General features: G+C 51.5%; 1 protein-coding gene across 7 annotated transcripts; it reads left to right on the top strand.

Annotated features, from left to right (window-relative positions):
- The first annotated feature begins 3,711 nt into the window (after positions 1-3,711).
- Positions 3,712-35,436, top strand: RHPN1 (rhophilin Rho GTPase binding protein 1). 7 transcript variants are annotated; one of them, XM_030012237.2, is made up of 15 exons: positions 3,712-4,512; positions 14,380-14,498; positions 18,489-18,617; positions 22,106-22,199; positions 22,595-22,672; positions 23,673-23,797; positions 24,106-24,272; positions 24,825-25,012; positions 25,181-25,337; positions 27,421-27,540; positions 29,799-29,993; positions 30,284-30,360; positions 31,615-31,761; positions 33,044-33,202; positions 33,359-35,436. In XM_030012237.2, exons 1-15 carry the CDS (start codon positions 4,411-4,413, stop codon positions 33,551-33,553), a joined length of 2,052 nt encoding a protein of 683 aa, XP_029868097.1. In that variant the 5' UTR covers positions 3,712-4,410; the 3' UTR covers positions 33,554-35,436. The 7 variants fall into 7 exon arrangements, with proteins under 7 accessions (XP_029868097.1, XP_029868098.1, XP_029868099.1 ...); XM_030012238.2 differs by having other exon boundaries at positions 3,713-4,512; positions 14,383-14,498; XM_030012239.2 differs by having other exon boundaries at positions 3,713-4,512; positions 22,124-22,199.
- The last annotated feature ends 18,805 nt before the right edge of the window (positions 35,437-54,241 follow it).

The raw sequence follows: 54,241 nt of genomic DNA, 5'->3' as shown, positions 1-54,241 counted from the left end.
TTTGCAGCCTCAGAGCAGCCCTGGGTCTGCAGCACACATTATCCAAGTCCTAATTACACCCAGAAAGCCACCACAATGGAAAATAATAAAACACTACAATGAGATAAAAGCAAAATTTTAGGGATGTTGACTGCCCCCAGCAAAGCAGGCAGCTGAGCTGCCATCACCCAGCTATCACCTCTCCTTTTCATGGACGGAGCAGCCAGACCCCCCTAATCACCACTCCCCCAGAAACTCAAGGCCGCAGAAGATGCAAGAAATAAAGATCAAATCCAAACAATACCAAGGTAGTCCTCATTCATGAAGGACCTTCACCCTTGAAGGAAAAAAAAAGAAGAGACTTTTCAAGGAGACAAGAAAAGCTACAAAGCACCACGACACATCCTGCAAACCTTTCAACAAGTAGAAAAGGCACTGAAAACCTCCATATTTTACCAGCCTTTGCTGAGCTGTGAGCAGTCGCAGCTGCCGGTGGGACCACGCTTACTCAAGTGCGGGCTGACATGCTCCCTCAAAGCCACCCAGACTGGAGAAGACCTTACCCAGCTGCCTCCCTAAGGGCAATGCCCCCCTGCAGGCAGCTTATTTAAAGACTCCCTCAGCCCTGATTGGAGGCTCCCAGCCCAAGATGTACCCTGGGAAATGAAGTTTTAGCCCAAACCTGAATTTGAGGAGAACCGCTAGCCAACATCTCCTCGGCAAGGAGACCTGCTAGGGGGAAAAGGCTTTGCGTGGCTCAGGTGGAGCATGGGGGCCAAACACGTTGTTTTTAAAAACAGCGTAGGAAGATCTCCCTTCCATGAGATATCCCCCTCCTCTGCAATTAGATGATTGAATTAGTCCCAAAATCCAGCCTTTCTCAGCTGCCTCTTACCCATTAGAGCCCCACAGTTGGATTCGAAGAGGTCTGCTGAATCCAGGCACTGGGTACAGAGACCAAATCCCACAGGGTGCCACATACCGCAGCCTATACCCCTCACCCTGAAGTACTCACCCATCCCACCCTTCTCCAGCCCTATTCATGCAGGTGAGACTATTGCTTTCACCTGCCCCCGTTGCCATCAACCACCTCATCGCAGCTGAGCCTCGAAACGGTCTCAACCATCTTCAACCCAGTGCAAGCAGCGCTACTGGGAAGGGACTGGTGCAAAGGGGACACGGGGGGCATTGGACAGCATGAAGAAACACGAGCTTTCCCCCAAAAATGCTAGGTTTGGGGGTAAAAAAACAGGCGTTGCCCCATGCTGAGATCCTTGGCCATGGCGAGTAGCGGGGCCACGCGTTCCCCTGGGAAGATGCCGCCCGGTTCGTGGCCGGGAGCGGAAACACCCAGAGGCAGGGCTGGCTCCGGGAAAGCCTCTTTGATCCCAGTTGCGCCACCCATGGAAAAGGCATCCAAGCCACCTTTCTTGCTGGATGAGTAAAAGTCGTCAAGGGATGGGAGCCAGCCCCGGGGCAGGGAGCAGGAGAGGACGACTTCATGCCGGGGCTTGTTCGCTCTTGGCCGCCTTCTGCCAAGCCAGGGACCGGCGTATATTTGGGTTTTCTTCCATTTTTACCCTGGGTCCCATATAGATTTGTTCAGCCCTGATGTTTGATGAAGGTTTCTCCCAAGCTCTCCACGCCAGTTGGGATGTCCGTGATGGGAAACGATGGGGTTTGCAAGGTGGGTGAGCTGGGAGAAACCTGTCCTGACCTAAACCAGCTCCAGTTTGCCTATACATCCCGCCCAAGCACAACCTGGGTTAAACCTCTTAATAATTAAGATGAGTTTTATATATTTTTATGTATTTTCCCTTTGTAGACGCTCTTCGCAATGGGGGAGGTGGGAGCAGGATGGCTCCATCCAGGGCTCTGCAGTGGGGAAACATGGACCACAAAAGGGGGTCTGGCTCATCCTTGGGGAAAACCAGGCTGAAAATGGGGTCCTTGCACGGTTCAGTGACACGGCGGCGAGCTGTTGAGGGCCATATCGGTGACAATATCCTGCAAGCTGTTGATCGCCATCGGGCTGAATGCAGCTCCCTCATCAGCAGAAGAATAAATACCTCTTCCTACGCACTCCCTGGTGCGCAGACAGTTGCGGCCACACGATTAAAAGCACTTTTCTTTGCAAACCGCTGCAATATTCATCAGGAAAAGAGTTGCTGCCATTCCAGTTTAAACAGTAATTCCGCCTTTCTAGTCCAGTGGCTCCTTTTGGGTTGGGAAATCCAGGAGGGAGACAAAAGTCCGTCCTACCATACTTCCCTGGGATCATGTGCCATCCTTGAAGCCCCAACAAGGAAAAATTGGCTAGGAAAGGTGGAAATGGTTTAATATATTCAGGCAGTTATAAAATAAATTCATGCAATATAAAAGGTTTTATGTATGCCGGGCTAATTTTTTTTCCCTCATTAAACAGCTGAATCTGCACAGGGTTCCCCATGCCCTATTGACATAAATAGTATTCATCACTCACAAGCGCCTTCTCATTAACTTCGTTATGGAAATGAAGCTAGGCCCCGGTAAAGACTAAGAGACCTTTTCGTGGTGACGTGCTGGTGACAACCCAGCTCAGCATCCCCGTGCTGGGTGCTGCACACGTTAGGGTCCTGTGTGCATTTTGGGAATTGGATTTTTCCAACCCCTGGACACCTTTCCGTAAAATTTTGCTGGATTTAATGCTGTCGTCCAGTCAGGCTCTTGTTTTATGAATGTGATTGAGAGTGAAACCCTTCCGTGATTCAACAATATGGCTCAGAGGGGGGAAAATGGGGTAGGATTTGCCTGTATCTGGCTGGAAAAAGTAAAAAAGTTGATTGTATTTTATTTCTTTGTTTATTTTTATATTGTATTTTGCCTTATATTGTGTTTTGTGCAGGAGCGGTGTCTAATGGTTATAGCAGGGCAAGGGCAGAGCCGACCCAGGTGTCGCAGAATTTGCTCTGGCAGCTGTGTGAGCTGCAGCATCACCATCCAGATGTTTGGTTTTGGTTTTTTTTTTTTGGGGGGGGGTGATGTGGCCAAGGGAGCTCCTGGGGCACAGAACTGGGGCAGAAGGCAGCTGGAGCTGCCTTGGTGTGTGGGGGGTACACGATGGGTGCTGCCTTATTGCACCCCCCCCCTACCCCGCCACCACAGCAGCCCAGATGTTGTGCGGGGGTTGGAGGGTCTGAAATGGGTTGGGGGGGGACACGCCCAGATGTGGCCGTGGAGGGGGGAGCGCCCAGATTTTGGAGGGGGGAGTCGTCCAGATGTGGCCGTGGAGGGGGGAGCGCCCAGATTTTGGAGGGGGGGGTCGTCCAGATGTGGCCGTGGAGGGGGAAGCGCCCAGATTTTGGAGGGGGGGGGTCGTCCAGATGTGGCTGGGGGCGGAGCGGGCGCGCACCCAGCTGCGGCCGTGGGAGGGGCCGCGGCGCCCCGCCCCCCCGCCGATGCCCCGCCCCTCCCGTGACGTCGCCGGCGTTCTAATTCCCACCGTTGCCAGGGGCGACAAGCCCCCCTCCGCCCCGCCCCTCCCCGAGCCGCTCCTGACCTCCCCCTCCCTTCCCCGCCTCTCCGTCGTCCCGCGCTCCCATTGGACAGCGCCCCCGCCCATCCGCGCAGCTCCCTTCTCCCATTGGTAGAAGACGCTTTCCGTCCCGCCCCAACACCCTGCTTATGCCCAGCGTCGCGGCTCCGGACCGGCAGCGCCGGGCGGGGGCACAGAGGGGGTGAGCGGGGGGGGGTCTCGTCTCTTTGGGGGGGCCCCTGGGGCTTTATTCACCCGGGGGTGGGGGGTTGTAGGGCTGTGGGGTTTGCCCCCAGCTGGGGCATCTCTGTACGGGAGGGTTTTTTTTGGGGGGGGTACCCCCTGGCTGGAGCATCTCTGCAAAGAGGGTCTGGGGGGCTTCCCCCCCAATTTGGGGGGGGTCTTGGGGGGTTTGACCCTTCCCCACCCTCCATCTGAGGTAGCTTTTGCAGGTGGGGGGTTGCCCCCCCACCCTCCATCTGAGGTAACTCTCACAAGGGGGGGGGGTTTGCTCCCCCCCCCCAATCTGGGGTATCTCTTGCAAAGGGGGGGGTATGTGGGGGTTTGCCCCCCCCCCCCCCCCCCCCAGCTGAGGTAACTTTGCATGAGGGGAGCCAGTCTGTGGGCTTGCATCTACCTAGATTTGCAGCATAAGACAGCAGGGGCTAATGGAGGTTTAAGCCCCCCCACCCAGGACAGGACTGGGCTCTGAACCCCCCCCCCCCACACACACACCCACCCCCCGTGGGGGCTAGCAGGGTGTGAGGCTAGGCCAGGAGAACCAGAGAAGCCCAAGGAGGGGGTCCAGCAAGCCCCAGAGCCACCCAGTAAGGTCAGGCAGGAGCCCCCAGTTGTGGTCGTCCGCCCCCCCCCCCCCCACTCCCCAATTTCAGCCCGTGGATGCTGTGCCACTGGAGATGATGCCACCCGAAGAGAAGAGCCCGGACGGCGGCGAGGAAGGGGACAGGGCAAGTGGCCTCGTCCTCCTGCAAGCCCTGAAGAGCGGCAGCGCCCGGAAGGTGAGGGCACGGCGGTGGGGGGGTGTCACGGGTGGGCTGTAGGAGGGCACGGCGGTTTGGGGGTGTCACGGGTGGGCTGTAGGGCGGTAAAGCCATCCAAACGATGGCCCGTGGGGATGGCGGTGTCCCCCCCCCCCACCCCGTGGGCGGTGGGGGTCCATCCTGGCCGTCAAACCGTGCTGGGGGTGTCGGGGCATGGCGGGGGGGGGGGGGGCTGGATGGGGAATGGCTTGGTGTGGGGTTGAAATGGGTCCAGCCGCATCCGTAGGGAGCCCTACACAACCGTCTCGTAGTTCATCTCTTAAACTCCGCTCCTGTACCCCATCTTCCTCCGCTGGCTCCGCCTGCAAGCTTACCAGTGACTTCTTTTAACCAAATTCTCCTCTATTTTGGCTTTTCCTCCTTCCTGCCCATAAGAAGACGGTCCGGCCAAGCACAGCCTGCTCCGTCACCGTCGGAGGTACCGGGCAGGGTGTTGATCGCTGGCACGCTTCTATCCCCCCCTGGGAGCTGCCCGCAAGGAAAGTTGGTGCAACGGCGGCCTGGCTATGCGTGCGAGATGGGGCCGATAGCTCCGCTGGCGTCACTCGTTTAATTAGTAACAGCGGGGTGAAACCAACGGGGATTGTCCTCGGGCTGCCATCAAACCCGCTGCTCGACTTTCTCTGCCGTCCCTTGGGCGTCAATGCGTGCTCCTGGGGTCGAGGAGGCTTTGAAGAATGCTGCTTGTTGCAAGAAAAGATGAGTAAACATTAGGTGTTGGAGCTGTTTAAGTGTGTCTTCCGTTAGGTCTGTCCCCTGGGAGCCAGCTTTATAAACCTGCAGTGAGTTTGCCCTGTAATCTGATCTCTTCTTGCAAGTATATAATTTTCAAAACTTGTTCTTCAGCAGAGAGCGGCATTTCTGCGGCCCGTTGGCAAAAAAAAAAAAACCAACACCCTAAAAACCCCCCAAAACCCCCAACAACCAAAAAAGCAGAACTCAGACAGAGGTGGGGTTTTTTTTCTTAAGCAAGGGTTGAGATTGCAACCTCGGCTGAACAAGGATCAATCTGATCTTGAGTCACTTGAGCCTGGCCTCTTTGACTGCAGCTAAAGAGGTTGCAACCTTAAACCAGGTTGGCGTTTACCCAGGGCCTTGTCTAAATAGCAGGTGCTGCTTGTAAGGAAAGATTAGCACAACTTTTTTTTTCCAATTTATTCTGCGTACAGACACACCATTTCCCTTGTATGACCACTTGGTTTACCCTGATTGGATCTACTGGACGGTAGCACAGAGGAGAATAACATAGGAAAATATTGCAAAGCTTTGTGGGGGGGGGGAACTGGCAGGGGATATGCAGCATCTGTCATAACATGATTACTTTTTTAATTAAAAAAACAAAACACCTGATTAGATTTCCTACTAATGATATCAGGTTTTTATTTAAAAGAAACTACCAATATAGTCTCTTCTACTTGTTTTTTCACCCTGAGAGCATCGGGGCTGTGGATGCTGGCCGCTGCATGTTTGCTCTCTCGCAGGGGATCCCAAATGCTGCTGTGATGGTGATTTTTTTTTTTTTTTTTCTTCTTCCTCCCTGGGTTCATGTACTGGGGCAGAAGATTTAATACATCTGTTTCCTGCTGGCATCCTGCCCCAGCTCTCATGATGCCCTGTGCCTCCCCCAGCTCCATGGAGCAGTTTCACTCTCCTAAAATTCAAACTCTGGATGAAGGTTTTGCTGTTTAAAAACCCAATCCCCTGTATTTTTATTCCCCCCCCCTGTTTTATTTTTCCTTCCTCTTGCTGAGTGCATTAGCCAACAGTGAGGGCACTTCGTTGGGAAATTTAAAACCTTAATCCTCCACTCATTTGTTAAAAGGCTGTGTGATGTAACCATATTCTCAATAAAAGGTTTTAGAGGTTTTAGCTGGTAATGTCTCCCACAGAAAAACAGCTTGCAGCCGGACTGCTTCATGAGATTAGTTTCATGATAGGGACTTTTATATATAAATAGGTGTCCAGGGAGCAAAAACATGTGTTGTGACCTACTGGTTGTCTTGTAGTAACAGCCCATATTACTTTCTGAAATGCCCTTGGCTGGGAGGAGAAGGAAATTATAGATAATCTTTTAAAAAGGAGAATTTTAAAGCCTGCTTTTGTGTGCGGAGTGGTTCTCTGGCTTTTGTTTTGCTCTCTATCCCACGGGCTAACGCGGCTAAACCAGGGTCACTTGGCCACTTGTCCTGTGCTGACCTGACTCAAACTCGTGGGTTGCAAAGAGGAATAATAATCCCAGTTGACAGCTCTGACTCTATCAAAATAGCTTTCAGACTAGTGTGGTTCTGGAAATAAAACTGGTGCTGAGAGGTTGATGCTCCAATTAGCCTATTTCTACAGCAAGTTTTCCAGCTGCTGGATCATCTGTACACTTGGAAACACCCCTTTTTGGGGACAAAACTCTGTGTTAGGAAATATTATTGCCCTGAGAGTGGGTGAAAATAAGTACCTGCTTTTTTTTTTTTTTTTTTTGAGTGAGAGATGTTGTAAGCATTTACTGGGTATAAACCTGCAGGGTTGAGGTTGTACATAGAGACCATGTGCTCAATGTGCAGGGCTGGGGTCATGGATCGAGGGTGCCTCTGTTAGTGACAGCGGTAGCTTGTGTGTCAATGCTTCCTAGAGCTGTAGAAATTGTTGTCATCTTTGGCTGTTCCTTGTTTCTGCACAGGTATTTTTCTCTAGCTTTTACGACAGAGCAAATGTTGATATTCTGGAGTGTGCCTTGATGCAAGCAGGGTGATTTAGTGGGGAGCAAACGGAGCTTGGACTTGGCCAACTCTCATGGAATTGCCCGGCTTTGCCTGAGTTACGCTTCGTGGTTGGTGCCTGACCCTCCCCAGCACTGATCTTCAGCTCTTCGTTCACCATCCCTGCTCGGGTTGAAGGCTTCCTGGGTGCAAGCTGTCTGGTCTCCTTGTGCTTCAGCACCTTGTGGTCCTTCATGTGCTGTTTTCTTTAATTGCACTGTGAGCACAGACTGGTAGTGCTGGAAAGGTTGGTTGGTCTCTCGCTTGGTGGTGGTAAATGCTGTGGGAGCTCACCACCCAGGATTCACAGAGCAGACAGCTCTGAAGGACTGAGGACCTTTAGGGTTAGCAACAAACCCAATCTAGCACGGCTTTGGTATTGCCTGTCCATCCCAGTCCTACCTAAAGGAATTGTCCCTCTGGATGAGAGGACAGTTTGCAGATGGGATGACTCATGATGTCCAAAGGTTGCTGTGGCTCTATCTGGAGCGTGACCCTTGTGGCTATCGGGTGATATTTCAGGCTTGGTTTGTAGCCTTGCTTGGCTTTGCCTTTGGCTCTAAAGTTTATTTATTTATTTTATTCTGGCTGCCAGTTCTGTCTCTGTGTGTGTAGAAGGAGCAGCTGGGTGGCTCTTGTGGGAGCTGCAGGTGTAGGAGGAGATGAAGTGGAGGTGAGACATGGGGAGCCAGGCTCCAGCAGAGCTCCTGACACTTTGTCTGAGGGGTGTATTTATACCCCAAGCAACCAATCGCAGCAACTGGTTGATGTGAGGAGGGAACGAGGGCAGCACTGGAGAGGTCAAATGAGTGAAATCCCACCGGCTTGTCCAACAGAATTGTTGAACCACATCCTTTTCCTTCCCTGGGGAAGGGTTGAATGATAAGACTTTTGATGCCTTTTGACTCCCTTCCCTCAAAAAAAGCAATAAGCTGCCCATTCCCTGGAATGGATAACTTAAAATAATTCTTAAGGCTTTAAGGAACATATGCAGCAGTTTGGGATAATGGAAATGCTGAAGGCAGTTGAGGCTTCAGGGGACGTAGCAGATGAGCATCACCGGTACCTTTGCTAAATGCAGCTGGGCTATGCTTGACATATTCATGGTATCTACCGTCTCCCCAGTTGGTCTGAGCAATGGAAGCTGAGATGGGCCTAATCCTGCTATTAGTTCTCAGCTGTGTCCCTGAGCTCTGGTTGTCCAATATCAAGCATGTCGCTCTGCATTGTGAGACTGGGTCTGAGCCTGCGCTGTCTGACGTGGGATACCAGGACTGCGGTGCAGATGTGCTGCTGCCCATGTGCAGTGCTTGATCTTAATGACAAATCTTAGAGCAGGTAATTGATTTCCATCCAATGAGGTTATTCCCCCATTGAAAAAAAAGAGAGAACTGTGGGTAAAAATGCCTGACTTCTCTGAAGCAGCAGCTTATCCCTTATATATGGCATTGCCTGGCACCAAGGGTCTCCATATGTTTGTATACCCACATGGCAGTGATACAGGACTGGCTGGCGCCCTGCTCCCCTTCCAGCTTTCTCCTTGAACTTCCCTGTCCTTGGAGATGGGAAGGTTGTCTGCCTGGCAGTGGGGCTGGCTGTAGAGCCTAGGTCAGCAGCTGATGACAACCCGTCTCAGCACTGCTGTATTATGAATGTCTCCAGCCTACGTGCAAATTAAACTTCTTTCGTTTCTCCTGCTATTCTGTGGGCACTCTCCAGCCACTCTAAGTGGCAGAAGTCCTGGTGGTGACTGTTTTGTGGCTAAAGCTGGTCTTGGAGATGGCATGGCTTGGTCCATGCTTCAGCAGGAGGGCTGTAGAGCACACCTTGTGATCCAGCCAAGCTCTGCAAGTATCTAGAAGCTGTTGTTGCAATACCCACTGGGGCTATAACTTAACTCCCAGCTGCAGACCCCTTCCTCATTTCTCGGAAGAGATCCCTGCCTGGCTTTTATGAGCATGCTCCTTATCTGTGCCTGTTCCTCTGGACAGGGATGCAGCAGCCCCTCAAGCAACTGGATCTGCATCTCCATTTCTCTCTTGCTTATAACTTTAACAGCATGTCCTAGGATTGTGTTTTCCCTTCTCACAGGTGTCACAGTAACAGCTTGCAGTTGTCCTTTGATTGCTTCATATACTCAAGTTTTGCTTTTGCTCAGTTGCTTCCAGTAACCGAGCTCCTGTTCTTCTAGCAGAAACGAAAGAGCAGAAATTAGTCCCTTTGCGCATGCCTTTGCCCTTTGGACTTGCTGGCATCCACCTCTTCCTACAGGTGATTAGGTTTGTTTGTCATTAGTACTGGGAAAGCTGGGAGGCGGTGGCCGTATTTTGGCACCAGCGTCACAAGTAAAGCTCTAGGTGTGCCTCGTCACCCAAGACATATCCAAGCTTCATCTCCTTGTGTTTACTGGAGATGTGAAGTCCAAAGTACGCTTGGTGATTATCTCTAAACAAACATTTCCTAAGGGCTTGCTTAGAGAAGGAAACCTAACCATGCAATTGCCCTGTTTAACACCCCAGATGGGTGCTCTTGAACTGGAAGGGGGTGTTGGGGAGTTAACACCGTTACATCATTGTATATGTTCCCTGCAAAGATAGGGTTTGAGTTGGCAGAAGCCTTGACATCCCTCAAAGGGGATCTGTTTCTCTTGGCCTCCTCTGGAAGGGGTCTTCTGGCCTCTTTCCTCTTCTTCCTTACGTGGAGGCATTGGCTAAGCACTTTCTGCAACACTGTCATCTTTCTGTGCTGAGGGTTGAACGCAATGTTATTTGGCAGATGTCTTCTGAGCACAAAATGGCCTTGCTACAATAATACTGGCTCTAGTCCTGCTTTGTCAGAGGCAATAAACTTCAGAGCTGGACACAACTTGTATAACTTAATGACCCACACCTCATTCATTTTCATGGCTTTCTTAACATACGCCACCCTCTGTGTGCATGCAAGCTGTGCTGTTCCCTGGCTGCTACACAATTTATGGCCTCTTACTAGAAGAGTTGTGTGCTTGCTTCTCTTTTACAAAAGCTTTAAACTAGAAAGGCTAAGAAGTCTCATGTTCAACCTGGCTACTTCTTAAGCACACAAATTTACTTTTCTATTGATGTCCCTAGGTGCACCCCAAAGCCCAAGAGTCTGGTTGAAATAACACATCTTTCTTCTGACCTTACAGGGTTGACCTCAAGAGCTTGTACAAAGAAGAATTAAGCAAGGAAAATCCCTTTTATAACCTAGCAGTGGGTTTTGGTGGGTTTTTTCCCTATGCCCTCCTTATGTAAGGCATGCTTAAATCCATCACTGCTTACTTGAGAAACTCTCTACTGTACTTTCTAGGTTTTGGTTGCAACTTGGAGAGTACGGGCACAGGCAAAGTGTTGGGTTCCTTTGAATGCAAGCTGTTGGAGGATGGGCATGCTCTCTGCTTGACTCTCTATCTCCCTTATCTACCTTTTGACTTAAATATGGCCTTTTTTGCTTGTGATGTTGTTTCCTTTCATATGCTTAGCCCAGGTTAACTCACATCTTACTCTAGAGCTGAATTTCCTTCGTGCACCCATATTTGTGAAATACCGTTGTTTCTGCAACGCTCCAGGAGCAGCTGCAGACTAAGTTTGGTTGTTCTCCATGGCAGCCTTGGCATAATGCTTATATTGGTCCATACCTGTCAGGGATAATGCTTTGGGACCAACGGCAGATCCTCTTGAGGCAAAATGTGTTGCAATCCCATGGGTTACTGCAGTTACCCTACTTCATAAAGGGTGAGGAGGAAAGCAAGGTGCGGGGAGATCACATAAAGTCCCTAAGGGCAGCAAGTCTTGAGATCCTGACTCGACATCCTCACAAGGCTTTGGTATTACATCAGGTGCTCCAATACCTGACTTTCCGGTACCTTTTTGCTGTTGGCTTAGGAGCCTGGATGGGAATTGATAACGATCTCATTAAATCCAATTGAGAAGACACCCAGTGTTCAGATGGGGAAGAAAAACCTCACAGCTCTACAAATGGCTTAGTGTCTCCTGGAGGGAGAAGTCTAAGCAAATCCAAATGCCATGATGTCCTGGATGTGGTTGAACCATGTTTTGTCCCCAGCTGCATCAGGGCTTGCGAGCGTTCCTGGATGTCAGCTCCTTTGTGCCCTTGTGAAAAGATGAAGTGATTAACAATTATCAGTGCTGCTCTCTTTGCGTGCTTGAGAGGGTTCTTGTTCATCAGCTTTGACACTGTGGTGACTTGAATTTTACCTCTTGGTGTTGTCTCAAGCTGGGCATGGGAGACTTGGGAGCTGCCAAGTCATCTAGTTAAACCCCTTAATTGCTTTTGCAGTGAAGAGGCTTTAATGCTGTCTTTGAATATTTCGTAGAGTCATCCTAGTGTCTTCTCATGCCACTCTGCATTTTGCTCCTTTTCTTACTTAGCTGCTTCCTGCATTGCCTCCAGACAAGGAGGCGTTCATGGACCTTCTCTGTGGTTTTGGATAGTCTTTCCACTTGTGCCTCTTCCATCATCTCTCACTTGCAGTTTCTCTGGCCTCCTGCCCACATATTCAGATAGTTTTTGTTCTTCCCCTGAAAAAATCTTGAAATCCTCTGAGTGCTTTCAGGCAAACCTTTGCAAGGAGTGGAGAGGTCTCAAAGGTGAAACCTCCTGTAGAAAGAGCTGGAGGCAGAGAAGAGGTGCTTTCCACCTCCAACAGTTGCTGCCAGGGCTGTTGAGTTGTGGATGGATTTTTGTGGCTCTAGAGGCAGAGAGAGGGGGCCTGCATCCTGCTCACTTGCATGTATTTGGATATATTTGCATATGAATTTGGCTTGTATGTCTCTGGAGCTGACAAGCGTGCACAGCTCTCATCTGTAAACCTGAGGGGCTGTTGAAATTTTAGTAAGCACCACCTTCTCTTTATGGCTTCTTCTCCCCACCTTAAGCCTTAATTTCCATATATAGGTTAACATCTCACACTGTATGAAGAAACATCATTAAAGGCACGATGTTTGTAATCATCAGCCTTTAATTAATAAAAGAAATGCTTGTGCAATATCTTGGGCTGCTGCATGAGCAGCTACTTTCTGGACAAGAGTTTGGTGCTGTCTCCTTTGCTTTGAGAGCCTCTGGGTGCTCAGATTTGAGTAGTGCTTGCATGGTTGGGTTGGTTTTTGGTTTTGGTTTTATTGTTTTTTTGGGTTTTTTTGTTTGTTTTTTTTTTTTCCAAGGGCCATGTTCAGCGATGACCCAGCTCCTCCTTGCTGGAGAAAACCTGACATGGTCCCTTCTTGGGCTTCATGGTGTCAGATTCCTCATCCTTTTCCTTTTTCTTCCAATTCGTGGATTTTTCCCTGGGGAGCGAATGGTATGTGCAAGATGAGTGGGTTCCCCAACGCAAATCCAGAGGTCGCACTTCTGGACCAGCCGTTCCTGTATTTGCTCCTGACCCAAGATTTGTGCAGCTGTTGGGCTGTTTTCCTTAATGTCCCACTTAATTGCTTTTCCAGAATAATCAGGGTCTTGTGCTTCCAGCTTGTTCCTTCAGTAATTTCAACAAATTCATGGATTACTGTAAAGCACTAAGCCTGCAGATTTATGGACCATATGGAATGACTGTTTCCGTGGTCTCCAATATACCAATTAGGAGCTCAAATCTTTCACTTAAATGAAAATGCCGATGTTAATCCTGGACCCTTTTCAAAGGGGGCACCACTTAGTGGACTTCAAATAGGAGAAATTAATTTTCAGAAAGCTGAAATCCATGAAAATGCAAAATTTTCCATTCCCTACTTACTAATCAAAGCTGGTCCCATACTTTTTTGAGCAAGGATTTATTTTCTTCCTTTCCTACTTCCCCAGAAAAATCAAAGAATGTATTAGAAGTAAGTTTTCCCAGAGTAACACTGGGACCTACAGTGTTTTCTGGAGAGGTAACCAAGTGTTGCCCTGGCTTGTTGGATTTGAGACTGTTGTGACCCATCCCAGAGGATGAGGTGAGACCTGGTGAAGTCCACTGAGATCTCTACATGGAAGAAATTAGCTGAGAAGGTGTTTTGGATAGGACGAGAGCTGGCACTGTTGGAGCTCTGCAGAGTCTCTTGGGTGGTGAAACCCCTTCTTGATGTGGAGGCAAGGGGTCCACCAGCCTTGGTGGAGGGAAAGCAGTGGGGAGCAGGGTAAGACTGATGTGCATAGCAAACAAAAGTTTTCTAAGGGAAGCAAGAGGGTGAAATAGTGGCTTTGAGGAATTTCTTCTAGTGCTACAGTGGATCTTAATATGTTCTTGGAGGGATCTGCTCATGCTTTGCACTGGTGTATGAAAAGCAGGCTAGGTGGTCTCCATCCTCTTAAACTGGCCAGCCTTGTGTCCTCCCAAACAGGGGGTGTTGGTTTTTTTTGTTGTTGTTCGTTTTTTTTTTTTTCTTTTTTTAATCCAGGGGTCTTTTAGAGGCTCATTTCATCCATCTGAACCTCTCCTCGCACAATGGAAATCATGTCTGCTTGGGCAGAGCTTTTGTGGCCCTAGATTCGGAGACCTTGCTCATGGCAACCTCTTTGCCTGGGGCATCCCATAATAACCTCTTGCCCCCACGAGACAGGGGGATATTGCCATCTGTTATTTCCTGAAGTTGGAGATTAAATGTGTTTCCCTGTCTGCAGAAAGTCCGAGCCGAAGCCAAGGAAGGAGGCAGGGATGGAATTAATTTACTGCTTTGTGCAACCCATTTCTCCACCCCCATGAACTCTTGACTTGCTGCCTGCACTCAATCCCCTATAGCCGGCGGGCGGTGGGAGCGCTTATAGACATAGGGTCACATCTGTTCCTGAGCTCGAGGGTTATATTGAGCTCATCTGTAGCTCCCTGGGTCTTGTCTTGTGTCTGGATGGCGAGACCCTGGGAAGGAGACGCTTAGTTCCTGTATCCTTTCATGGTTGTATTTGGGAAGCCTTTTCTGAATAGCTTTGAAAATAAATTGCTGTAAGCAACAGGTAGTATTAGATAATAAAACTGTTATTTCGAGTGAATGCCGGGCTCTGAAAATGCCCTTTTTAATCCCCAAATGGTGGGTTTTTTTGGTGAGACCCTGCTCCTCTCTTTCAGCAGGGCTGTGACCCCTTTGCCCAGACTCAGCGCAGCAAATTGCAGCATCGCCGGGCGCGGATTAACCAGCAGATCAACAAGGAGATGAGGATGCGAGCGGGGGCAGAAAATCTCTTCAGGTGAGTCCTGGTCCCCAAAACATCCATCTGGCCCAGGGATTTGGCTGGTGGGGAGAAATATGGTCTTGATGTCTAGCAGTCAGCTGATGCTGGCACTCCCATGGCTACGGCTGGCGTTTGCTCAGTCTTCCCTTGATTTTGCAGCATTCATCCTAGAAATGCCTGCCCTCCATTCAGTGCAATGCTGATGCTGTGCAGTTTAATGAAAAATTATAGTTTTAATGTCCTGGAAGCCTGGTACAAAGCAGGGTGTGAGCAGATGGAATAATGAGAATAAATGTTTAACTGGTATTGAGCTCGGACTGCAGAGCTCCTGCCTGATAACCTCAGCAAGTTGGTCAAATCCAGTTTTAGTCCCCATCCCAATGCTTCCATCAAAGCAGGATCTGAAAATTCAGGTATGTCTTTGCAGATGGGCACAGTCCGGTGGCTCTTCACCCTGTTGGAAGATGCATTTATGGGATGGTGCAAAAGTTGGCACCTTTGCATGGATTTTGGATTGCAGCTGGTCCAGCAGAAGCAGAGCCAGCACGTTACTGCCTTCCCCTGTAGAGCGTTCATGATGCAATTGCATTATTTTTTGCAGCTATTTTATGTTTTTTTAACCCAAGGATGACCTTTTTTTGTAGCTTTTATGTGTATCATGCTCCTGTAGGATATTGGAGCACGTATGCAGGGTGGACAGGTCTGTTTATATAAGAAAATGTCATAAGGCTGCCCTAAAATAGCTTTTTTTTTTGGTATATTTTGCCAGTTCATTGATTATTTTTTGTTCTTCCTCCCAATAAAGTAAGATTGACTTTTCACTTCTGAACTTGAATGATTTAACATCAGTGGTGTGTGCCTATTGCACCTGGAAGAAGGGAGTAATAGTTGCTCCACCAAACTATAGGAAGAAATATAGCAGTGGGGCTTCCCTGGGGTAGATGAGGCTACAGCCCCCATACCCCACTGCTTCAACCAGGCTGCCGTGCCTCACGTAATTAAAAAAAGGCCATGAAATCCCAACATGTGCCGCTCCACATGACTCCCCTTTATTATTAAAAAAAAAAAAAAGTGTGTGGAAATATGCTGGCTCAGCAGAAATGTGTCTGGCCACGGTTTTGGTGCAAACAGCGGGAATCGGAGCCGCGTGCAGGGGAGTGAGCAAAAATGTGATGCAAAACACATCTTAATTACTTGGCCAGGGAAATGCACTAATGGGGCTCTTTTTTTTTTTTTTTTTTTTCTCTGGATCAGCAGTTTGAATGTCCTTTGGTAGCAGCCACTTTTCCTCCCTCCCACAAGTCCACTTTGCAGCTGAGTAATAATGTTGGTTTCTGGGCGCTATGGTGCTCAGAGCTTATGAAACATGGGAAATCTGGGGGGGGAAGGAAAAAAAAAAAATTCACGCTAGTGCCTGAAATTAAAGGCTGAAAGGGGGTGTTATGTTGTAAGTCTAAAGGTTATTGCTTAAAAATTATAGACTTGAGACTTGCATGGAGAAACTTCCTTTGCATCTCTCTATGCTAGTGCTAAATGCAAATAGAAAAAAGCTGTGGATTGCCCAGCCTGGAGCAGACTTTGCAGCTGAACTTGCTGGTTTCTTTGCCTCTGAAAAAAAAAAAAAAAAAAAAAAATCCCTGCAACTCTGCTTTAAAAAATAATCTTCTGAACTGTTCTGTTCAGCATATCGGTCTCCTTTCCTGGAGAGGTTGCCATGAATGGTGTGTTGGAAAAAACGCACGTGGTGTTTGCTCAGCAGTGTTAAGAGGGTTTGTTTGCTGGATAAATAAATGGGCAGAGGCAGTGGAAACCTTTTCCTTTCTTGTTCAAATACTGAGGCTGAGGGAAGCAATCAGGGAGATAAAGGTGTTGCCAATAAACCAGTTTCTTAAAACGAAATTAAAAAAAAAAATCAGAAGTCTTTTTTTTTGTGTTAGCTAAGCAAACAGCTGATAACTTTACTGAGGAGGTTGATGGAGCTATGTAAGCTCTGCATGGTCACACGGAGATCAGAGATCAGAGTTTGCCCCGGACAGGGAGCATGAAGTGCCTCAGTGCAGGTTTGCTCATGGAAATGATTGAGTGCTTCCCTAAATTACCTCTCTGAGAGGTATTGTGCTCTTAATTGCTGCATGTGGCACTTGCATAGTGAAAACTGAAGGGCCCTGAAGCAACTTTGGACTTCAAAACCTGAACCTGGTGACCAATCCTGGAAAAACTTGCATGTGTGTGCAAAATCCTGCAGAGCAAAATCGGGCTTTGCAGGGCGATACATCCTTTCTGCTGCGGAGCAGGGGTGAAAGCACTGATCAGAAATATATCGTGTATACGCAAATGTTAGCCCGGTGTCGCTGGGTTGCAAATCAGCACAAATCAGTTATTGGTAACACAAGAAATTAAAAAAAAAAAAAAACAGATATTGTTGCCAGCTGGGAGCAAGAAGGGGAAACTCTCTTGAATTCATATTGGAAGAAAATTGTAGCGACAGCAGTGATGCACCTATGTCCTGGAGGTGTTCTGATGCGTGGAGGACTAAAATAGTGACTAAGTACTGGTTTATATGGAAAGAGGGTGATTACTGTGCTGATCCTGTATGGGGAATTGCAGAAATGCTGAAGGATGTTTAAATGGAAGTGGCCGTGAAGACCTTTGGATCTGCTGTGGTTTTGCTTTGTTTGTTTAGAATAAAAAAATGCTTTGGTCTTGGGAAATCCCAGCAAAGGGGAGTCAGGGGAGGAGACACTAAAGGATCAGCATCTTAAAAAGAAAAAACAGCATAGCTCCTTCTACTGCCCTGAGCCAGGTCAGGGCAAGGTCCCTGAAGGATGCTATCCACAAAAAAACAAGTCAAAGGCAACATGCTCTGCAAAAGGTGGGGGAAAGCGATGCCCTGGCTGAGCAGAGCTCATGCATGTGTTGTTTTTCTTGGAGCCTGTCATGATTTAGCATGAGCAGCCAGAGCCCCTTTCAGCCGACAACTGCACGCTGTCAGTTCTGGGTTATCTCTCCCCGCTTTCCTTCGGAGCAGATAAGAAGGTTATAATCAGCCTGGGAGTTTGTCTTGCTGGGAGCAGGCAGCTGAAATCAGTCCTTGGTGTTTACATCTCCCGACCTGCACGAGTGGGGAAGGGAGGGCAGGGTCTGGCTCTACTAATGGGCGCACACAGCAAGCCTCTTCCCTTGCAGAAGGGTTGTTTGCACTGAAAAATAAGTTTTTCCTCCTCAAACCCAACCACAAAGCACTTTTATTTGGTGTGGGAGAGTACCTTGAGTGCTCATGGCCATATCTGAAGCTACACTGGAGGCGGGGGCATGGATGGGCAAGGGGAATGTTGCTCTGAGGCAGAAATAACAGGTTCATCTGAGTAGGGTGCAACACTGTAATGAGTTCTGCCTGGCCTCTACCTCCAGGGCACAGTGGTCTGGATACTCTGGCTTCCCCGGTCCCAAAAGGCTGAGAGAGTTGGGGTTGTTCAGCCTGGAGAAGAGAAGGCTCCGGGGAGACCTTCTTGCGGCCTTTCAGTACTTAAAGGGGGCTTATAAGAAAGACAGAGAGACTTTTTAGCAGGGCCTGCAGCAATAGGACAATGGGTAATGGTTTTAAAGTAAAAGAGGGTAGATTTAGACTAGATCCAAGGAAGAAATTTTTTACAACGAGGGTGGTGAAACACTGGCACCGGTTGCCCAGAGAGGTGGTCGATGCCCCATCCCTGGAAACATTCCAGGTCAGGTTGGACGGGGCTCTGAGCAACCTGATCTAGTTGAAGATGTCCCTGCTCATGGCAGGGGGGTTGGACTAGATGACCTTTAAAGGTCCCTTCCAACCCAAACCATTCTGTGATCGTGTGCAGAGCAAGAGGCACGGTTCAGCAGGAAGGTTTGGATAGGTGCACTTGGTATTGTACCACTGGGTAACTTAATCTCGATTTATCAATAACCAAATGTTGATAAATAAAGGCATTGATGAAATGGGGGAGGTTTTATCCACACGGTGTTGTCTTGCAGGGCCACCAGTAACCACAAGGTCAAAGAGACAGTCGCCCTGGAGCTGAGCTACGTGAACTCCAACCTGCAGCTGCTGAAGGAGGAGCTGGAGGAGCTGAACAGCAGCATGGATGTATACCAGAACGACAGGTACACCGAGCAGCCAAGCCAGGCAGGCAGCTCCCCGTGATGTGGGAAGAGCAGCTTGCTCACTTGGGATTTTATTTTTATTATTATTGTTTCGCTTTCACTTTTTCTGGGAGCAAGGCAGCCTCTTGCCTTGTACCTGTTGCTCTGTTTCCCTGTTCTGCACAGGATTTAGTGCTCTGGCAAGGGACCACGAGGTGCTGGCTGCAGAATAGGGGAGGACATGGGCATGGGCCATATTTGCTGTGAACAGTTTTTCATCCTGGGAACTTCAGTGTTTCATTTATAGAGCTGCAAGGAGAGCAAACTCAACAGCTTTTCGTAGCAGATATTTAGATGTTCAGGGATGGATGGTGCATCCTCTGGACACTGATGTCCCAAAGCAGGAGGAATAGGTCAGAAACAACCATCTTTACTTGCATCCTCCCCCTTTCCTGAGCATCCCAGCAGAGCATGAGTTTTTTCCAGTGGGTGAAATAGGGTATTTAGCAGAAGAAATTAAAAGTGTGGCTGCTCAGGAGCCCAACATCCTGTTCTGGCTGTTCCCAGTGCAGATTACTCACTGATTTCTTTTCCCATCGAGGGTATTAGGTTATTTTGCTCTCTTTCCGATGTTAGACCTTTGTTAATTGAAACATTCTGTTGCTTTGAAACGCTTACCCAGCCACCTCAGGCTTGACTCACCGGAGCGGTAATCCTAGCACGCTCGCCAGCAGCAAACCAACGTGCCGGGGCGGCTTGGCAGCACCATTTCACTGGGTGAGAAAAGCAGAAATCCCCGAGGCAGAACAGACCGGGGACGCTGCAGCAATGTGGGAGCCACTGCAGCTCCTTCCCTTCCTGAGATGGATGGGTGGATGGTGTTTGATGTCACCAAGCTGAGTGGTGCGGTTGACACATCTGAGGGATGGGATGCCATCCAGAGGGACCTGGACAAGCTCGAGAAGTGGGCCTGTGTGAACCTCGTGAAGGTCAACAAGGCCAAGTGCTGGGTCCTTCATCTGTGTCGGGGCAAGCCGTGATATCAGTACAGGCTGGAGATGTATTGGGGGATGAAGAGATTGAGAGCAGCCCTGCCAAGAAGGACTTGGGGGTACTAGTGGATGAAAAACTGGACATGACCCAGCAATGTGCGCTCACAGCTCAGAAAGCCAACCGTATCCCGGGCTGCATCCAGAGCAGCGTGGCCAGCAGGTCCAGGGAGGGGATTCTGCCCCTCTGCTCCGCTCTGGTGAGACCCCCCTGGAGCACTGCGTCCAGCTCTGGGGTCCCCAGCATGAGACAGACATGGACCTGTTGGAGCGGGTCCAGAGGAGGGACACGGGAATGGTCCGAGGGCTGGAACACCTCTGCTATGGAGAAAGGCTGAGAGAGTTGGGGTTGTTCAGCCTGGAGAAGAGAAGGCTCCGGGAAGACCTTATTGCAGCCTTTCAATACTTAAAGGGGACTTATAAGAAAGACAGAGAGACTTTTTAGCAGGGCCTGCAGCAATAGGACAATGGGTAGTGGTTTTAAAGTAAAAGAGGGTAGATTTAGACTAGATATAAGGAAGAAATTTTTTACACTGGGGGTGGTGAAACACTGGACCAGGTTTCCCAGAGAGGTGGTCGATGCCCCATCCCTGGAAACATTCCAGATCAGATTGGACAGGGCCCTGAGCAACCTGATCTAGTTGAAGACGTCCCTGCTCATGGCAGGGGGGTTGGACTAGATGACCTTTAAAGGTCCCTTCCATCCCAAACTATTCTATGATACCACGATGCTATGTCCCCCCACATGCTTTTCCCGGTGCATGGTCCTCCTCAGGGGAGGATTGCTGTACTCCTGGGGACAGAGAGAGGTGCAAAGGCCGGGAGAGCATCAGTGTCTCCATCCTGCAGTTTGCTGCAGTGATATTTAATGTAGGACCAGGATGATCAGCATGCAGGATTGTGTTAGGGTCGCGGGGTCTCCTATTGGGAGAAAGCCAAGGGAGCCCATATCTCCACCACCCTTGGGTGTTTTCTGCACTCAGAGGGTCTGTTTGCAGTCTCTGAATGTAATGCTGGCTCTTGGGCCTTCTTTTTCTGTGCTAGAAGTAGGGATGCATGCAACATCTCCTGTGTTGCATGCATCCTCCCCAAGTTCTTCCCTATCAGGGATGCTCAGCTTTTCCAACCTGCTGCTTGTTTGCCCTGGTTTAAAAAGAAAACAGCGGCAGCAGCAACCCCAAAACCCTGCCCAGGCTGAACAAAAGCCCCTTTGTTTGCTCTAGGCATTGGATTCAAGCGGAAATCTTGTTAGGGAACGAGCAATAATGGCTTTTCTGCACTAATTATAGCTCTTGAAGCTGTTTATTCAGTATGAACAGATGAAAATATGGGTGCAACCTCCCTATCCCGCTCCCCAGGTTTTTGCAACTTTCTTTGCCTCTTTTCCTCCCTGGACTAATGAGTGATGTGCTAACAAGTTATCAGTGGTTTCTGGAGGTAACGAGAGGAGGCTGTTGTGCAAACCTGGGCTGGCGAGGGCTTGATCCTGCCTGACCCACCTCCCATCGTGCTCTCTGCCAAACTTTCTTGTCTCTTTAAACCAGTCCCCTGGGAGGCCAAGTGTCTGAGGATCCGGTAACATGGCTCGGTGCCAGGGCTGGGGACATCCCCAAGGGATAGATGAGTATCAGGGAAAGCATTTGTGGAGCCGACGTGAGCTGCAGGTACCACGGCGGGTTCCCATTCCCCATCTCCGTATACAGGAGTTGGATGATGGGTTTAGCTTTGGGGCTCTTTGCAGGACTGTAATTTTCTGCATGCTCCAGGCTCTGCTGCTTATACAGACCGTTTCTTTACTTCTTGGCAGCAGAAAATCAAAATAGCTGCTAAACCCCCAAAAGATAGTCCTTCCTGGCTGTCATCCTGCAGCGCTTCTTCCTCAGTGCTGCACAACTGCCCTGGTTTAATATTGAAACACGAATCACTCCCCAACTGGGTGTTCCCAGCGTCACGTCATCTTCAGCATTTTACAATATCGAATGGGCTCTGCGATAAGAGCTATTATTAGACAGCTGCTTTAAATAGAGGTAGAAAATTTCAATATCAGGTGCAGCACTGCAGCTCGAGCAAGTCCTTATCAGCGCCAAAGCCCAGATTAGCATGTAGGAGTGGGTGAATCTGTGACCTGTGCTCGTATCACGCATGGTTCCCAAGGGCTGGTAATTAAAGCAGCTTCGTTACTGGAGCCTATTTTGTTGCTATTGTACTTGTTATGGAGAGAAAAGCAGAAGCTGGAAGAATAAGGGTGATGGTTTCAGGTTTTTTTCTGCGCACCTCCCCTGTCGCGCTGCCGTTCCCAACATCACATTGGGAAGAGCATCCTTCTGCTGTGCAGAGTCAGGTCCTCTTCTAGCTTTACCCTTTAATAGGAGCAGCAGAAGCTCAGGGCAAAGAGCTGCTTCATTTTAGTCCCTGACACCACAGGGTCTCTCCAAGGCTTTTAAACCAACCACCAAATAGGTTGTTGTCTTCTTCCAGTGAGTCCATCAGCGTCCCCATGATCCCTTTGGGCCTGAAGGAGACAAAGGAGCTGGATTTGCTGGTACCACTGAAGGTGAGCATCGGGGTTTTGCATGTTTGATGAGATGCAAGATGATGGACTTGAGTGACCATGCACTTTGGGGGATGTTTCAGCGCATGGGTACGGTTGGGCGCTGTAAAGGAGATGCTGCAGGAGCTGCAAAACATTTTCTGTTTTGGAAAAGCTGCAGAAAAAAAATTATGGGGAGGAGCTGGACTTAAAACATGGGGCAGTGGGAGATGAGGGTCTGGAGATGCTGGAGAGCAAGAGCTGGGTAGGGGAGGAGATGGTTTTCCCTGGTGTGGGTTTCCTTGTGGGGAGAGCTGGCAAGTTGCTTATACAGAATCGCCCAAAGTCACCCTTTATATCATGAAAATCTGTTTTGAAGGGTGACTCAGGATTTTCTCTTCTCTTGTTTCCCCATCCAGGATCTCATCAGTGAACACTATGGAGAGGAGGGCATCTTGTTTGAAAAAGAAATCAAAGAGTTCATGGAGCTACGGCAGGTCAGTGTCCCTTGAGTTGCAAAGTCCAGAAACACTTGTTGGAGGTGCCACATTTTGCCCTGAGGGTGCCCTCATCCTCTCTCCAAACTGCACCCTTATCCTTGTGTCTCGGGGCGTGGGATTCCCATGCTAGAGCACCTCAGCTTCGGTTCATAGGTTACAAAATATTACAGACCATTCAGTAATTGTTTTCTTTCCACGTCCTTTAACGCCCTGCTATCCTAGACTGAACAGCAATAAAAGTTACAATGCAATCCATTACTGGTTTATGAATATTAGTTCACCCCTGGCAAGGCTAAATGACTGGTCTCTCTCCAACTAGTGCTTGGAGAAGAGGAAATATAAAGCAAGCCAGTAAAGGTGAATTTTCTTCTGTCCTATGAAACAGATCTCATAAGTAACTTCAAGTTTTGCCTTGCTGTGAAGCTTTGATCTGGGAGAGCGGAAAGAAAGAGGCTTTCTCAAGGGGGCCTGATCCTGCTCTTCAGGCTGTGGGAGAGGAGCTCTGCAAAGCCAGGAGCTGGGAAAAGCCCTGTGGTTAAAACTAGGCGTTAGGAGAGCTCTGACCCTCCTCCCTGTGTCAGGTCAAAAGCTCAAGGGCTTTTTTATTAAGAGCAAAAAATCCTATTTCTTCCCTAGCATTTATTTCATCAGACTTTGCATGAGTTTCTCTTAAAAAAAAAAAGTAATAATCCCAGCTTGGTTTAGATGAACATTGCCTCCAGCACAGTTCCCAGGCTGCTGGCTCTGGATTTGGGTGCCTCAGCACCGAATTGGTGCCTCCCTGGCCTTTCCCGCAGCTGAACCTGTGTTGGGGGGGCTGCCTCCTGCTGCTGCACAGCCACTTGTCTGCTCTTGATCTGATCCTATTGATCTAATAACTCAGGTGGAGTTTATCCACCCCTGGGCTGGCCAGCATGTGCAGCTACATAAATCCGACATTTCCTTCCCGTTTTCCACCTCTCCTCTCACCCACGTGTCTCGTCTCCCGTCCCCGCAGGCAATGCGCACCCCGAGCCGCAACGAAGCTGGGCTCGAGCTCTTGATGGAGTATTACAACCAGCTCTACTTCCTCGACAGCCGTTTCTTCCCTCCCACCAAAAGCCTGGGTGTCTTCTTCCACTGGTTGGTGCAGCTTTCCCCATCCCACCCGGGACATCACGAGTGGGGAGGGAGCCCGGGGCCAAGCCTCCACGACGGGATCGCTGCCTTGGCAGCAAAGCCAGGGCTGGCGGACGCGGGGAGCTGGGTTCGCTCTCGCCCTGGGTGGGTTAATTAGGGGAGGCAGGTGAAAGCACATTCCCCACAGGGATGAGCCGTGATGGGAACGGTGGCTGCAAGCCCACGCAGAGCGCTGAAAACCCTCCAGGCTCCTCCTGCGTCCGTGGGTGAGGAGCCAGGGATGGGCAGCTGCTGACTCTTCCCTTCCCCAGGTACGACTCCCTGACGGGGGTCCCATCCCACCAGCGGGCGCTGGCCTTTGAGAAGGGCAGCGTGCTCTTCAACATCGGAGCCCTGCACACCCAGATCGGAGCGCGGCAGGACCGTGCATCCCTGCCGGGGCTCAACCAGGCCATCGATGCCTTTCAGAAGGCGGCCGGTACGTGGGTTCCCCGCTTCCCCAGCTCCCCAGGGGCGTGCAGGCAGCATTTCCCTGGGGTGGGAATAATCCACGTGAGTGCAAGAAGGGGAGGGAGCAGTCATACAAAGAGGGATGGGGACAGGGCGTCTCCAAGGGACCACAAACCAAGCGCAAGTTGGCACCACGCTGCTTCTGTGTGTGATGAAGAGGAGCTGGGATGACCCAACAGCCACCCAAAGGGCTTTCTCTTGCCATGTGGCAGTAGGGATGTCCCAGCTGGGGAGAGGAGAGATGCTGATCTGGCTGTGAGCAGCTGGGGAAAAAAGGGACCCTGGGACTGTGGTCACCCAGGGCTTTGGAGAGGAAAGCTGTGGGCACAAGGATGGTTTAGATAGCAAGGGAGGAACCCCCAACCTTTTTACCCACCGGTTATGGTGAGGTGTCTGATGTGCGAGTGGGGTTGCTGGCTCTTCTCCTCCTGTGATGCTGGTGGGGAAACCTTTGTGGTCCAAAAGCCTTACTCTCCTGCTTACAAGCCCGGTGGCTACCAGGAGCTTCTCCCTCATGCAGGTGCCTTTAACTACTTGAAGGAAAACTTCTCCAACGCTCCCAGCCTGGATATGAGCGCCGCCTCCTTGAACATGCTGGTGCGGCTGATGGTCGCCCAGGTCCAGGAGTGCGTCTTTGAGAAGATGACCTTGCTGCGTGCCCAGCACGACTTCCTCACCCGGCTGCAGCTCGCCCAGGAGGCGGCAAGGGTGAGCACCTCAAGGAGGAGAGGACTTGGTGGGGCTGTCACCACCGGAGAGGCTCCTTCTGTGGCCACCAGAACCCCCCAGGAGAGGACAGCCTGCTGTCACTGTCTCCTGATGGATGTCCTACATCTCAACCCATGGCTTAGCAGCTTGTCTTTTGATGCCCCACAGGTGGAAGACGTCTACTCACTGGTACACCAGACGATGACCCAGGCCCACGTGAAGGATTACGTTCCCTTCTCTTGGACCACCATGGTCCACGTCAAGTCGGAGCATTTTAAAGCCCTCTCCCACTATTTCGCTGCCATTGCTCTCTGTGACTGCCCTGGTAAGTATTATAGCTCAGAAGCAGCTGCCTGCTCAGCCAAGTGCTGGCTCCACGTGGTAGCCTGGTGTTTGGGAGAGAATGCAAAGAAAGGTGAAGGGACACATGCACAGTGTAGATGGATCCAAAACCTAAAGTTTCTGGGATGCTCCGAGCTGTTGATCTTGCTTTTTGACTCAGCAATTCATGCACAGGACAGATTTCCTCTCTATTTCTGGTTTGCAAAGTCCTTCCAAGAAGGTGAGCAAAAAGGTGCTGTAGCGATGTCACCTGCAGTTGCCTTTGGGACTGGGTGGGTAAAGAGGGGGTCAGCTGCCTGCTGACCACACGTGTGCTGGTGTCCTCGGCTGGGCATCCTCCAGAGGCACCCAGCTCCATGTGGTGGGCCAGCTGGGGCCTTCAAAAAATAAAACCAAAAAAAACCCCAGGATACCCCTGGACAAACTGGTCTGGGCTACTCAAATGTAATTGCCAGCCTTGCGGCCAGCTGCCCTGGGCATCCCAGGGTGGTGAGGTGCTGGCAGCAGGGTACGCGTGGCTGTGCCGGGCTTACGTGGCTCCGGGGAGCCAGCTGGAGCCCGGCCGTGGGATGCAACCTATGATTTCCATCTGTGCCGTCACTGACGCTCAGGCAAGCAATTTCGGGTCAGGCAGAGGATCTGGGGGCGGGCAGCCGATGCACGCCGTGACCTGTGGTGCTGACCCATCACTTGGTGGGGTGGTTGAGGACAGGCTGGGGGATTTCTTGGGGGATGGCTGCCGAAAGCAGTGCTGTGCCGGTGACGGCTGCCAGACTGTCCCAGCATCCTCCCCCGCTCCGGAGCCTGCCCAAAATCTTGCTGCCGGGCTTGTGCTGCGTGGGCGTTGCAGAAGCAGGATTGAGCAAGGAGAGCTGCTGGGGCAGAGACGGGAGAGAGTGGGGTACCGTCGGGCTGGAGCGGCTTAAAGAGAAACTGCAGAGGACAGTGATGGGGCCAGGTTTGCATGGGGTTACAAGGGACAGTGCAAACCTTTCCCCTAAAATTTTGAGGCTTTTTGCCTGGCCTAACAACCTTAGGTGCCGAGGGAAACACAAATCTGCAGGAGTTGCCTGATTTGGGTGTTTGGGAATATTTTTGCTCCATCCAGAGCATGCTGTTGAGATCTCACATGCCTGCTTGCCGCCTCTCCCTGACCCCTTTGTTCAGAATATCAAATCTTTCACTCCCATAACCAGCCGGCAATAAATTCTTTATGCTGCAGTTTAATCCCCCAGGGATGCTGGCCTGGAGAGGGTTAGCATGGGGAGAGCCAGCTCTGGAGCTGCTGGTTCCCAGTCTGATGGATGCCTATGCTGGGGGTGCTCACCAGGCTTTGAGATCTCCTAATATTCAGACCAGCAAGCCCACAAGGCTCGCTGGAGCCCTCTGGGTTCCTTCCTATCACACCCTGCGCCCAGTCAAGGAGGCTGCTATCCAACCCTGAGCTCCCAGTGAGCCAAAGGGGATTAGGAACGGCTTTGGCTGGAAATAAGCATGTAAAAATCATGTGTACAGAGCCCAGTGCGGTGCTTGGAGCACCTGTGCAAGCTCTATTCATCTCGGTTTCTCCATCGAAGGACCCACTTGGTTGCACTGCAAGCTTTCTGCCCGTGCAGAGGTTGCAGGAAGGAGGGCTCAGCTCCCAAATTCCACTTCAGTCTGCCCAGCTCTTGTGCTTTAGTCGTCTTACTTGGCTCCGTGTCACTAACCTCCAGGTGGGGAAAGCCCAGGGCTCTTTATTTCCAATCCTGCTTCCAGACCAGAGCAAAGGAAGGAAGGAGGCAAAAGAGCCAGATACTTGTGCTGTGCACAGGACAAATCCTGCACTTGGCTTCAAAGCCTGGTGCAGCCTTGAATGTGATACCTCCTTCCTCTCCCCATCAGTGATGTCTTGGTTGTTGTAGGGTGTAGTTGGGTGGGAGAAAGCTGCTGCTGAAGTTATGGGGGCCACATGAACATGGATGTGGCTTCCCGATCCCCTCGTCCCCACTGCCACAGGGGTCTGGGTGGCTGAGCAGTGCCCTGACTTCTCTCTAAGCCCGTCCCCGTCCATTTGTTTCACACAGCGGCATCCGATGCTGAACTGCCGGAGCAGGAGAAGGCTTTTATCCAGTTCCACGTCACCATGCCAGAGGGACCGTCGCTCCGTGTCCTGCTGCAGGACCCCGAGGAGAGGAGGAAGCTGGGTAAGCACATCGGTGGGAGCAAAGCCCCCCGTTCTTGCAATGAAACCTCGATGCACAGGCAGTGAACCCCATTGTAACCCTGCCTGTGTAGGCATGGTGTCCACAAAGGAATGTGATGAGCTGTTGGGGGATGTTTCCATGCAAAGACACCATTTTTTTTTGGTTTCTTTGAAAACAGCCTCTCCTGGGAAGGCAGGAAAATGTCACAGTTCCCTTTTAGGGTGTTGAGGACCAACTCATGCTGCTTGCACCAACCTGTCCAGCCAAGTTTGACAGTAAAACCTCAAACATTGAGGTGTCCTGAGCCAGGTAACGTCACCCAATGCAGCATGGAAAAATCCATAGGAACACAGAGATCCTGGAAGCTCCTTGGCTTGGGCTTGCCGCTGACTTGGCTTGATAACAAGAAGACGCAGCAGATGCCAGGGGGTGGCTTTTTTAGCTGCATCAAAAGCCTTGGGAGACGAGAACTTCCTCCCATGTGGATTTTCAGCTTCAGGGGAAAAACAGAGTGTTGCTTATTCAGCTGAAGTCATGTTTTGGCAGCCCCTCCCCAACGAGGCTGCAACAAGACCAAGCTCAGCGCCCTGATTTTGGGGTGTTGTCTGCTGTTTGCCTCCCCCATGAGCTGCCTCCTGATGCTCTTTCCCCTCATTGCACACATGTGAAAGGAGACAGGTCCCAGTAGGAATAAGTTTGTCACGTCACCAGCCCCAGCAAAGTCCTCCTGGCTGCTCAGCCTGATTTTACTGCTGGGGATGGGAGGTGGAGGACATGGCACGAGGAGATTCCTTAAATGAACCCCAAAACCAGAGCGTTATGGTAACACCACCCCAACACCCTCAGCTGCTGTCATCTGGTTTCACGATTTGCATCAATGCAGCTTCCAGCTCTCCCTGCTCTTCTTGGGGGGAATGGGCTCCATTCAACATCTGCGGGTGAAAAATGAATGGGTGGATGCCAGCCTCAGCTCTGGTTTTGGTTTACAGGAAGGGAAGAAGTTTGTGACATTAAAATAATCTCCCTGGAAGGATATTTTTTTTCCCCTTCCCTTGTCTCCTAGTCTTATAACATTGTGTTTTATCAGACATGGTATATTCTACCATCTTCAATAGAGTGGAGCCAAAAGCTTGCACAACTTCTATGCTTGACCTCTATTGCCAGTGATCTTTTGAAAATAGCAGGAGTTGATGATATTCAATAAAATGTAGTTGCTTTCTTGCCCGTGGATGAGGCTGGCTGTGGGTGCTTTGATAAAATATGGTTGATTGCATTTGATACAATTATTTTGGAGAGTCTCTTCCTCTCTGGTTTCCATTCAGCCTCAGTATATTTCCTTGATTGCAACTTCTCGTAGGGGAAATCAGAGGTGTTCGGGCCACTGGCTGTGGTCCTCAGAAGTCTGGAGCAAACCCTGATCATCTCCCTGGGTTATGTTGCCACCGTGTGTCCTAAAACTGTAAATGCTACAGGCACACGTGTTTCTATGATACGTGTGTATATACGTGTATATATATATATATATATAGCTTTTTCCGTAGTTTAGCGTTGGATGCTGGTATCTTGGTTGCAGTCTCTTGCAAAGGAGATGTTTGCATTGATACCCATGGGTCATCGTGATTTCATCTCTTCTGGCCATTTTTCGGCCGCTCCGTTTTCACGAGGGTGGAAACACATTGAAGGCAAGTTGAGAGGAGCAGAGCAAGTCCAGATGCCGAAGAGGATGGAAAGCAGGACCTGCAGGGCAATGAGAAGGCTTTGCCTAGCCTAGAGAAGAGGGAGATGTGTTGCATCTTCCCGAAGCTAAAAGGCTGTCACCGGGAGGATGGGGCTCGATCGTCCTCCATGTCCCCCCCTCCCGGGGGACGCAAGGCAATGGAGAGAAGTTAATTTGCGAAGGAGATTGAGGTTAAGCGTTAGGAGGGACTTCGGGGGCGGTGCGATGTGGTGTCGGCTCCTTCGCCGGCGGTTTTCGGGAACATCTGCCAGCTCCGGCGCCGGGGGAGTGAAGTAGGTCACCCTTCAAGGTCCCTTCCCAGCCCTACCTTGGGGGCTCGAGCTGACGGCTGGGACCTACTCCATTTAGCGCACGTTGAACGCCTGGCAGGCTGCGAACGTGACTGGGCTGTCCCTGAGTCACGTCGGGCGACACAGCCGCGAAGGCTGCTGTCATCCGTGGGCAGCCGAGCGAGCGGAGAGGGAACGGCGGCGGGGCTGCTCCGCTCCACTCGGGCTGCGATCTCTCTGCTCCCTTGCAGGCAAAGCTCATCTGAAGAAAGCCATCATGAAGCACGAAGAAGCCATGAGGATTCACGGCTTGTGCAAGATCCTGCGGAAGATGGATATCCTCCAGGAGGTCCTCTCCTTTGCCCACAAACGCTCGCTGAGCAAATACTCGGAAATCGACCACGAGGAGGACTTCTTTGAAACTGGAGATGCCCCGGACATTCACCGTAAGTGGATTTTTGGGGGTTCAGCTGGGGAGGGGATTTGTGGCAGGTTGCATGAGGCGGGCAAACTCCGTGGTGAGTTCACGGCATGTCGCTGTGGACCAGAGCTCCCTGCGTGGTGGTGGAGCATCACAGGTGGGACTGGGGGCTCTGGGTTGCATGTCTGGCAGCTGCCTGAGCAGGTCCTGGCTCTTATGGGTCCTACCATCCCTCCTCGGGGAGCACGACGCAGAGGCAGCAGCTGCTGCAACTACCTGACCCCAGTTTATGTGCTTTTCTCTCCCTACCACTAGCCAAAACTCACCAGAAACCAGAGATAAAATCCCCCAACTTCTCCCAAGTGAAGGTGACCGACCTCTTCCACAGGCTGGTACGTACAGCTACGGGATGGAGGTTGCCCCGAGGGAGCAGACATCTCCTCCTCCTCCCTTGCATGCTCTGCTTGCCTGGTTTCCTTCCTCCCCGCAGCCTCTTCTCCCTCTCCCGGTGCAGCCTCTGCGCTCGCGGGCGGCTTTCCAAGGAGGATGAGCCGCTTCCTCGCAAGCAGGGACCCGTGCAGGAGGAGAGCTGGGAGGGTGCGGATCTGTCTCTGCAAGACCTAAATGGGTCGCGAAGCTCCTCTGGCACATGGTGGAGCGGGCACAGGCTTTTTGGGTGGGCTTTACCCCAGAAGGACCGACAGGACCCTTTAGAGGAAGCTTTTTGGGGGCAGGATGGTGCCAGCTGGGAGGCACCAGGAAAATCCCACTGGACATTTATCCCTACCCACTTTAGGCTTTTACAGGGTCCTGGGGAGCAGGGCTGAGCTTTGGGGCTGCTGTGGGACTCGACTGTGCTGTCCGCATCCCCCAGGCACCCCAAGGGCTGCGTAGCACTGCAGGGAGAGGTTGGGAATCTCTGCTTTTGTACAGCTCCAGGGCAGGTGTGTATATCCTGCTCCTGTGGGAATAGAAACGTAGGAAAAAGACAGGAAAATAGGAAAGATATGGGGGGGGATCTGACCCTGAGGGGGTGACCTGTCCCACTGCCTCGCACCCTGCTACTGAACCACCCCAGCTGGGCTGCATCCCCCAGAGCCAGGCAGCGGTGAAAAACTTCAACCCCCATTGTCCCTCTTTGGGTGATTTTTTTTTTTTTTTTTTTTTTCCTGAAGGGGAGAATTAAGGAGCCAGCTCTGCCCACCGGAGCTTTCTGTTTCATTTGCTCCAGCATTATAGTGTCTCAACTGATGCCAGATCGCTGACTGTGCCGAGATGTCCTCCTCCTGCCTTGCAGGAGCGCGGCACTGCTGGGAGGATGTCCAGACCTAAGCTCTGGGCAGAGCGTTGGACCAGAGACCTCCCAAGGTCCTTCCCAACCTGCATGAGACTGCGCCTGCTCATAAAGCCAACATCTGACATGGGCTTTTAAGCACCTCTAGCTTTATAGTGCATAAATCTGTATTTTGGGGCGTGCAGGCAGGGTAAGACACCAGACAGGCTCAAAATCACATCCTTAAAGAAATGGAAAAACAGGCTTTCTTGCTCTGCCTCCTCCCCATCAGTGTATGTTTTGCAAGGTTGCATGTCCCCAGGGAGTTGTTCTTGCACCAAAAGGTGCTTTCCGTGTTTCTACCTTACCCCAGGGACCCCTTTCGGTTTTCTCGGCCAAAAACAAGTGGTACCCAGCGCGGAGAGTCCACCTGATGAGAGGAGAGAACGGTTTTGGGTTCACACTGCGAGGAGACTCCCCGGTCCTTATTGCTGGTGTCATCCCGGGGGGCTGCGCTGCTGTGAGTACCCCAGGCTCTTGCTGTCCCTGTGGGGATGCTGGAAGTGAGGTGTCAGGGGTTGCCTTGAGGGGTACCAGGTGGTTTTAGGTCTTAACACTTAGTTGGTAACTGCATTGGTGTGCTCAGGTGGAGACTCATCCCTTGCCGGATCTCAGCCTGGGGCTTGCAGATGGGTGTCACGAAGGAATTGAGATTTATTTTTTTTTCGGAGACAGCTAAGGAAAAAATACGGAGGTTAGCTCAGTTTTTAACTGCTGGCAGCCTCTCTTTGGCAAGCACCCAGCTCCCTTCTCCCCCATTTTGGGATGTGACAGTGGATGGAACAAGATGGCAAGTCTGAAACACAAGTTATCTCAGTGAAAACTTACTGTAGGGGCTTTCTGATGTATCAGGGGTAACTTTGTTTTCCAGCAGAAGCTTGCTTGGAGCATCCTGGTGGGGTGCCCGAAGGTCTTCCCCCTCCCTCAGCACTGTTCAGCATCAACCCTGCCATCCAGAGCCCAGCATCGCTGTAACAACATGCTCCTTAGCAGCAAGATCACATTGGTTTTTGGGAGACTAAGATCTTCTCAAAGACAATATATGGTCCATATCTGGACCACCGTTGTGTTCCCTGGGCTTCATTGCACTCAGCTGGCATGGGATTGGACTCCAGACAGACACTGAAATGGGGGTGTCCCTGGGTGGACAAGTTTTTCTAAACTTCCATTGCAGCTCGCCTGGCGTGTGCTGGCTGAGTTGCTCCTAGCTCTGATGCTGTCCCCACGGCCCCGAGCTGGCACATGCTTTCCTTCAAGCATGTCAAGAGCCTCGTTGATGCCTTGACGGATGAAGGGTGTGCAAAGAACCTTGCTGAGCCTGCTCTGTTTTCTTAAGGCTTGCAGGCGATATTTTTTATATTTTTGTTCTGGATATCTGCAGCATTTAACCTTTATCGAAGAGTCAGAGCTGGATGCGCTTTTTGCAAGGCTGCAAAAAGTCACGGGGCTGGGAGTTTAGAGCGTGCTGGATGTCAAGCGTGGCCATCTCCAGCAGCTGCAAACGAGACCCTTAGTCCGTAGAGCACCCCACTTTTGCATGCACACTGCAAAGCAGATGTAAAATCTTTAGGATGATGAAGGCATTAACTGTCTTGTGCTGTAGGTGGAGGGTGGACCCCAACCCTCCCTGTGGCCCATATCTCTGCAAAATTGGGACCTACAGAACAGGGTGGACACCGAGCAGACCTCGTGCAGTGGCATCCATGAGCTCAAACATGTGCATCTTCTGTCTTCCCCCGCAGGAAGCCGGGCTGAAGGAGGGAGACTACATCATCTCGGTGAACGGCAAGGACTGCAAGTGGTCCAAGCATGCCGAGGTGGTGCAGCTGCTGAAGAGCACCGGGGAGGAGGGAGTGGAGATCGGTGTGATAACCCTGCAGGGCTCGGAGGGACCAAAAGCTGTAAGTCACATCCCAGGCCTTAGGTGGGAAACCGCAGAAGACGTTCCCCAGTGTCTTTCTGCCAGGCTGGAGGTGCGGGGCTGAAGCTGGGCATCACGTCTGCAGCCCAGGTGCTGCCCTGGCTTCACACCCCTTTCTGCTCCTCTTCCCAAACAGGCGGACAAGAAGGCAGCGGCGATGTCCTCGGGCAGCGGGATGCTGAAGAGCAACAAGGAGAACAGCCGAAAGAGCCTGATGAACAGCAAGAGCGCCAGCACGCTGCTCGTCTGGAGCAAGAAGAGCAAGCGGAGCAAGAAGAGCACCTACGGCATCCCCTTCACTGCGGTGGGAGACAATGAGGCTATGTACTGAAGGAGCTGCCGGGCTAGGTCATGTCCCGTGAGCTCTGGGGCAGGCTGCCTGTGAATCCTTGCAAGCACCAGTGGCCTGTCTGGGCTGTACTGGTGTCAGTGCCGCAAGGAACCCCCCGCCCCGGGGACGTGCCGCTGGTCGGATCCTCTCCGAAGAGGCGAGCGATGCACAGTGCCGGACTCCTCCATCCCCAAACACCTACGTTAAACGATCCTCAGCTAAACAATATGGGGAAACATTGATTTATTCTTAATTTTTAGATTTTTTTTTTTTTTTTTTTTTTTTTCTCTCTTAAGGGGTCGGGGGGAGCTGTGCTTCAGTGTAAAGCAGGGACTGGTTTGTATCTTCTGCTCAGTGCGAGGAGCAGCCATACCAAGCCCCAGCTATTAAAGCAAAAGCTGTAACCTTCTTTAGCATCTCCTAGGCTTTCTCTGCAAGGTAGAAGATGGCACCACTGCCACTGCTCGCCAAGAGCTGCTGGCAGAGCCCAGTTGTTCAGCAGCTCTAGCTGGAGGTCATCTTCGACTCCCCTTTTTCGGGAGAGGGGATAGCGTGGGCATTGATGACTCGTGGTGACTCTGTCATGGGGTCCAACGGAGACCTGCCCAGGCAGCACTGGGCTGTGCATTTCTGCCGCGGTACCAGTTAGGGATGTCCCAGTGAAATGAGTTGAAGTTAGGATGGGTTTGACTATTTTTTTTTTTTAGTGCTTTTGGGGTTTTTTTTAATGGACACCCAGGTTGGCCCAGCAAATATAGCCCAGCTGCACAGCCTGCTTCTTTGGAAGAAAAGGGAAAGACTTGACATGCATTTGTTGTCTCGCTTTTTTTAATCAGTAGAGGTGGATTGCCCTAAATATGTGAGTAGATTAATAGCTAAGAGCCTTGTATTTTTCTTGGTATGAGATTAAAATTCCAGGAAGATAGCTCCTCCAGATTATTAAACTACTAAATTTGTGCTAGTATTGGATCTTGCACACGTTGCTAATACCCTAACACTGTGCTGTCAGCATTCGTACCGGAGCTGGGCTGATGGATACATGCATCTTGGTAATTGTACTGGAAATGCTGGGAGACTCCGAATACGCGCTTAGATATATTGGCAAAATTTTCTCAATCCCATTTCTTCCTTGTGCATTATTTTTCTGAAGGCTAAAGAGCTGTCTGGTCTTCAGTGCTTGGATGATCTTGGTAGGTATAAAATACCCTTCAGAGTTGCAATTGTATTTTTGTACTTTTTAAGTCGTGACAAATTTGTAGCAGTAGTTTAAAGAAGTGAATGTGCACTGGCAGTGGGATATCGTCGTGAGAGCATCCCCCCAGGGTTGTACCATGGCTTCTTTCTTCTAGGTGGCTGAATGCTCACGTGCCAAGCTTTTGGCCCCGGTTTTATCTAAGGAGAACTAAAGGAGGGCTTCTAGCTCTGTGTTATTGACCGAGAGGCTGCTCCATAGACTGAGACATCATCAAACTGGATTACAGATCCGGCTGCCACCATGAGGCCATCTGGTGCAGTCAGATTTTCTACATAATCTTGCCAGCTGCTTGGCGCGGGAGTGGTAAGGAAGGGGGTAGGTTCACAGAAAAGGCCACCTTGCCGTTAAAGCATCCCGGCAGCATCTTCCCCCGATCCTAAACGTGTTGCCAACACGGACGTCTCCGAGCTGGAGATGTATTTATTTAGAAGAAGCGTGCACAAGTGGCGAGCCTGCGCATCGCGTTGCCACCCGCATCACCCAACTCCTCCGTTGGCATTGGCGGAGGGGTTGCGTTTTGTGCGAGTTGGGTAATTTCCCTAATACCGGTGGTTTTGGTTTTGTTTGTTTTTTAATTTGTACATGGACTCTCACCTTTTATGGATTAAAAAGCACTGATTCAAAAACACTTCGTAACGTGCATCCCTGTTGCGAATTACAGATGGACTGGGTGCACCAGCCATGGGGCAGGGCGGGGGGGAACAAGCCCTGGCTGGGCTTCCAAATGGGTCAGTTTTGGGTCATTTTTACATAAATCTGGAGCCACTGAGGTTGGAAGAGATCGTTTGGTTCTAGTACATCCTAATCCAAGACAAACCAAGCTCCTAAGCATCCAGATCGGTCCAACAGCACTTGGTGAGCCATCGTCTCCATCTCCAGCACGGTGTAATGGGAGCTGGTGGCTTTGTCACATGAGTTATTTCATGGAAGTAATGCAAGAGGTGGGGAGTGGGACTCAGGTTGGATCTCTTGGGGGTTTTTCTTCTGGCAAAAAAAGGAAAACATTCAAGAAAGTCATTTGCTTCACACTACATGTTTTATTCTGCTGTTTCTGTGTTTCCAAGGGGGTTTCCCACAAGGGTTTCCAAACCCCTTGTTTTTAGAAGACCACATCGATGGGAACAAAGGCATCGCTTGTGTTGGACGATCTCATTGGTAGCTGGTAAACAGCAAAGCCTTGACATAGGACCCCCCCCCGCCTCTATTTTCCCTTGGGGGCCTGTGTTTCCCTCTACCCCATCTCCCTGCCATCCTGGGAGGATGACCAAGCCCATGGCTGTGGGGCTGGACCATGGGTCCTGGCAGCCAGACAAGTCCCTCACTCGGGGGGTACGCACCCCAGCGCACCTCACAGGAGGTTAAAAGGACAGAGTGACTGCTCTTCAGAGACACAGAGGGGGGTTTAAACCCCCTTAGATGGGAATGAACCAGGGTCAGTGCTTTCAACGTTGGGTTAATACATAAAAGCATAGTGGGAAGCTGCTTTTTCTCCTGTCTACCAAGCCAGGGTTAAAATGGAGTCTAACTTTTTTTGACATATTTTTGTAATTTAAGGTGTTTCCCCTTTCATCAGACCTCCTGTACCCAGCATCAACCTCAGAGCCCTGCCAAGTCTTTTAAGCCACCCACACTAAGTTGTTCTGCTGCAGTAGATCCCTTTCCCACCTACGTTCAGTGGATGTGGGAAACTCGTGACTCCATAGCCGGGATCGCCTCCCCCTCCGATGACATATTGTCAGATGAGATGTGTGCTCCATCAGCAAGAGTCTGGTGCTCCCTCCCTCTTTGCTGAGAGGCTATGGAGCTGGATCTCTACATGCTTGTCTTCTCCATCTGGACCAGGAGGCGAAGAGGTCCTGCAGGATCCCGGTGGTGGTGGGCCAACGTGGGTAGAAAGCAAAAGAACCATCGCAAAAATAGCTTTACAGTAACCAAGAGACTTGAAGTCTCTCCAAGCTCTGTTCCTGCAGAGAGGAGCTGCAAGTGGGCTCAGGAGCTGAGGCCATGTGCAATGCTCCTTGGTCTGGGCACCCTGGGTTGGGACCAGTTAATGCAGCTCTTGTGGGCGTCTTATGACCAGAGAGGGGATGCAAAGAGGGTTTGGGATTTTATTTTTTTATCCCTTGTTGATTTCTAGGGCCCTTGAGACAAAAAAAACGGTGGTGCCCACCATCCTAGAAACCCCATCAGGGAGAGCCCAGCAAACCCACAGGGGTTCAGACATGTTTCCTGCCTTTGAGGTTGAATTTTCCTCCTCTCAGAGCTTCATACTCGATAATAAAAATCTCCCAGCCCGTATATCAGCCCTTCCAACATGGTGGGAAGGTGTTTTGATTTTCCCCTCCATTAAGTACACAACGGCTCTCTTAATAGAAGAGGAGAAGGTACCTGCGGTGTCAGGAGCTGCGGCCATGTGCCTGCCTCCTCGCTTCACGGCTTGTTGGCACCATAACCCATCAGGGCTTTTCTGGAGCTGTCACTGGCTACAAATTAATGTTCCTGCTTGTCCCTGGGAGCAACAGAAGGAAATCAGCTACTGGGTTGATGGCCCCCAGCCCAGGCGTGGTTTGGTGCTGGGACACTGCACCCGTGCAAGGTTCTCTCACTGCTCGCTACACTGAATTTGCAATTTGTTAGCGGGATCAGACCCTTCAGCAGCACCTGGTGGTGCTTTCAAACAGCCCTGGGCCAGGAGCGGATCAGCAGGGTTGATTTGGGTGAAGGATGGGGCAGAGCAGGCATTCTCCTGCTCCCAAGAAGAAGGAGAAGGATGCTGTACCTGCTTGGTCCCTTGTCCGGTGCTCACTCCATCCCATGGAAGGTGTCATCCTCAGCCCCGCATCCCACCTTAGCCTTCCCGAGCACCCGTGTGCTGGGTGCTGAGCAGGGTGCTTACAGCCACCCTCCTTTCCAGCCTGAGCCCACTGGAGGGCAGCAGCACCCTGTCCAATACACCCCTTCTTCGTAGCACTGGCACCCTAAATCTGCCCAGTCAGGCTGGCACCCTTCGGCTCATGCTGCCACCCAAGGGTGAGTTGAGGTGTCCCTGGGGTGCTTTGGGGACCAGCACATTGCAAAGCATGGCATAAAAAGTAGTTTTAAACCAAGTGTCCTAAGCGTGCAAGAAATAAAGCCAAGAGTTGCAGTGCAGCATCCTCTGGGGTAGAGCACCCCGAGCTCATAGCAAGCTCCAGCCACCCTATAAAGGAAGGGGTAAAATTTTGCTGGGAGCACTGGAAGCATCCATCGTGGCCCTCAGGTCCCACCCTGGGGCTGCAGTGGGGGGCTTGCTTCCCTAGGCTGATCCTAAAAAAAGCTTTGCCAAGGTGCTCTCTGAGATTTGCAAGGTCCCCTCTTGGCCCTGGCTCCCCAGCAGCTTGGAGGTGCTAAAGCTTTCCTGCGTGGCCTTGCACGGCAGCAAACAACGCTGGGAGGCTCATCAGACCTGAGGCCACAAGAGAGGGGCTGTGCCGGAGGGGTGTGAAGCCACCAGGGCAGCAGAACCAGGTGGGTCAAGGCTGGGCTTCAGGTCAAGGCACTGGGGGCCGCAGGGGAGAGACCAGTAGATTCAGGAGCTGGTGGAGATGCAAGCTGGCAGCGTTGCACTAGAGGGCAGACTCAGTACGTGCTTAATCCTGCTCCCCCTAGTCCAGCCAGCACAGGGTGGGATGGTGCTGGAATCCCGAATTGTCACATACCCCCACGCATGTCACTCCATGCACATGACTCTGTGCGAACCCATCTACGTGCTAACACCCAAGTCAGCTCTTGCTCTAGCAATTGTCTTGATGCTGCTTGACAGCAAGTCTTCTTGCGTCTTCCCAGTGGTCAAAGTGCTCCTAGGAGAGGACAGAAGGCAAGCTGCCACGAGCCGGGACCTGCCAGGTCCATTCCTCAGGGCCCATCATCCTCAGTTGCTTCCTACCAGGGACAAAAGTGGTGGCTGGTGATACTCTGTGTGGTCCCTGGGGAATGTTCAACCACCTTCCCATACACAGGAGCAAGGGTCTCCTGTGTGGGAGCAGGTCAGACCTGGCCCAGGATTGACCTGGTCTGGCAGCAGGGCAGGGATGGAGAGGGGACCGCCTTTGATCCCTTGTGCCCTATTTTCTGTGGGACATGAGTGTTTCTGAAGGGTCTGCGCTCTGTAGTCCAAAAGAGGATGGGGGAGGATGCTGGTCCTCTACTGGATTCATCCCTAGAACTTGTCCTGAAGCTGTATGGGTCACCCTTTCTAAGCTAGTAGCTTTTGCACAGCTCCCCCCCCCCCCCCTTTCCTTATTTTAATCTGCAAAATTTTTACCCTAGGCAGAGTACAAAGCTGCCCCACTTTGGGATTTGCATCCCCGTATGAGGAGCTGCCTCTGCCCATCTCTTTGCAATAGCAGCAACAAGAGACGGGCAAGTTTCCACTGCGGCACAAACTCCACTGGCAAAGGATGCTGAGGCTGGACCAGAGATGTGGGGCTTTCACGGGCTGCAGGATGCACTGGGAGAACAGTCTGGGTCTACACCAAGCGATGAGGGCAAGAGGGCCATGCTGTGGGGCAAGGAGATCACGCTGTGATGAAGGAACGTCATGTTACGGAGCAAGGTAGACATGCTACAGGGCAATGAGGGTCATGCTATGGGGCAAGATAGACATGCTACAGGGCAAGAGGGACATGCTATGGGGCAATGGGGGTCATGTGGTGGGGAAAGGGGGCTTTCAGGGTCCTGGTACTCAGTAGAGATCCCTCATGGCTTGGAGCAAGCCTAGCTGATGTGACCTTGGTCTGCATGGCTGGATGCAGCAGCCAGACCAGGCAGGGATGTGCCGTTGCATTGAGCCAAGCCAGCAGCCTGCGTGACCCTCTGGGATCTGGGGGTCCTGCTCAACTCCTGGGGACCAGGGGCAAATAAACCCTGCAGTATGTGGAGGGGCCCTTTGCTGCACCACCCGGGGGCAATAAATGCAAAGCAGTGCTGTGGGGTGCATCTCCCTGCTCTGCCTCTTCCCCCTTTCTCTCCTGCCATGGAGCGACTCCTGCCGTGTCCCTAGATTCTTCCAACAAAGTCATCCTATTTTTTTTTCCCATCTCCGGAGCAGTCCTCCTCTTTTTCCCTGCACTCACGAAGGGCCTCCTTCACCAGGGCCCAGTCTTTAATGGGAAGGACAGAACTGAGCCGTTCGGAAATGGCTCCTGAATCTTTAATAAAGCAAACATTGCCTGGGCCATAAACATATGATGACAGCAACAGAGGCTCTCAAGCTTATTGCCTGGCCGCTAGTTCTTTACTTAACTCTGCCATAATGGCTTTAATAGCCCGGGAGGGAGCTGAGGTGAAAGTCCTATTAAAAAATGTATTTCCGAATTTAATTGAGGCTCCATCTGTGGGGAAAGACAGAGGAGAGGTCGCTCCACAAGAGAGCTATGAAAAAAAAAGAGCTCTTTCCACCTCCTCCTGCTCCTGCCCTGCCTAGGTAGTGCCCAGCAGCAAATCGCACCCCAGCCGGTGGCCCTGGGGACATGGGACCTTCAGAGTGTTCTCTCCCTGGGGGAGACCTGGGACTGTCCCTTACATGAAAGGGGGAACCCCCATTTGTGATGCATCTCCTCTGGCTTTGCAAGGCTGTCCCCTTTACAATCAAGCCAGGAAAAGCGGCTATGGTCCACAAAGTCCATCAGCAAGTGCAGCACTGCCATCCATACCGGGCAGTATTGTCTGCCCGCACTCTGCGGTGGCCTTGCCACAGGTATGGTCTGGACGATCAATCTGACTGTCTCCCCACTCGTCCAACCTGCATGTGGCCCTCCGGTGACCCATCAGTCTGTCCAGCTATTCCCATAGGTTCCTGGACACCTGGTCCTATACACATCCACATCGGCATCATCAGTCCATTTGCTTCAGCCCCATCGATATCCATTCATCCATCCATCCATCCATCCGTCCCTCTATTCATTCACTTCTATCAGTCTATCCATCCACCTATCCACCTACCTTTTTATCCATCTATCTATCCTTCCATCTACCTATCCATCAGTCAGCCTATCCAGCTATCTATCTCTCCATCCATCTATCTACCAGTCCATCTAGCCACCTATCTACTAATCCATCTATCCATCTACCTACCTATCAGTCTATCTATCCATATATCTATCCACCTCTATCCTTCCATTGATCCATCTGTCCATCCATCTATTTCTCCATCTATCCTGTCACCCAGCACTGAACTTTTCTCCATCCAGGGAAGCTTTGTACATTGAGACCTTTGCAGCCCTTTAAAGAAGGGATGAGCCCAACACTCCAGACTGGGAGACATGCCTGCATCCTGTATCACCATTATTTGGGGCTAGACACCCTGAATTAGGGTTATTTCTCCCCAGAAAAGTGTCTGTTGGAAGAAGGATGAATAAGGGGACAAACAGACAAGAAGGTAGATGGATGGCAGATAGGAAAAGGAGGAACAAAAGAGGAAACAGTTGGGATCAGACTGGGAGACAATGCCAGCGTGCGGGCTTGCCAACAGCCACTAATTAGTGATGAAGAAGAGGGGTCGGGAGAGAAGGAATTCAGTCCTTCCTCCACCCCCTTCCTGCATCCCCTCCTGGCGAGCATCACCCTGAGTCAGCAGATCTGCCGAGGTCACGCCACTCGCTCTATTAATTGGATTAATAAAGATGTACGTCATTGAGGTAATTACCTGCTAATTGGGGATGACAAGGTTGTCAGGGTTTGTCCCTTGAAGGGACAATTTCCCGTCCCTGGCCCTCCCCTTTCCCAACACGCCCCGAGTCAATCTCATTAATTAAAAATCAGAGAGTCCGTAACCTTGCGCTGCAAATCCCTGGGGAAATTGCTGCCTCCAGAGCCGTGTGGCAGGGCAGGGTGGTGGCATCTGCCACCTCCGGCCACCAGCTCAGCTGGGGAGCATGGTCCAGGCTTCCAGCAAGACCCAGGGAGCAAGCTGGCAGGGTCTCAAAGGTCCCTTCTGCCTCTTCCGCATCCCTCATTAACCCCTTGACGATGCTGCAAGGTGCCAAGAGGAGACACACAGATGCTGCAAACAGGGGTCAACGAATACATTGATGTGCAGCACCTCTCATGCCATAACATCCGAGAACATAAGGTCCTCAACTTTTTTGAAAGAAAACCAAACTGCACCATTACCCTCCATAACATGCAGGTAACTTTCAGGCAAGAAAATGCTCATTGGAAATGTTTTGTTAAAAAAAAGTTTCCCCGAGGAAAGATCTCAGCCTGATGATATCTCAGTGATGAAAAATTTCCATTCTGCCAAAACTTTCCCTGCCCTTTCCCTGGAGCAAGTCCCTACTGTCAGCTGCAGGCTGTGAATTGTCTCTGCCTCTTCCTCAACTCCTGCCGTAGTCGGGATGTCCAACGTACGTCCAAGCCCGTTCCCCAGCACAGCCAGGATGCCCCAGGGCAGCCCGGTGCTGAGCCCTGCACAGCTGGATGCTGAATCCTGCAAGCTGCATGCTGTGCCCTGATGCTCTGCACAGCTGGATGCTGCACAGCTGGATGCTGAGCTGTGCTAGGCTGGGGACGTATCCTACACAGGGATGAGGAGCCTTGCGCAGCCGGATATGACTCTGGCACAGCTGGATGCGAGCTCTGCACATCTGGATGTTGTGAGGCCTGAGTCTGAGCTGTGCACGGGCTGATGCTGCGTTCTTACACAGGCATGAGGAGCCTGGCACAGCTGGATAGCGAATCCAGCACATCTGGATGCTGCGCTCTGCACATCTGGATGCTGCTCGGCCTGGTGCTGATCTTTGCGTGGGCTGGTGCTCAGTCCCACACAGGCATGAGGAGCCTGGCACAGCTGGCTAGTGAATCCAGCACAGCTGGATGCTGCGCTCTGCACAGCTGGATGCTGCTCGGCCTGGTGCTGATCTTTGCGTGGGCTGGTGCTCAGTCCCACACAGGCATGACGAGGCTGGCACAGCTGGCTAGTGAATCCAGCACAGCTGGCTAGTGAATCCGGCACAGCTGGATGCTGCGCTTTGCATGGGGATCCGGAGCCTGGCACAGCTGGATTCCAAACCCAGCCCAGCTGAACCCTGAGCCCCGCTCCTCTGGATGCTGCACAGCCTGGGAGGGAGTCAGGTGCAACGAGTTTGCGCGGTCTCAACACGGCTGCAGCCTTGAAGTGCTGAGATTTGGGGATCGGATAACGAACCCCGGTTTAACGGCGAGGCCGGGGAGGGGGCTGTTCCCGCAGCGGGAGCACAGCAATAAAAAAGGCCGAGGGGCTTCGCGGGGAATGAGTCCTGCCAAAATGAACATGACTGCCGCAGCTTTTGTTTTCACTGGTAACAAGGCAACAAAATTAGCACCAGAGGGAAAGTGATAGCTGCACCAAGGCTATAGTGGGGTGTGAGCAAAACCAGTGAGTCACTGCCTGGCAAAGCTCAAAAATTAATAGCAGGTGGTGGGACTGGGAGGGTTGGGGGGTTCAGTGCCTGTCCCCACAGTGGGAACAGCCGGTTGGGCTGGGAGGGTTCCTCTGAGCTCTGTCAAAAACAGGGAGGAGGGTTACGTGGCTTGCAAGGACGCAGGACTGGGGGGGGGGGAATTTGCTCAGGCTCAGTTCAGCCCTGCATGAAAATTTGGCTTTTCCCATGTCTAGTTGGCTTGCCCCTCCAGGCAGGGTCCCCAAATCTCCTGTGCTGTTGCTTCCTTGGAGCAGTCTGCTCTACAGAGAGGGGAAACTGAGGCACGTGGGGGTCAGTTGGCTGGGTTTGGTCTGCTGCTGCCCCTTATCTTCTCTAATCGCCAGGCTGAGGGGTGGGAGGTGGCCTTTCCTCAGCTGCTTATGTGATATAGCCAAATCATTTAATCCTTGCTGAGCTGAAATCAGCCTCCTTACCCAGGCCTCGTATTGTGGAGAACACAGATATATTAAAGTACATATTAAATCGCTTGAACGGCCATTAAAAATTGCCATACATGTCTAATGCTACTAAGCTAATGTTTCTACAGAGACTTGAACTTCTTAATTACCCAATTTGGGCCGTGTTTACTTTCTACTGACTTTTTTTTTGGTCTTTTATTTAAATCAGACTGAAGCCAACATGATTATTTCTGTGATCTAAGAGAAAACTGTAGCTGGAGGTGGCATCTTCACTGTGGCCTTTTCTCTTCCATATTCACAGTGAAAGGCTGCAGGTGTTGTGCCGTGCTGATGTTATCTATCTATCTCCACCAAAACTCAACAAAAAGGGATGGGAAAGGAGGCTGGGAAAGTAGGAAAGTCAACAAGCTGAATTTCTATCCTGCTGCCAGGACAGGTATAACAGATGATGCATCGGAGGATTTGAAAGAAGGTTTTTTGATCCCCCCACCAAGGATCTGGCCGTTCAAAGGGGACTGGGCTCTCCTTTCTGTGTTTCCCTCCACAGAAAGGCGGCAAACAATGAAAACATGATTAGAGCGAAGAGATTAGCACAGGCTCAGGAAGCCTTCGAGCAAAGGCTCATCCCCAAAGGATGCACCAGCGTGCCCTGGCAAAAAGGCAAATAGTGAAGAACCAGCAGCGTTGTTTTCCCCAAATCCCTCTGGGGACAGAGGATGAGGAGGCCCGAGGGATGTCACAGGGCCCATAATGGCCCCGGTCTCTGCTTTTTAAGCCAAAAGCTGCATTTTGAGAGCTCTGGTGTAAGTAGGGCAGGAGATGCCGAGCCGAGGCCAGTGGGTGCAGAAGGAGAGTGATTACCCGAGCGATAAATCAGCAGCACAGGCCTGATGATATAATAATGGCGATATGATGTCATCTCAATCCTACCCATTGATTTTTTTTTCTTTTTTTTTTTTTTTTTTTTTTTTTTTTTTTTTTTTTTTTTTTCCCTCTCGGTGAACTGGCTTTTCCCATCCATTACCCTGCCCAAGCCCACGCCAATGCTGCTGCTGCGGCTCTTTATATCCAGAACTATTGATTGAACCCCACCACCGTGCTACGGTGGCAAAGAGCAATGCTCGCGTGCGTGCAGCACCCTGGGGGTCCCCTCACCAGGGACACCCTTGCTGGGGCACCAGGGTGCTCCTTGTGAGCCGTGAGGGCAGCCCGGTTGGTCTCTTAAACCTCACCCGCAAGGAACAGGAGAGTCTTTGCTCACAGCTGGGCTGGGACTTTGTGCAATTCTTGGTCCATGAGCTGTAATCTTCCTTTTGTCCTGCCCTTGCTTTTCCTTACCTTCTGCTGTTGCAGGTGAGAAAGAAACAGGTCCCAGCCCTGGCAGGCAGCATCTGAATGCACGTCTAGGGTGAGAGGAGATGGGAAAAGGATTCAGCTTGGCTGAAACCAATGGAAGTGCATCAGCGCATCGCTTTGGTGGAGGCATTTGTGATATCCTTAAGCCCTGGCTGGGGGTTTGGGCATCCACGATTTAGAAGGGTCTGACTTATTTCATGTTTCTCCTGGCTGTGGTTGCAGGTTTCAATCCTGCTGTCAATCCTCCCCATCCCTTTGAGTGAACAGCCCCATCCGAATCCAGGGCAACGTCCACACTGCACTGACATCCATAGCTGCTGCCCCATGCCATGAGGACAACCCAAGACCAGGCTTGGCTGGAGCCCCACCACCTTCCCCATCACCTTGCAGCATCCTCCCAGGGATGTTTTGTCCCTGTCCCAGCATCCAGGCTTCAGCAGGAAAAGTACCAGGCAAGACGATTCCTCCAGAGCAGACGGGTTTCCATCGGAAATGCAAGGACAAGCATTAATCCTCAGGCTCCGCGAAGTCCGGCTCTGCAAAGCACGAGCATGAGCTCAAGACAGAGAGCAGCTCCCCAGCATGATCCCCGACCCACCGCCTACCCCTGGCCCCACCGTCCCTCTCCACCACCCCACAGTCTGTCTTCCCACCCCTCTGCCAGCTTCAGGGCTGCTCCCCCCAACTTGGATCAGGCTCTCCGAGGAGACAAGACCCATCACACAACTGGGGTGGTACCCGGTAGAGTTTCAAGTGAAAAATCTGGAATTAAAAATATGGATGTGAAGATGCTTTCTGGCTGGTTTGCAAGCACTGAAACCACATGCCAAGCCCTGAGAAGCTTATGGGGTGAACGCCACCAGGATATCCCTGCACTCCTGGACCCCAGTTCCTCCTGGACCCCAATTCCTCCTGTCCCCATCCCCATCCCCAAGATTTCTGAGCCTCGAGGAAAGGCTGTGGATACCAAGCTCACCTGGGGAACTGAAAAGTGGTGAGCAAGGAGCAGCTGATGGATCGGCCGAGCTGCTGCCAGCAATTTCATGCAGGGTAAATCCATTTATCACCCCGGCATGAGGAGGGGAGCCACCGGCAGCACGAGCCGCCAGCAGATGAGCACATCTGTCACCGGCAGGCGGGGGGGAAATCCAGGGCCTCCCCTGTACTAGAAAACCCTGGGCAATATCCTGATTCCCAGGGAGAGACAACTGTTTGGGGGACGGAGCTGCAGCGAGGGCTCGTAGGTTGCGATGAGCCTCCATCCTCCTCCCTACCTCGGGACAGGACTGAGGCTGACGGTGGCGATGGAGATGGGATTTCACACGAACCAGTATCACAGCGAATGCAATCAAGAAGAGTGCAAATCAGCGGGCCAGGGAGGGGCAGGGATGTCACGCTGAAGATGGGATCCACTGGTGGCTCAAGGGCTCCTGGGTTGCTCACGGGCTTCGGGGCTGGTGTACCCAAGGGAGCACCAAGGGCTGAGCAAGGTCTTTTGAGACTTGTCTCTCTCTCATGGGTCACAGGCATATTGCTGGTGGCAAGGTCCTGCACAGGACTCTCCACCCTGTAGCATCTTCTCATCCTGGCAGGGGTTTCTCAGCCCCTTTTCTCCCTGGAGCCCACCCAGACCCCACTGAAAAAAAAAATAATGGCAACACACGGCGCTCTGGGATTCATCCCCTTGTCCCTTCATAAGTTGTCCTCCGCTTTCCCCTCGCTCTCCGTTGCTGCAGTGGGCTCCTATATCCATACCTCCCTGGATAGCCTCCAAGGGACAGGTTCAGAGCCAGATGGGCACAGGACGAGCATGTTGGAACCCCCATCCAGGCAGCATCTGAGCAAATTCCCCTCCATCTCCGTGCGTGTGTGCTAAGTGCACGCTTGCGACATGCCATGAACGGAGCTTTCTCGCAGGTGTGCATGTGGGGCTGCTATCCATCTCCGAGCGTGCAAATGCGCTCGATTTGTGCGCATGTGGGAAGATGCTGCGTGTGCAAATCCATATACAGATGCTCTTGTGCAACCTGCGGGTCGCTCGTGGGGTATTTTTGGGGGTGCCCCACGGGCCGGTGGGGTGCAGGGTGTTACGGCACGTGCTCCTTTAAGAGGAAGCTGTGTTTCGCAGAGTTAGCACTTTGTAGCGTGTAATGTTAAGGCTGCAGTGGGAATTGCTCTCTGATATTGAACAGGTAAATAAAGCACAGCTTGGAAAAAGCCTCTAGAAATGGGCTGCGTGTGAGGCAGCCTTCCCTGGGGTGTCCTTAACCCGCAGCCCTCCTCTCCACCCCGAGACCACGGTGGGGGGCTGCCAGCCCCACAGCAGCCCTCAATCCTCTTAACCCTTTTCTCATCCCTCTGCATCCTGACAACATAAAGTGCTCATACGAGACTCAGACCAGAAAATGCAAGACCAGAGAGGTCCAGCTCAACAGGGTGGTGATGACCAGGAATGGTCCTAGAGACCTGGACACCCTCAAACCTCCCTGTATGCCCCCCCACATGGGGCTGCCTTGCTTTGGGATCAGCTTCAGAGGGGGCAAATTCGGGATTTCAGAAACCAGAGGTGTCTGCAGAGCACATCCAACATGCGGTGTGACCAGATTTGCATGGATTTAAGCCAGAAGAGACTGGATGATGTCCCCCAACATCACCGTGCAAGTGCCTCTGCTCATATTCCTGCAACCCCAAAAGCCAGAGACGTCCCAGGCACTTGCCCCAGTCCTATATTTATGGAGTAGCAATGCTTTCATCCCTGTGCTCATCCCTTTCCAATTTGATCCCCCTGTTTCTCCACCATCCTACCTGGTTGTAAAATGGTTACGTCTCCACTGAAAGGGATTCGCGGCCGATAGTATATCAGGTTTTTCACCTCCCCTCGGGGATCCATTTGCGGCATTATTGCTGCAAGGTAGATGGCTGTTACCGCACACCGGGCGGCCCTTACTTGCAGCATTTGGACAGATTAACGGTAGGTTTCCTTCAGAAATATTAAATGAAAAGATTATTATTTTTTTTTAAAGAAAAAAAGAAAGAAAGGGAAAGGGAAAAAAAGTTGAAAACCCCCCAGAGCCTGCATAAACCTCCACCTGAAGGAGCTGGGAAATGGAGTTTTGTTACTTAGGAAAAATTTCCAGAAAAAGTGGTGTTTGGATGGTCTTCTTTAAAAGCCCAAATCCCACTGACCCCTTCAAGGTATTATTTAGGTGTGTTTGTTAAAAACTAACCAGCTGGTTTCCTCTGCTTGTTTTTTAAAAAGTGTTTTCCTTTATCAAAATCTTGGAAGTTGAGTCTTTGCGTTTTCATTTTCTCATTGAAAACATGGAGACTTTCAGGAAAAATACACATGAATGAGAGAAAACACCACTTGCAGTAAACCCATAGATTTTCATGCCCTTATTACTGAATTTGCAAACTACTTCACTAGTGCAAATGGGGCACAAAAAGTGGCTGATCTGATCCACTCTGGGTTTTGGTGGGGTTAAAACCAGAGGGTTTCCCCTGCTTATGATTGCACCGTGACTTTGCACGGGGAGTGGGAAACACACTGTACGTGTGCATGCATGTGTATATTCATTGCAGAGCTGAGGGCTTATACAGGTCGGTGCAGAAGCGATGGCTGCCTTGGGGCAGGGGAGTTTTGTGAATTCACTCTGGGTTTTTCCATCCTAAACCCAAGGGAAGCGATGCACCCGTATGTCCAGAGGAGAGCGAGCACCTTCTGGTCATGCGAGCTTGCTATTCTCCCTGCCAACACGCAGCTGCAAGTGCAACCAGCTCAGCAGAACAAGCACAAACCCCACCGAGCTGCCAGAGGTGGAGGCACAGGGGGGTAGGATGCCTCCACTTGCCCCAAAAGCATGGGTGCCCACAAGAGAGCCATCCCACTCACATCCTCATGCGTGGGATCCCCATGTGTGTTTGCAGATGCCAAGGCAGCCCTCAGAAAGGCTGCTGTTTCCTGAATCCTTGGGACCAGAGCAATAAACATCTTCTCAGATGGAAAGCCCCCGTGCCCAGTGGTCCCAGCTTCTCTGCTTGGCACCCCCGTGCTGTTTACGAGCTGTTTTCCATCACCCCAGCTCCTGACCTTGTTCCAGCTGAGCAGCTTCACAGCAAGGCTCATCCCAGACCCTCCTGTCCCAAAGAGATGCAGGTTTAATCCATCTGGGCCCCAGGGGAGCCAAGCTGGTGACGGGAGAAAAACAACGCCACGTCCTAAAAGAGCCCTTTTTGAGAGCAAAAAGGCATTTGCTGTCCCTAGGGTGATGCACATCAAGATGGGGTTACCGTAAGGGGCTGGAACCCGGGGGAGAGTTGGCCCTGGGCTTGGCCTCAGCAATACATTGCTTAGCGGAGTCAGATAAGGACTCCACGAGCACCAGGACTGGTCAATACACCTCGCTGCGATCAATGGGCAAGTAGCAGTAATTACATTTCCAAGATCAAAGGGACATATAAATGTTTCATCTGGGTAAACGTGTTGTCGGGTGTGTTGGTTTTGGGTTTTTTTTTTTTTCTTTGGTTCCTCCTTTCTGCACATGCTGCGGGCATCCCATTGATTCGGACCAAGCCACTTTGCTAGGGAGCGGGAGAGCCTTGCCTTGACACCTAGGGACCCTCACCCCAAAATCCCACTGCTCTTCACATGCTGGGGGGGGCCAAATAGCTGCGTGCTCTCACCCGGCCTCCCTGCAGCCCTGGCTGCAACACACAGCAGAGACGTGGGCAAATGGGCAGGCGAAGGGCAAGCCTACACCAACGTATCTGCCAGGATTGCAGCATCACTCTGGCATGCCTGGGCTGGCTCTAACCTTGCATGACTGACTGCCTTCCTACCATCTCCCAGCCTCTCTGAAGGCTCTGGCAACAGGGCTGTGTCTATTTTTGCACCAGTCCAGGGTAGCTGGACACTGCCTGCACTGATACACTTGGCTGTGATGTGGACACATCCCAAAGGACCTGGTGCACCTCAGCCACTGACCATGACACCCGCTCCTCCAGCTCCACCGTGCCCCATGGGAGGCCCAGGGCCTCCATCCTGCCCTACAGACTCCCCTGCTGGCTACTGGATCCCCTAATTTGTAAGCCAGCAGTACACAGGCTTTTGCATCCCCATATTGCTCAGCAGCTGGACATGTCACCCAGCAGCTCTACTGGGAAGCATCCTTCCCGGCTACCGTTTCTCCCTTCCCCTGCCGTCTAATGCCAGGCTGTTTTGCACAGCAAAGCAGAAGAAACCCAAGCAGCCTCTGAGGACACAACATAATCACCTGGATCTGTTTCACCCTGCAGATGAGCCCCCAAAGCATCTCCGTTCCGGATGCTTCAACCCTTCTCTGAAACCACCGACCTCTAGGCTGTGAAGTGCCAACAGGTAAAGAACCGTAGGAGAAGGAGCTAGTTTCTTTCAGCACTGAGCAAGGACCTTCACACAGCTCAGGGAACGGCTGACCCCATCCCTGCTGCTCCCCATATCTTCCTTTTTCTTATCCCTGGCTTCCTGTACTCACTCGTGGGCTGCTGCAAGACGGAGGCGGCTGGGAGGCGATTCTGGTGGAGTGCAAGGAGCAAAGCCCCTCCAAACCACGAGACCTCTTTAGAGGAAGAAGGATAGAAAGCTGCGAATATCACTTCTGGTGTCCAAGGACAGCCTTGATGCCTCAGAGTCCCTGTGTGATGGGGCAGTCACCTCTGCCTCATCTCTCTCCACCTTTGCAAGAGCACTGGGAGTCCCTGGAGCAGGGGCTGTCTCCATGCAGGGCTGGTCCCAGAAGTCCTTCTTTAGGGACATGGTAAAGGGTGTCCTGAACCTCTCACTCCCTGACCAAGGTGCTCCTCAGCAGGACAGCAAGCGATCTGATGGACAGATAGCCCCAAGACACTTGCAGAGGGGACACTCACCCAGTACCCACCTATCCCAGATTTGCTCCTATACCAGATTCGGGGATGAGTCCACCCCAAAACTCCTTGCACTTCTTGCTTGCCCTCTTCCTTCCACTCCATCCCTGCCACACCACGCTGTGTGTGGCATCCTGGTGTCCCAGCCCCATGTGGCCTCTGCAGGAGCATCATCCTTGAAACGTCCCCCAGAAGTTGCTGAGGAGCCAGTTCCTGAGCTGCTGACTTGGTGCCTTGGCTGTCCTCATGCACAGAGGCATTTTGGGGCCAGCTTCCCCACCTGGGCCCTGGAGCTGAAATCCAACACCAAATTGACCCTTGGAAGGAGGTTGACCGTCCTGTCCCTGCCAGGGAGGAGTTTCACTGCAGAGAGCCAGGATGCTGCTCCCAGAGCTCCTGCCTGTGGCAGGATCAGGCCAGGCTTTCAAACTTTCCCACCCATTTTTCAGACTCGCTTGTACCAAGGAAGAGGAGAATGACCCTCATCTGCCCAAAACTCCTTGGGCCTTGATGCAGTTCAGCTAACACTGCCCTCAGTGCATCTGCCAAGAGCATGCCCATCTCCTTGTCCAAGCACTGGAATGAGAAGAAAGACCCATCACATATTTCCCACCATTCTTTGGCCAAGGTGAGTCAACCGTTTCACGCACAGGGCTGAGAACGGCCCTCTCATTGCATGTAACAGACTCCAGAACATCCTGTCTGCATGCCCAGCAGCAGCCTGCAGACTTCTTATGGGGCTGCTGTGCATGGAAGGAAGAGGTCCTGCCATGGCAAGTGGTGTGTTTTACTCAGTGCAGAAGTCAAGCAAAGCTCCCATGTGCTCCTCCATGAGACATGTTCTTGCAGCATCTCCAGGCTCAGGAATGGAAGGAGGAGGAGAAAGGAGGGAGCATCCAGCACCTCCTGTGCTACACCTGACCCCACAAGAGTTGAGGAACTCATGGGAGGATGCCTGCAGGGCCGATGCAGCCATGCTGCCTCTCCTGCTGTCCTCCCACAAGACAGGGCAAGCCAGGCAAAGCTGAGCCGAGTGACCCGAGCAGCTCCATCCATCCCTCCCTCCATCCCTCGCTGACTTCCCGGCAGACAAAACTCCCTGGTGCCTCAACCCCAAGGTGGAGACCAGTGGATCGGAGTCACCCCTTGATTTTCCTCCTTCCTTCTGCTCCCTACACCAGCCGGTCTGCACCTGCCCTTAGCAGACAGCACGCATCCAAGGACAGAGAAGGAGTTGTTGGCCAGTGCTGTATGGACATCCTGCATTTCAGGTGCCCCAATGCACCAGGACAAGGCCCTCGCAGGGCTTCCTTCAATTTCTGTACCACCAACAGCTTTGCCCCATCAGCAAAGCTATGCTATTCAGGCTGGTGGTGGTGTTAGATCATCAGAAACACCCTGCCCAACTTAACCACTCAACTGCTGCACACCTTCCCGTGCCCAGTTCTTCTTCTCTCTGTCCTCTGGATTTTCTTAAACGCCATGAACCTGCCATTTGCATAATTCAGCCATAACTTATTGAACAGGGCTACTAATTATATTTCCTTCTCCTTCATGCAGACGTTTGCTACCTGTGCCGGTGAATTCTCCTCTCTGGGGAGGAACGATTGGAGGTGGAGACTGACCAGCTCTCATCCCCACCATCCTGTCGTGCATCAGCATGAAGATTTCTTCTTTTATAGAAAACTTTAAATGTCTTTGTCACAAAGACATGAGAACTTTTGGTTTCCTCTTGCAGGAAACATTTCCACTGCTGGTTCTTTCTGGAGACCTGAAAAACTTCATCAAAAGCAGGTACTTGCCAGGGTAGCCTCCTTTTTTGTCAGCAAGAGGATTTGAATGGCAATTTCCGAGCATCTCTGCTCGAAGGGAGCTTTGCAGCAGCACTTATTTCTCTCTTTGCTGTGTCAAGAAGCCCCCAGTGAAGTGGGATGCCAAGGAGGGATGCGGTAAGAGACAAGCTCCACTGAGCCGATAAAACAACTGACACCGGGATTGCGGATGGTGCCGAGTCTTGGCAGCAACATCTCCCGGGTAGCTCTGAGACTGGCACACAGCAGATCCCCAGCTCCCAGGCTGATGACCTAATTGCAAGGGCCCTCTTTGCTAACGAGAGGTGGAGAGCGGGGGAGAGAGGCAGGCTTTTTCCCAAGGCTCCGCAATCAGCATCATTATAATTCAGAGCATCGCGCCCGGCTCCTCTGCTCAAAACCCAGTTGTTATCACCCCATATCCACCAAAGAGGGTGAATTGGAAGAGTTTACCAAAACCAGGACCATCACAACGCTGCTGTCCTGATCTGTCTGAAACGGAAGAAATAAATAGCCCTAACCCACAGCTGAATCGGGGCAAGCAGGGAACAACCAAGAAAGAATGAAACCCCAGCAGCTGGCTTGATAACTTCACCCCTTAAGCAGTCAGTAAAAAGGGCCCCCACCCTCCAGGCTCCTTTCCCACATTCCTGCATTGAAATAATTAGTTTTCACTTCTAAATTATTTTTTTTTTTTCCAGAGCACAGAAGGTCAAAGTTTAGTACCTCCAAAAATAAAAAATAAAAATAATACTAGTAAAAAAAAATCCTCTCTCTGCTTTGCTGGCAGAAAACAGCAGGGGGTGAGGGGTAAGGGAAAAAAATCAATTTGAGCTTGGGTCAGCGGTGTGTGCGAGAGAGACCTTTGGAGCAATGGAGATTAATTTAGCAGGAGAGAGAAGGCAGAGTGGAAAAGCAAGGAGGGGGGAGAGGAGAGAGCCCAGCCCCGCACTAGGGGAGTCGAGGACAGGTTCGGGATGTGCTTGCTCTCTCTTTAGTAAGATCCCAGCGTGGCCTGGTGAAATTAATCACTGCTTCATTAGTACACAGATGCAAAAGTGCCAAGTCAGTTGCTGCACTAGAGGAAAAAATCCGAGGAGGTGCCGGCCTGCTGTTGCATCCCAAAGCCACCGTCCCCAGGGATGGGAGATAAGGGTGCCTAGATATGGTCCCTCCTGTTTCTCTCCGCTGGAAAACCCTCCAGTCCCACTGGATACCCTTTCACAGATCTGATGGGGGGTTTATTATCCCCAGCAGAAGGCTGGGGAGATAGTCTACCAGCAGCAAGGGTGCAGACCCTTGAGGACTTCACCAGAAGCAAGCTAAACGTGGAGCAGAGTTGGGGTAGCATCCCCAACGGACGACGGGGAGCCTGGCTGGCTACGGAGCCGCTGGAAGCGCCTTAGCGACAGGAGGGATGGGTCCACTCGCTCATCTCTGCCTGTCAAAAGCATCATCCCTGGATTATGCGTTGCTATAACTGGGAGGGGATAATAAGCACCTAA

Source organism: Aquila chrysaetos, chromosome 4 (genome assembly GCF_900496995.4).
Source record: "Aquila chrysaetos chrysaetos chromosome 4, bAquChr1.4, whole genome shotgun sequence".
NCBI classification, from domain to species: Eukaryota; Metazoa; Chordata; class Aves; order Accipitriformes; family Accipitridae; genus Aquila; species Aquila chrysaetos.
The sequence above is the reverse complement of the archived record's forward strand: the minus strand, read 5'-3'. Positions and strand labels throughout refer to the sequence as shown.

What these genes read in the sequence shown, in the direction of transcription:
- RHPN1 (XM_030012237.2), top strand. Translation starts at nt 4,411, where the DNA reads ATGATGCCACCCGAAGAGAAGAGCCCGGACGGCGGCGAGGAAGGGGAC. An exon ending in AGAGCGGCAGCGCCCGGAAG is followed by an intron (nt 4,513 to 14,379) that starts GTGAGGGCACGG and finishes CCTCTCTTTCAG; the next exon opens with CAGGGCTGTGACCCCTTTGC. An exon ending in CCGACCTCTTCCACAGGCTG is followed by an intron (nt 30,361 to 31,614) that starts GTACGTACAGCT and finishes ACCTTACCCCAG; the next exon opens with GGACCCCTTTCGGTTTTCTC.